This window comes from Vicia villosa, linkage group LG3 (assembly GCF_029867415.1).
Source record: "Vicia villosa cultivar HV-30 ecotype Madison, WI linkage group LG3, Vvil1.0, whole genome shotgun sequence".
Lineage (NCBI taxonomy): Eukaryota > Viridiplantae > Streptophyta > Magnoliopsida > Fabales > Fabaceae > Vicia > Vicia villosa.
The window spans coordinates 80,427,301-80,499,389 of NC_081182.1; the positions used below are offsets into that span (position 1 = coordinate 80,427,301).

General features: G+C 33.4%; 4 protein-coding genes across 5 annotated transcripts; 1 reads left to right on the plus strand and 3 right to left on the minus strand.

Annotated features, from left to right (window-relative positions):
- Window positions 1–31,662: 31,662 nt before the first annotated feature.
- On the minus strand, window positions 31,663–33,257 carry LOC131656185 (uncharacterized). Of its 2 annotated transcripts, none has more exons than XM_058925945.1 (7): window positions 33,123–33,257; window positions 32,843–32,938; window positions 32,729–32,755; window positions 32,585–32,647; window positions 32,130–32,208; window positions 32,002–32,047; window positions 31,663–31,912 (listed from the first exon to the last, which is right to left on the minus strand). In XM_058925945.1, the coding sequence occupies exons 2-7, from the start codon at window positions 32,882–32,884 to the stop codon at window positions 31,903–31,905; spliced, it is 267 nt and encodes an 88-aa protein (XP_058781928.1). In that variant the 5' UTR covers window positions 32,885–32,938; window positions 33,123–33,257; the 3' UTR covers window positions 31,663–31,902. The 2 variants fall into 2 exon arrangements, with proteins under 2 accessions (XP_058781928.1, XP_058781929.1); XM_058925946.1 differs by having other exon boundaries at window positions 32,843–32,912; window positions 33,123–33,208.
- Window positions 33,258–46,099: 12,842 nt separating this feature from the next.
- LOC131662031 (uncharacterized) lies at window positions 46,100–47,624 on the plus strand. The gene is made up of 2 exons (XM_058931709.1): window positions 46,100–46,638; window positions 46,797–47,624. The coding sequence occupies exons 1-2, from the start codon at window positions 46,282–46,284 to the stop codon at window positions 47,424–47,426; spliced, it is 987 nt and encodes a 328-aa protein (XP_058787692.1). The 5' UTR covers window positions 46,100–46,281; the 3' UTR covers window positions 47,427–47,624.
- Window positions 47,625–48,741: 1,117 nt separating this feature from the next.
- On the minus strand, window positions 48,742–53,939 carry LOC131662029 (serine hydroxymethyltransferase 7-like). The gene is made up of 4 exons (XM_058931708.1): window positions 52,522–53,939; window positions 51,163–51,568; window positions 49,804–49,896; window positions 48,742–49,207 (listed from the first exon to the last, which is right to left on the minus strand). Exons 1-4 carry the CDS (start codon window positions 53,536–53,538, stop codon window positions 48,984–48,986), a joined length of 1,740 nt encoding a protein of 579 aa, XP_058787691.1. The 5' UTR covers window positions 53,539–53,939; the 3' UTR covers window positions 48,742–48,983.
- Window positions 53,940–55,975: 2,036 nt separating this feature from the next.
- Window positions 55,976–57,235, minus strand: LOC131658401 (uncharacterized). Its single transcript, XM_058927698.1, has 4 exons — window positions 57,106–57,235; window positions 56,441–56,670; window positions 56,219–56,326; window positions 55,976–56,020 (listed from the first exon to the last, which is right to left on the minus strand). Exons 1-4 carry the CDS (start codon window positions 57,233–57,235, stop codon window positions 55,976–55,978), a joined length of 513 nt encoding a protein of 170 aa, XP_058783681.1.
- Window positions 57,236–72,089: the final 14,854 nt, after the last annotated feature.

A 72,089-nucleotide genomic window follows, 5' to 3' on the forward strand; every position in this document is an offset into this window, starting at 1 on the left:
AAAATGGATGAAGGCTGAGAGAAGGAAACCTGAAAATCAAGAAACAAATAATGCAACCATTGAATTTCGCAAGAGATAGCTGCAAGAGCCCGATACTCTGCCTCAGTGGAGGAACGGGACACTGTGTGTTGTTTCTTGGACTTCCAGCTTAGAAGAGAAGAACCAAGCATGACACAATAACCTGTGATAGAACGCCTAGTGTCAGGGCAGCGAGCCCAGTCTGCATCAACAAATCCTACAAGCTTTAAGGAACTGGAAGCAGAAAAGAGAATGCGGACAGATTTAAGGTATCTTAGAACACGGTATGCAGCTTGCAAATGTGGTAGTCGTGGTTGAGACATGTATTGGCTTAAATGCTGCACAGCAAAGGAAATATCAGGGCGTGAATTGGTTAGGTAAATTAGACGCCCAATTAAACGCCTGTAGACAGTAGGATCATCCAACAAAGAGCCCTCATGGATAGACAGCTTAAGGGTTGGATCAAAAGGAACTGATGAAGGTTTTGCAGCCAGAACACCTACATCCTGAAGAAGATCCAAGGTATATTTGCGTTGGTTCATAAGTATGCCATCTGTAGAACGAGCAATTTCAAGACCAAGAAAAAATCTTAACTGTCCCAAGTCCTTAATCCTAAATTTCTGATCCAAACACTGCTTAACATGATTGATCTCTGAAATGGAATTCCCTGTTAACACTATGTCATCAACATAGACCAAAAGGGCAGTAAAATGATGAGATGATGCCTTAACATACAAAGAGTAATCAGCTAGGGACTGCTTATAACCCAGAGAAATGAGGAAGGTAGATAATTTGGAATACCACTGTCTACTTGCCTGTTTTAGTCCATAAAGAGATTTATGGAGCCTGCAGACTTTGGAAGGAGAGGAAGTGGTAAGGCCAGGAGGGAGACTCATGTAAACCTCTTCATGAAGATCCCCATGAAGGAAGGCATTATTCACATCCAACTGCTCCAAATGCCATCCTTTTATAGCTGCAAGAGAAAGCAAAACTCTAACAGTGGTAAGCTTAGCAACAGGAGAAAAGGTATCAAAGTAATCTACTCCTTCCATTTGAGTAAAACCCTTTGCCACTAGTCTGGCCTTATATCTCTCAACTGAGCCATCAGCTTTATGCTTGACTTTATAAACCCATCTACAACCTATAGGAACCTTACCAGGAGGAAGCTCAACCAAAGTCCAAGTTTGATTAACTGCAAGAGCTTCTAACTCAGCATTCATGGCATTAATCCAACAATCATGTTTAATGGCTTGTTTATAGGTTTTGGGTTCAGAGATAGCAGATATAGCACAACAAAACTTTTTAAAAGAGGAGAGCATCTATCATAAGATAGAACAGATGAGAGAGGGTATAAGGTAGATGGCCGTTTGGAGGGTGGAGAGGACAAAAGAGCAGAAGGAGAGTTATTTAAAATATGATAACAGTGATAGTCAGTCAAATATCCAGGAGGATGAGTAGACCTGGTAGAATGTCTAAGAGGAGGAGGGGGATTTATTGGAATGATAGGAGAAGACTCAGAAGTAGGTGATTGAGAAGTACTGTTATCAGGAGAAGAAACATCACTTGGTTGTTCATTAGATAAAGATGTGGGTGCAGAGTCATTATCATGGCTGGTTAAAGGTGTAGAGTTAGGACTACTGAGAGGAACAGGGCTATGACTGATAGGACTGTACAAAGGAGCAGAGGGTGAAGCAGAATTATCCAAAGGATTAGATGTTTCAGTAGAGGTAGGAACCTGATGGATAATAGAGGGATCATCATAAAGGTGCTGGTGTTGGGAAGTGTTTGAGATAGGAGTTTTGGACTGATGTGATTGAAAAGGAAATATCTGCTCATAGAAAACAACATTCCTAGATACAAAAATGCTATGGTTAGTCAAGTCATAAAGGATGTACCCTTTGGTGCCATCCTTGAATCCCAAGAAAATAGATTTTCGAGCCCTACTATCAAACTTTGTCCTATGAGACTGTAGAGTGGCAGCAAAACTTAAACAACCAAAAACTTTCAAATGAATAATGGAGGGTGGCTGTTTAAAAAGTAACTCATAAGGACACTTAAGTTTTAAAACAGGGGTAGGTAATCTATTGATTATATGAATGGCATGTTGTATGCAAAAATTCCAGAGATTTAGAGGAATATTAGAATGAAATGACAAGGTTCTAGCAACATTCAGAATGTGTTGATGCTTGCGCTCAACCACCCCGTTTTGTTGGGGAGTTGCTACACATGTTTTCTGATGAAGGATACCTTTGGAAGCAAGAAATTCAGATAAAGCTATAAACTCAGTACCATTATCTGATCTTAAACATTTTAAAGAAGAATGGAATTGATTTTCTATATATGCAATGAATTGGACAATACATTCTTTGGTTTGATTTTTGCTTTTAAGAAAAATAGTCCATGTGTATCTTGTATAGTCATCTACAAGAGTAAGAAAATATTTATGACCTAGTACAGAAATAGTGGAAAACGGGCCCCAAACATCAGCATGAAGAATTTGAAAAGCAGCAGTAGATTTACTATAACTATGAGGAAAAGGAAGCCTCTTTTGTTTGCCATAGTGACATGAGTCACAAGGAGTGTCATTATTACAATGTGAAGGAACAAAAGGAAAAACTTTAGAAATTTGTTGTAAGCCTATATTTGAAACATGACCTAATCTCAAATGCCACAGATTACCAGGATTTTGAGCAAAAGAATTGAAAGCACTATGATGAGCAGATGATTCAAGAACATAAAGCCCTCTTTGAAGTTTAGCTATACCAATCATTGCCCTCGAATGATTCTGCATGATTTTGCAGGAGTTATCAGTAAATTGCACAAAACAATGATTACTACTAACAAGCTTTGCAATAGAAATTAGATTAACACGAAAATTAGGGATGAATAAGACATTATGGAGCATAAGAGCAGGGGAAATAACAACACTGCCAGAAATAGAAGCAGAGACCTGGGAACCATCTGGTAAGCTAACATGTATAGGAATTATGGATTTGTACGAAGTAAAAACAGTGAGATCAAATGTAATGTGATCTGTAGCACCAGTGTCAAGAATCCATAGATAAGGGTTATTACCTTGTTCAGTATGAGAATGAGTGTTCAGGACAAAAGGTGAAGTGGTAATGGAATTGGCTTGAGGAGTAGGTTTGGATTGTTGAAGTAATGCCAAAATGCTTTGATATTGCTCCTGAGTAAAGCCAAAAGAAGACTTGGATGAGTTCTGCTGAGAAGATTCCAAAGCTGCATCAGGATGAGCATCACTTTGAGTTACTGAATTAGTGGATTTGCCTTTGATCTTAAAGCCAGGTGGATAGCCATGCTTTTGGAAGCAAGTTTCAACCGTGTGATTAGTTCTGCCACAATGAGTACAAACTCGACTATGACCCTTGGCTCCACCAAAACTCTGTGTTCTGCCCTTGCCATAATTGTTACCAGCCTTGTTGTATCCATTACCAGTACCATTGGATGAATTGGTGTGAAAAGCTGCAGACTCCTCAGAGCTGTTGATAGGAGTTGAAATAACGGTGTTAGAATGATTCAGTTCACGTTCTTGCTGGATAACCAAAGAAAAGGCTTTGTCAATGTCTGGTAGAGGATTCATCATCATTATTTGCGACTTAGAATGCGCAAACTTCTCATTCAAACCCTTAAGAAACCTAATCACGTAGTCTTGTTCACGGTATTGACGAATTGATGCAAGAGCACCACATGAACAAGGGATAGCGCAATAACAAGCAGTGATAGGCCGATAAGTTTCAAGCTCATCCCACATAACCTTCATCTGCGTAAAATAATTGGAGACATCAAGAGTACCTTGGCGAAATTTGTATAGATCTTCTTGAATGTCAGAGATTCTGAAAATGTCACCATGAGAGAAGCGAATCTGAAGGTTCTTCCAAACTCCAGCTGCAGTATCAATCCAAAGAACAAATTTCGCAATTGATTCAGAAATCGAACGGTGAATCCATGCTAAGACCATCGTGTTGCAACGGAACCACGGAGCATATAGAGGATCCGAAACGGGAGGTTTTGTGATGGTGCCATCGATGAATCGTTCTTTGTTCTTGGAAATCAATGCAATGTGCATAGACCTAGCCCAAGTATGATAGTTCTTGTCATCCAGCAAAGGCGACACAAGAACCAGAGACGGATTCTCATTGGGATGGAGATAGAAAGGATTTGTGGAGTTTGTGGAAAAATCGCTATAGCTCTGGTATGCCATCAAGGGAAAAACAAAGGGAATTGCGAAGAAAAAGAATCGGCGATTGTGAAACGAATAGAGGAGAAGGCTCAAAGCGAGCAAGAAAAGAAGAAAGATTCACAATCGAGCACGCAACAGCAACAATGGCTACCAGAGCTTTTTGAGCTCTGATACCATGTTAATGGTGGAGATTCCACCTTGGTGACGCCATTGAAGATGGAAGAAACAAAAGATGAAGATTAACATTCTAACTGAAAACGGTTACAAGCTGAATAACAGAAAAATCAGTACTTTCTTCATTGAGAGTTTACACTGTACAAAAATGAAGTTATTTATACAAGAGGATAAGATATAAAGTAGTGGATGTCATGAAGCTAAAGGAAATCAACGTGGCATCCAAGTATTGGCTAGAGCCAGAATCAAAAAAGAATAACTAAAAACTAATCTAGCTATCTATATATATTAACAATATATATATATATATATATATATATATATATATATATATATATATATATATATATATATATATATATATATATATATATATATATAGGGCATATCATATGAGAATGACATATTTATATGAGAATATGAGAATGAATCCGAACCATTAGATTTTAAAATAAATGGTGGAGATGATGAGTGAATCTTTTTTTTCTCTCTCCAACTTCATTTATTTCAAGATACAGGAGAGAGAAAAAAAGATTTACTCATAATCTCCACCATTTATTTTAAAATCCAATGGTTCAGATTAATTCTCACATTCTCATATAAATATGTCATTCTCATATCATATGCCCTATATATATATATATATATATATATATATATATATATATATATATATATATATATATATATATATATATATATATATATATATATATATATATATATATATATATATATATATATATATATATATATATATATATATATATCTTACTTCAAGAGTAAGTGTAGAAGAGTTACTCCAAATTTTAACCATTAATTTTCATTAATCTAACGACTTTAATTGATCATTTAATTGAATTATTTTTTATATAAATAATTAATTAAAATCGTTAAATTAATGAAAATCAATGGTTAAGATTTATAGTAACTCTTCTACACTTATTTTTGGAGTAAGAATATATATATATATATATATATATATATATATATATATATATATATATATATATATATATAAAGGAGGGATATTCTTACTCCAAAAGTAAGTTATCAAGACTTACTCCACATCTTAACCATTAATTCTGTTCAATTTAATGGCTAAAAATAATAAGCAATTAAATGTGGAGAGAGAAAATAATACTTATTAATTTTAACCATTAGATTGAGAAAAATTAATGGTCAAAATGTCGAGTAAGTCTTAATAACTTACTCTTAGAGTAAGAATATCCTTTCTCTCATAAAGATTCACAACTTCACATAGGTTATATGATGGAACCAACTCCAAGACAAACAAATATTTTTATCCTACATCTCTTTCATATATTTTTTACACTTCTCCAAGCCAAAAAAATATATAAATTTCAACTCTTGAAATCTTAGATTTGTTGACTGATGGCATTGACTTAATCGGTGTTGATTGATGGCGTAAGACTTTGTAACCAGTTTTATTGATCTCCAGCACAGTGGCGTGTGGTTGACATGTAAGGTTAGCACTTTATTGTCCAAGTCAGTTCATAGTCTAAGATGATTATATTGAGAAAGGGAGATCAAAAAAGTGTACCCTAAATCTCACATGTGCTGACTGTATACGTTGATTAGTCTTGATTGATCTGATGCATGATTAGGCTTTTTGCCGATCCAGAACTGTTGCCCCAAAGGCTTACTGGACGCATATTGTCGGACAAGTGACTTCAAACACAATAAAATGGGGGATTTAAATTGTGGTATTTAAAATTTGTGATAACTTTAGTGGTTTCTCAATTATACTTGAAAGTGTGTTAGTAATTTGTTAAGGATAAAGTAAATAACAACGAAAATAAAAATTGTAAAAAAGAAATAGAAGAAAATAAAGAGGATAAAGGTTAGATATATTGCACCAAAAATTTATCCTAATTCGGTCGAACGTTGGCCTACTCATGTCCCAAGAGAGCTTCTTGAGATTTTGATTATAAACTTCGAGCTTTTATAGGTTATGTCCACGAACCTTAATACAATATAATCTTGAGATTTTACAAGCTTATCTCCAACAAAAGATCGTTTTTCCCCAGGCTAAGCTAACTAACTGTTTAGATATTTTTCAGGCTTATCTCAATAACCAAAACAAAAATATTCCGACAAAGTTATAAAAATAAAAATAGAAATTTTATGATTGGTTTATCTCATGAACCACACTCAATTTTCGAAGAGTATCACACTCTCAACAATTAAAACAAAAACAGGACCAATACAAATTCTTCCTCATAAGCAACGTTTCACTTAAGAGCTTTGAGACAACTTAAGTGAGAGAATAATTACTTCTAGAGAGAGAAAGAGAGAAAATAGAGAGATAAATTCTAAAGAAAATATAAAGCTTTGGAAAATGGTGTGAAATGAAGAGGAGACGACCCTCCTTTATATAGGAGAAGGAAAATCCAAAAAGAACAAGATTCATGGGCAAAATTAAAGTCCTAATCGATTGGATTCGTGACCCAATCGTTTGGATGATCACTATTAATCGACTATCTTTGCCCAAAATAGAAAGATTGGATAAAAAGTCGTTACAAGTCATTAAGATGTTGTTATAATCTTTTGATTATTTATGATTTCAAGATGAATGTCATCTTCAAAGGATGTTTATAGTTATCACCAAACATTAGTTCGTCAGCTTGCATCTTTAATCGCTTGTCATGCTTGAATCCACATAGGTTGTAAAAGTTGTTTATTTATTGTACAAATTTATTGTCATATAAGTTGTCATACAAGTTGTCATCATCAAAATCACATTATTAATATTGAGTTTGGCTCACTTCTTTGAATAACCTGCAAACATGGTTCCACATAACTCCCATGAGGTGGAAAACTATTGTATCATGGTATTTCTCCATGTTGTAGTTAGGTTTATCCCTTTAGTGTGACGATATTGTTGTATTTATAACCTAGGGTTTGAATCGAGTCTCCATATAATTTAGCAACCACTCTAAGCCTAAGTGGTTGATTCCCTGAAATATATGAGGTGTAACTAAGTCCCATGACTTCCTATATAACAGTTGTTTACCCAATATACGCTCTACACATGATTCCGCTAAATGGACAGAAAAATTGGAAATTCTGGTTACACATCCGAACAAGGGGCGCTAAAATTAAGAGAGACATTTGAGCTTGTGCACAACCGATTCAGGAAGGACGGAGGACCAAGCATATACCCTTCGCCACGCCCTAAGGTCTCTCTAAATGTTACTACACTTATATATTTAATTTACTTTTTTATAATAAAGTTTTAATATTAATACAATATAAATTTTATTTGAATATTATTTTTATAAATTATAGAAATATTAATTCATTATATTTTTTTAATTATAATGATATTATTACAATTATTTAGATAAATTATATAAATAAGAAAATTGAATATTTAAATAAATTTAAAATAATTAATTATTATACAAAGTTGTTAAGGATTATCTACTCTAACTCTTGTAACTTACCCCCAAAAAGTTGTCAAGAGTTTTTTTTATCACAAAATCTGTGATGACCATTCCGAAAAGATCTTAGACCCTCCCTCACATATCACTAGTACATGTTGCTTTGCTGAGAAAACAATTTTTTTGTTTTTCTTATAGAATAAGGAATAATTTTGTAATTGTAACTTTTTTATCTCCTACAGGATTAACTACATTTTTTTAGCGATTTCCTTCTGTAAAATTTAATCACTTATTAAAAAGTGTAAAATAATTAGTTGTTTATAAGATTGGCTGCAAAAGTTTATTTTCATTATTTTATATGATTTTCAAAATGAAACATAGATCATAAAATCAGTTAGGTTAGCCCATATGTAGGAAAATTTTAACTTTAGAAGGTCGAGATTGAGAATATAGTAGTTGTTGTTTTAGTTTGCATGAATAGGGATGTTTGCGGTGCAGTTTGAGCGGTTTTGACGTTAAAAATTATCTGAATTATAATAATAATAAAATGTGTCATTCGGTTGGCTTTTAAAAATAAAATAAAATAAAATCTAACTAAATCAAACTAATGTGATTTGGATTGAGTTTGATTTAAAAAATATATATTATTGAGTCATACATACACATATATAGGAAAATATAATTTTATGTTTAATCATTCATATATTACCATAAAAAAGTTTATAATTGTCAAAATAAATTTTTAATTTAATATATAAAATTGTGTCTTACAATTTTATCTTAGATTTAAAAAATAATATACATGAAATTGCATTATTAAATAAATACCATATAAAGAATACGATAAAATATATTTTGTTAAAATAGTATTTATAAATGAATAATAATTTGTTTTTTTATGATATGTAAATTAAAATAAATATCATAAAAAAATATGATAAAATATACATAATACTTGTTGATTTCTCTAAAGAATTATTGGTTAGAAAGATTTTGTAACATAAATGCGATTTGATTTGGTTCGGTTCGATTTGCAAAATACAAACCGCAAATCTAACTGAACCATTAGAAAATGGCCAAAACACATCTGAATCAAATGCGTTTTTTTGTAATTTCAATTTTACAATTTTCTATTGAGTCGGTTCGGTTTTGAACACTCATATGCACGGGCACCACCAAAACTACACTTACATTACCTTTAGATACTTCTTTTTTGCTTTTTTTTTCCAAATACAGCACTAATAAGTTGATGTGTTTATGGTATAATACATTAGTCGGAACAACACAAAAGTAATATAACTAAAAATCTAGAAACAAACCCATAAGAATAATTTAATAGCTTAACATCAAAAATTAAAATGCCTTTAAAATTGACAAAACACAACTGATCAAAATACATATACATATGGATTTGCAACATTGAAGCCCAAATCATTGGTTGAATCTTATTTGTAATAAATTGAAGTTGATTTTTCCATCTGGATTAAAAATAAACACCAAGAAAATATTGGAAATCAAATAATGTTGAGCCAAGATGATGAACAAAACTGTTGAGAGTATAATCTAAGTTACTAAGTATATGTTAAATATAATCGATCTGAATTATTGCTAATTTCTTTTTTAAAATTAGGAATTTGTCAATCTTCAATCCTTTGATGCAAATGTCAGCCAACTGTGTTTCACTTGAGCAATGTCTCACTTCAAGTTTACCTCGATATTACCTTAGCTCTTAAGAAGTGAAATCTAACTTTGACGTGCTTACTCCTTCCATGCAAAACTGAATTTTTTGCAAGATTTAAGTTTGACTTGTTTTCGATCTGCAACACTAGAGATTTTTTCACTTTGACCTTCATCTCTTTCAGAACAGATCTAATCCAAATTGCTTGACACGCAACATAGGATCCAGCTATATATACAACTTCACACGATGATAATGCCACCAGAGATTGCTTTCTTGAGCACCATGAGATTGGGGCTCCAAATACTTGAAAGAAGTAACATTTGTGCTTCTTCGATCTTCCTTATCTCCACATCAATCAGCATGTGAATAGCAAGTAACCATAGCTTCTTTGCTTTCAGAATCTCGTGGAAACAAAATTCCATAGTTCCTTGATCCTTTTAAGTATCTCAGGATTCTTCTTGGAGCCTTCATGTGTGACACCCTTGGTTCACTCATGTATCTTCTCACCAATCCAACAAAGAAACCTATATCAGGTCTTCTATAGCACACATACCTCAGAGATCCTACAATTTGTTTGAACAAAGTTACGTCGACTTTGTCCTCTTCTCCTTGCTTCTCCAATTTTAGATTTGGTGTGAGGATGCAGGATTCCAATCATCCATCGTGAATATCTTGAGTATCTTTTTGACATACTTCCTTTGATGCAGCACGTGCATTTCTTAGTAATTTTATGCCTAGGAAATACAACAAGTTTTCCAAATACGACATTTCAAATTCCATCGTCACCAACTCTTTGAACTTCGACAAGTTCTCCACGCTATTTCCAACAAGTCATCGATATATAAGAAAATAATAGTTATATCTTGTGCCATGGCCTGAACATAGACACCGTATTTAGATTTGTATTTGATGAATCTCAATTCGACTAAGTATGAATCAATATTCTTGTTTCATTCCCAAGGTGCCTGTTTGAGACCATATATCGCTTTGTGCAACTTGTATACTTTCCTTGCTTCCTTCTGTTTCACAAACCCATGAGGTTGTGTGACATATACCTCTTCATCTAAAGGACCACTCAAAAATGCTAATTTCACATCTAAGTGAAATGTTGACCAACCTTGCTTGCATGCCAAGGTGTTAAGTGTCAAAATGTAGTTATTTTGTGTTTGTAAATAGTGGCACTTATCGATACTTTTTGTTAATACCGTTCGAATAATACCCCATTTTGTGTATAAATACGTATACTTTGTGAATAGAGGTATCTTCATATACTTTTATACTTTTTGATAGTTTTCTATTCATTTTGTAGGTATTGAGGCGTATTTGGAGCATGAGCAATAACGTGGCGAAGACACGGCTTCAAACGCGCGATTTTGAGCGGCGGAATCAATTCATTCGGCGAATAAAGCTCAAAACCAAATAATAATAAATCACCAATTTGGTTGATATGTTGTCATTGTTAGATAGAGCATGAAATAAGCTTTCCAACACTTCCAACCGGGCGCAAATCGGAGTTACGGTTCTCAAGATATGGCCAAAACAAGATTTCAATTTTCTGTTGAGCGGGCTAAGCGGGCTTGACCGCGCTAAGCGCGGTCTGGGCGGTTTGGAAAGTCATTAAATAGGGAAAAATCACATTTTTTAGGGTTATGCTTTGGGGTATTGTTCCCAAAGTCATCACAACCATTTTTGAGTAGGGAGAGCTTGAAAACAACAATGGAGCATGCATCTTGATGATCGGAGGTCGAATTTCTCATCGATTGGTGTTGACAAACAAAGAAATGTTTGGTTCCTCTTCTTCTCTTCTCTTTGTATTTCTCTTTTGGTGAGTTTGTATGTAAATACTCTAAACCCATGGATGTTTGTTACTCTTTTTACTAGTTGTATAAAGTTTGCTTTACAAATCTTAATCGGTGTTTCCTTGATCTTTTTGCTTAAATGTTTTGGATTTGTGTTGTTGTAGAAATAGACATCACAAATCTTGATTAGGGGGATATCTGTTAGCTTTTGATTTTAGACATAGGATTGGGGTTAACATCCACATAATATCTGAGTTTAATGTCTCTGTGTTGTTCGATCAGTTGAGACATCGTCGAAAGAGCAATATAGTTGAATTCCCGTCGGTGTTGCAGACATGGACATTGATGTGAGGGATATGTGGTGATTCTGATGAGTATTGTAGATTGAGTACGGCGGAGTGATAAATCTAAGTTTGTGAGGAGTAGTTTAGATTCAAACCAGATAAGCTATTCTCTATCAAGAATGAATTTATTTTATGTTCATATGTTATATTTTCCTTGTTTACTTTCAACCCATTTAACCCGAACTCAAGAACTAAGAATCCGTCGAACGGCAGTTCGGTATCACCAATCTCTGTGGACACGATAATTCCCGGATAAACATTTCCAAAACTTTTGTTGCATGCCGCTTTACCGCTTCAACAAAATGGCGCTGTTGCCGGGGATTGGTGTTTTTATTGAATTTGCATTGCGATAGTTTCTTTGTTTTTGAGTTTTGTGAATATCGTATATTTTGTGCATATTCTCATACTTGTATATTTTCTTATATTGATACATGTTTATATTTTCATACTTATACATGTTTGTGTGTTTGATTTTGTTCCTCTTTACTTTTGCTATTTAGCAAGGTGAAGTTGGCTAAACAAATTGAACTCGGATAGTTCGTAAATTCTAAATCTTCACTTTTCAATTTGTTTAGCCAATTAAGGATTTTGTAAATATTGTGTTTTATGTATATTTGTGTTTTTACACATACTTGTATATACTTTTGCTTTTGATTCGTTTGTTAAGTGTTTGGTCAGGTCGCTTTCTTTATGTTGCGTTTGAGGCGAAAGCATTGACGTGTTGCGAGGAAGTCACTTGCCAATCGCGAGACAATAAAAGGCGTCGAGCTAACGACGTAAAACAAGCGCTTGTTGGGAGGCACCCCAACGCTTTTATTTTTCTGTTTTTCTGTAAATGAGTAGTGTAGGTGGTAAGTGGAGGTTGCATTGGAAATTCTGGTTTTCTGGTTTTTCTGGTATAGCGCGCTTAGCGTGCTCACCGCGCTTATCGCGGCTTGGGAGTTTTGTCCAGTGAACTCTTTTTAATGGTTCACTCGGCTCGCCTTTTTCCACTTCCACCAAGGCCTTATAGAGTAGTAATTATTAGTAATATGTTTTAATTCTTTTGTTGTTGTTTAGACTCAAATTTTGGCTCGATTACTTGAAGTCGCATTTGGTAATTCTCCAATTTTGATTGATTCAACATGCCAATTGTGCAGTAATGATTGTTCAAATTTGTACATAGCAAGGTACTCGTTTATCGCTTTCTATAGCATAGCATGTTTATGAGACTTTTCATTTGTACAATTTTTATATTATTCTTCTTTTTGCATAACTTGCTCATGACTTGAATCACATTAGTTTCCCCTTTTTACCATAAATGTGAGGTGGCTTTCCATTGTATACATATGCGAGTGACCAACATTTCTTGTTTTAACTGGATATCATTATGTTTAATCTGTCGTTTGTATTGATTTTGTGAATGCACGAAAGTGATCAAGGCACTTGTTTGATTTTGAGCGCAACTACCATAGCCAAATATCAATTCACCTTGTGAGAGTGTGACCATTCGTAACCCCTTTGAGCCTTTTTGTCAATATCCATATTGCTTTTGCTTAATGCATGTCTTTGAGCGTTTGGTTTTCATTTGTGTATGGATGTTGATTCTTTGTTTTCTTGAACCCTCAACTATGACTTATAGTTTGAATTTTTATCTTGCCTTAGAAAGTAGGGAGCATTCTTATTATGATGATAGTTGTATTCAAGTTGGGGAGAGGATGTTTGCTTACTTATATTGTGGTTGGTGTGAGGTTGTGAAAAAAAAAAGAAAAAAAACATGTGAAAAAGAAAGAAAAGAAAAAGAAAAAAAAAAGAGAAAAAAGTTTGAAAAAGAAAAGAACAAAAAGAGTAGAATAAGATTGTGTTAATAAGTATTGTGTTTGGTGTGAAAAATGTGGTTAAGGAAGAAGTTTGATTGAAATTCCTTTATTTGAAACTTTGTGGAAGTAATTACTCCCTTAGGTTTAGGCAAGTTTTTGTTTCGATTAGCTTTAGGAATTATCACTTGTTTGTTAACCGAGCCACATTACAACCTTTAAAGCCCTTGTGATTCGTGCCGTTGCGTTTTCGATACTATTTTTGGATGAACGCATAATTTTGTCTATTGTTTGCAAGTTTGTCGGGTGTGTGTCAAAGTCCTCACCTTTCGGTGTTTTTCATCTACCGATGAATTTTTGCTAGGCGTGATTCGTGATTGAGCTTGTTTTGTTTTAAATGTTTTGTATGAATTTTGTACTTAGGATCCGTTTCATTTTCATGTTGTCGTTGTAGGATTGTGGTAAGTATTTACTTTGTTGGTACATTTTTGTTTGAACCGTACAATTGTTTCGTTTTTCCAAATCTTGTTGATTCTTGATTCTTTGATTTTTACTTTTGCGATTTGAGTGTTTGGCCTTGTTTGAGGGCAAACAAATTCAAGTTGGGGAGAGTTGTTAAGTGTCAAAATGTAGTTATTTTGTGTTTGTAAATAGTGGCACTTATCGATACTTTTTGTTAATACCGTTCGAATAATACCCCGTTTTGTGTATAAATACGTATACTTTGTGAATAGAGGTATCTTCATATACTTTTATACTTTTTGATAGTTTTCTATTCATTTTGTAGGTATTGAGGCGTATTTGGAGCATGAGCAATAACGTGGCGAAGACACGGCTTCAAACGCGCGATTTTGAGCGGCGGAATCAATTCATTCGGCGAATAAAGCTCAAAACCAAATAATAATAAATCACCAATTTGGTTGATATGTTGTCATTGTTAGATAGAGCATGAAATAAGCTTTCCAACACTTCCAACCGGGCGCAAATCGGAGTTACGGTTCTCAAGATATGACCAAAACAAGATTTCAATTTTCTGTTGAGCGGGCTAAGCGGGCTTGACCGCGCTAAGCGCGGTCTGGGCGGTTTGGAAAGTCATTAAATAGGGAAAAATCACATTTTTTAGGGTTATGCTTTGGGGTATTGTTCCCAAAGTCATCACAACCATTTTTGAGTAGGGAGAGCTTGAAAACAACAATGGAGCATGCATCTTGATGATCGGAGGTCGAATTTCTCATCGATTGGTGTTGACAAACAAAGAAATGTTTGGTTCCTCTTCTTCTCTTCTCTTTGTATTTCTCTTTTGGTGAGTTTGTATGTAAATACTCTAAACCCATGGATGTTTGTTACTCTTTTTACTAGTTGTATAAAGTTTGCTTTACAAATCTTAATCGGTGTTTCCTTGATCTTTTTGCTTAAATGTTTTGGATTTGTGTTGTTGTAGAAATAGACATCACAAATCTTGATTAGGGGGATATCTGTTAGCTTTTGATTTTAGACATAGGATTGGGGTTAACATCCACATAATATCTGAGTTTAATGTCTCTGTGTTGTTCGATCGGTTGAGACATCGTCGAAAGAGCAATATAGTTGAATTCCCGCCGGTGTTGCAGACATGGACATTGATGTGAGGGATATGTGGTGATTCTGATGAGTATTGTAGATTGAGTACGGCGGAGTGATAAATCTAAGTTTGTGAGGAGTAGTTTAGATTCAAACCAGATAAGCTATTCTCTATCAAGAATGAATTTATTTTATGTTCATATGTTATATTTTCCTTGTTTACTTTCAACCCATTTAACCCGAACTCAAGAACTAAGAATCCGTCGAACGGCAGTTCGGTATCACCAATCTCTGTGGACACGATAATTCCCGGATAAATACTTCCAAAAATTTTGTTGCTTGCCGCTTTACCGCCACAACATAAGGTTACTAGTTATATGACAGTCTCCATTCTTATTACTCGTGCATATACTTCTGAGTAATCAAATCCTTCTCTCTAAAGAAATCTTTGAGTTACTAATCTTGCCTTATGTCTTGCTATCGAACCATTAACATTGTGCTTCAACTTGAACGTCCACTTCACTTTTATAACTTTTGTGTACTTTGGCAATTCGACTAGCCCCCATGTGTTTTTTCTTTCGATCGCTTGTAACTCTTCAACCATAGCTATCTTCCAATATTTATTCTTTAAAGCATCGCTATAGTTGATTGGTTCAACACCTGCAAGTAAAGCAAAATGAACTAATTATCCATATGTTGTGACTTCATCATCACCAACCACTTCACAGTCTTAAAGTCTTGCTGGAAGAACTCTGGTTCTTTGTGGTCTTTGGCTTGTGCTAGCCACACCCTCTTCGACTCCGACTGTGTCTAGAATGTCAGCAACTGCTTCAATTTTGACCTCATAAATTTCTTTGTCGACGCAATATCTCATAAAAGAGAAAAGATTTCAATCACATTTTGCTTTTTGATCTTCAACGAGGCAAGATTTCCACCAATAGAAACACAATATCATAAAGTGGAACACCTATCAATAGGAAAACTTGCCCAATCTGCATCATAAAATCCAATTATTTGAGTATCTTCTTTGTCTTCATAAAGTAGACATTGCCCTGATGCCCTTTTAATGTACTTTAGAATTCGTGTCAATGCATCCCAATGATCATTATGCGGAAATGCATGAATTGATTTACCACGCCAACCGCAAAGGAAATATTTGGTCTTGTTATAGTGATATAAATGAGTTTTCCAACCAATCTTCTATATCTTTTTGGATTAGAATAAGGCTCCCCCTGACTAGGAAGTAGTTTTCCTTCCGGGTCCATGGGACAATCAACTGGTTTAAAGTGCAACATATTGGTTTCTTTAAGTATGTCTAAGGAATAATTCCTTTTTTAGATTATAATCTTATTCTTTCAATGAGAAACTTCAATCCCAAGAAAATATTTTAGTTTCCCCAACTCCTTGGTTTGAAAATGGTTACATAAATGTTCCTTCAATTGAGATTTATTTTCTTGATCATTCTCTGTTATGACTATATATTCTACATAGACCACCAAGTAAACACATTTATTTAGGGAGGTATGACAATAGAAGACAGATATATATGCTTCACAATGTTTCATTCCAAAAGCTTGAATAACTTAATTGAATTTGCCAAACCATGCTTCAAGTGATGTTGAAGCGGTAAAGCGGCAAGCAAAAAGTAATAGGTTTATTATTACTGGGTGATATAGGTTATATCCTATCGTAGTCCATAGATATTGATAGAGAAAAACTGTCGTTCAATGTTCTCGTATTCTAAGTTTCATGATTGGGTTACGGAAAGGAAAATGCGGGAAAAGTAAATAAAAGCAAATAAACAATCTATTGTAGCTTAAGAGAATTCATTCTGGAATCGTATTTCTACTCAACTCGTCGAATACTCAAATATGAAGATCTTATCGCAACACACTCACAATACGCATCAAAATCACCAAGCATCATTCGAGACGCCACATCAATGTCCATTTCTACAACACCGATGAAAGCTCAACCGTACTATTCACATCAGCGATTTCTCAACTGACACAAACAACACGGAGGCATTAAACTCGATACCCATTGCGATTATTAGCCCCAAATCTATTTCTACAATTTAGAAAATAATAGTTATCATTCCTAATCAAGATCTATGATGTCTATTTCTACAACAACACAAATCCAGAGCATTTAAGCAAAAAGATCAAGAACAACAACAATGATGATTTGTAAAGCAAATATATAAAAGATCCCAAGATAAACAAATATCTATACAAGAGAGGAAAAATTTACATACAAACCCCACCATTGGAATGGGTCACAGGGAAGAAGAAGAAGAAGAACAAATGGAAACTTATCATGTTGTCGGCACAATCGAAGACCACCCGTGTTCAATCGACATGATGAACCGCCCAACAGTGTTGCTTGAACCTCTAAACTACAAAGAATGGATCAGAACTCAACTTTGTCCAAGAAGATATGATAAAAAAACCTAAAAAATCGGTCATAAGCTATTTATACAAAAATGAAAATCGCAGACCGCGATAAGCACCTGACCTTTATTTTTATTAAACTGCCAGAGCGTGCTTAGCGCCAAAAACCCGCGCTAAGCACGGTACTTACTGCCAGACTGGTCTCAAAAGCTCCTAGACCGCGCTAAGCACGGTATAGCGCGCTTAGCACGCTCAACAGAACAGCAAAATTTTATTTCTTCAAAACGCGTTCGCAGTCGTGTCTTCGACACTTTATTCCTCAAAGCTCCTAATACGAAGAAATACCTACAAAAAGACAACAAAATTATCAAATGACACATATTTACACGAAAATGTAACAAAACACAAACGATACAAATATACACAAAATAGGGAATTATTAAAACGATATTAACAAAAAGTCTCGATAAGTGTCACTATTTTCATACACAAAATAACTACATTTTGGCACTTATCAAGTGATTGTTCAAACCATAGAGAGATCGTCGTAGTATACAAACCAAACTAGACTCCCCCTAGGCAAACAATTGAGGAGGTTGCTCCATATAAATTTTTTCTTCCAACTAAACAAGATGAAACACATTTTTATTACCCAATTGATATAATGGCCAATGATAGATGGAAACTATGTCAATAAATAATCAAACATGTCTTATTTTGGCCATAGGAGAGAAAGTATCTCCATAATCAAGTCCATAAATTTAGGAATATCCTTTTGCAACAATTAGGGCTTTAAGATGAGCAATCTGACCATTGGCCCTAACTTTAATAGCATATACCCATCAACATCCAATAGGCCTCTTTTCACGGAGGGAGAGAAGTTAATTCCAAAGTACCATTATGCTCTAAAGCTTGCATTTAGTCAATCATTGCTTGTCGCCATCTTGGAATGATCAAGGGCTTCAGAAAAATTTAGGAAAGGAAATAGAAGATATAAATGGCACAAAAAATTATCAAAAAGTAGAGAGACGAAGGTACTTAGGAAATTATAAATAGGATAAGGATTGCGAGTAGACTGAGTACCTTTTTAAAGAGCAATGGGTAAGTCAATATTTTATTCAAGAAGGTTTGTAGTAGTGTCATTTGTTGGTGCAAGACACGATTCAAATCGTGTTTCAATGTCTTTTAATTCTATATTAGCATCAAGTGGATGATGGTGGTATATGATGGGTGATTTTTGAGATTGCTCAAGAAGATAATTTTCAGAAATATTTTTATTTAAAACTGATTTTGGGACAAGGGAAGGTGATGAACCAATATAAGGAATTGGAAAAACTTTTTTAGTAGCATGAGACTCAACTATGGATGGTGAGAAGTAAACTTTTCTTTGAAGAATGTTACATCTACAAAAATGTAGTAACGATACTGCACTGGGGAGTAATATTTGTAACCTATAGTATCCCCGAGAAAAACATATTTTATGGATTGAGAAGATAGCTTATGAAAACATGGAGACAAGTCATGAACAAAATAAATGCATCCAAATATCTAAAGATTAATATGACACAATGGTTCTTTGAGAAATAAAATGGAATGTGGTATTTTATGATCAATAGAGGAAGAAAGCATTTGAATAATAAAAAAAACATGATGTCAAAATTGAATTAATCCAATGATAGACAAGTACATTTGCATGAAGTGACAAGGTCAGAGCAGTTTCAACAAGACGCTTGTTCTTCCTTTCAGCTATGCCATTCTGTTGAGGGGTATGTGGACAACTAGATTGATCGAGAATACCCTGTGATGACAAAAAAAAATACTAGAAGAAGAATATTCTTTTGTATTACCACTTCTAAGAATTTTGATTTTCTTACCGAAGTGGGTTTTAACCTTATTGAAAAAAATGGTGAGAATGGAAAAAAAATTTAGATCGTTCTTTCAATAAGAAAATCAAAGTGCATCATGAAAATTCATCAATTAAAGTAACAAAATATTTGTAATCGTTTGAACGCACGCGACTTGGTCCTTATACATCTGAATGGATAACAGAAAAGGGAGAACAACTCAACTTTCAATTTTTCTTGGAAAGGGAGAGCGGACATGCTTTCCTAGTTGAGGCGACTCTCAATTTATTGATGAATTTTTTGCAAGATTCATAACCATTTGTTTTAAATTTGACAAACTTGGATGACCCAATCGTTCATGAAGAAGGTTTGGAGACTCAATTGTAGTACAACTTACAAAAGGAACTGATTGGAGGTAATAAAAACCACGTGACTCATGTCCTGCACCAATCGTCCTTCTTGTACCACATTCTTGTATAGTAAATAAACCAGCATCAAAGGTTACTAAGCAGTTTAGAGAACGAGTAAGTTGGATAAGGGAGATAAAATTAAAAGGGCAACAAGGTATAATCAAACTAGATTTCGAAGTTATAGAAGGTGACAAAGAAACATGAGTGAATCCTTTGGTGGCAACCTTAGAAACATCTTCTAGAGTTATGAAGTTATTTGGGAGAGGATATGGAAGAGAATAAGTAAATATTACCAACAATATGATAACAGGCACCTGAATCAGTTATCCAAATATTTTGACTATTACAAGATTGAGATATAAAGGTTGTGGAAGCATGAACACCAGCGGCAGTTGACCTACGAGATGATTTTTCTGGAAAACCATGAAGATAGTAGCATGTCATTTGAGTGTGACCCATTCTCTTGCAATATATGCATTGAAGACTATCCATTTTATTCAACAAAAAAAACTGAGTGGATCAGTAATCAACAACTATAGATGGAGACCAGAAAATGAAGGTAACAATGACCTTTGGACGGAAGAAATGTTTGCTCTTTTTCTTTCTTTCTTACAAATCAAGGAAGATTCAAAGGTTCTACTGGAACATAGATAGAAACCCTTAATGGGGAAATGAACCAACTCTGGGTACCATGTTAAGAGACTTTGATAGAGGAAAAGGAAACTTGTTAAATGCTTGAGTGGGTTTCACTCAGCTGATCCATCATTTATATATACTACTAGATATAAGTGCAATTTAAATTTACAATGAGATTAATAAAAATGTTATTTCCTAGGTGCATGAATCTTATTTCCTAGATACAAGACTAATTAGATTGCTATAAGTTCCCATACCAATAATTGTTACTGATTCCAACATTTCATAATTTCTACTAATTCGAACACATTCAAATACTTCTAATATAAAATTCAATGACAAAGACATTTATGAAACTAACAATAAAGGATTCAAAATGATATGGGTACCTAAAATTAAGCCCTAAGTTTTTATTGCAGGAATGCTTTATAGTTGCAAATGCTAAATGGTATCTTGATAGCATATGTTCAAAGCATATGACCGGTGATAAAACCTTGTTCTCATCCTTCTCTTTCAAGAAGGGAGGATTTGTATCTTATGGTCATAACAATAAGAGAGAAAATATTAGGCTTTGATGCCGTCCGTAAGTCCCCCAGACCAATGATTAGAGAAGTTCTAGTAGTTAAAGGAGCAACACAAAATTTACTTATCATAAGTCAATTATATGACAAAGGTAAAAGTGTAACCTTTGATTTTTATGGATGTAGGGTTATAAAATCTAAATCAAATGAAACTCTATTTACAAGCTCAAGAAATGGAAATATCTATACGGTGAATTAAATAAAATTCCTTCAAGTGACGTATGTCTCATAAGTAACGAGGATGAATCTCTGCTATGACATATGAGAATAGCTCATATCCACATGAATGACTTAAGCAAATTGGTCCGCAAGGATCTTGTAGATGGTCTGTCTGACTTGCATTTCAAAAAGAACAAATTATGTGATGCGTGCCAAAAAGGTAAGCAAGTAAGAGCCTCTTTAAAAGCAAAAAATATTGTTTCCACACATTGGCCCTTACAAGTGCTTTACATGGATATTTTTGGCACATCCAGAACTATAAGTCACCTGCTCCTACTTGCGTAGCCTTTTACACTTCTTAGCCAAGGGTCTGTTAGGATTTCTACTTAATAGGATGAGAGCGGTCCGGTAATCTTTAGACTACACATTGTTGCACAATATCAAACCTTGGGCATAACTATTCCTGGTCCGGTCTCAGAATTAAAGACAGAGAGGCCCAATCATAAGAAGGCTCAATCTAAAGGCAGATAAACCGAGTTGCTGAAGATCAAGTGTTCCTACAATCAAGAAGCCATCACATAATCGATGCACTCTTTGATGATTTTTTGTTGTCTGATTTAATCGAAGGGTCCTTCGTACTCCACGTTGGGCGATCTGGGGTGGTTTTAAACGTCTTCCATATAACAAGCTCTGCACGTGCCAAGATCTATGTACTCTACTCACTCTTTCACTCACACTACTTCTCTTTCTTTCACTCACATTACTTCTCTTTCTTTCACTGACTAGAGTGTTGTAGTACTAATTTCGCCATACCAAATACTCATTCTATCGCACCTAAACCTAATGTCACTCTGTCATCAACAATTTATGATTCCTAAACGGATATATATATATATAGAATGTGTGTGTTAGTTTTTTAATATACTTCATTGTAAAACAATAATTATTGGTGAGAAAAACTTAAATGTAACTTGCTTGTAAAACTTTACAAACAAAAATGGCAAAATATTCTTTTGGTCCCATATGTTAACACCAGGGTTCATTTTGGTCCCTTAACTTCAAAAAGTTTCATATTGGTCCCTTAACTCTTCAAAAGGTGCCATATTAGTCCTTTTTGTCATATTAGCGACGGAAAACTCAAAAATTGGTCGCTAAATCAGTCGCTAATATGACAAAAAGGACTAAAATGACACCTTTTGGAGAGTTAAGGGACCAATATGGAAATTTTTAAACTTAAGGGACCAAAGTGAACCATGAGGTTAACATACAGGACCAAAAAGAGTATTTTGCCAACAAAAATTATTTATTGTACGTGTAAAATTTGGTATAGAAAAAATTTGATAAATTTTAAATATTATTTATTATATTTTTTAATTTTAATTATATGCACTAAAAAATGTAAAAGTGCATCATCAAATAATCACAAGTTTTATTTTTAAAAATATTTAATTTTTATTTAAACACTTACAATACAATGTTAATTGTTGTATATATTTGTTAACATCATGAATAAAAATAAATATATTTTATAATTGAAATATTAAATTATATAGAGGTAGTCAATATAAGAATTATATTAATATGTTATTCAAATCTGAATTATCTTATCAAAATGGAATGGTCCAAACTCTCAAATTAGCAACCATGTGATTGTAGAGAATTTATTTCCTTATTTTATATATATATATATATATATATATATATATATATATATATATATATATATATATATATATATATATATATATATATATATATATATATTATTGCAATGCATCATCCCTTACACAAATTAAGGCTTATTGGCTCCTCCTCCACCATAGAGATTTAAAGCCACTGTGATAACTACCCTAGTTGCTTTTAGATATTTTCATTGATTCCCACATGCATGATAAGTTTTTTTCATAGCTGATTGAGGAAAAAGAACTTTTACCATAAATGAACAAACAAGGCCTTGCCCACCACCAGATCCTATATCCTCAACTACCACTTTTTCCTAAGCAATGTTTGGATTTGCGTAACTTGTTTTGTCTGGCACACAAGAATAGAAGGCTTGTTTGATTTACAGTTTTGTATGAATATGGCAGCCTTAAATACTCGAGTTATATACATTTTCTGTTTATAGGTCGTACTACTATACCACTATTGTTTGTTTTCTTTTCCATTTTAGGCAAGGGTAAATGTCCAAAAAAATTCCTGACATTCATTTAATTTTACTTGATACTTTCAATCAATATTTTAAAAACCGAACAAGAGAAAGAACCGTTAAAATATGCGGGTCATGGTTCAATCGGTTCAACCGTACTTGAATCGTATATTAAATTTAAACTAAAAATATATATATTATTAAATATCCTGATAAAATTAATTTATATCATAATTTGTAAAATAAAATTCTCAAATAAATACGATGTTGATAAACAAGCTTACAAAATAAGAAGAATGCAATGTAAGACCCAATAACAAATCATAAAATTAGTTAAGGACCAATATGTATATATTTGTCCTAATTACTTAACTCAAAGCCATAACTTCTTCATTAGTATAATTTTTCACATCTCCTTAAAGACCAACATCAGGTATCCCGTGTCCACAAACATTACATTATTTCTTCTCTTTCTATTACATTTACATTATCTTATTATCTTGTGTCTTTCAATTTTATTCTTTATTTTCCATCTATACAATTTTAAATGTTTGCTATAATTAATTTTTTAGATTTAAACAAAGAAATAAAATGAAGTAAAACATAAAAAATTATCTTTGATTTTTTTAACCGTCTGGTTCACCAAAATCGGTCCCGATTTCACGGTTATTTTGGTTTTTTGCACTTGAAGCAATTTTATCCCAATTTTATAGACCTAACCTTTTATTAGTCCAAACCGAACCGGATTACAAAATGGTTCAAGGTTCAACCGGCCGGGTCAATCCAGGTTTTAAAACATTGCTTTCAATAGTAGGGCTTTTAATCGGTATTTTTGAAGTTTCTATGGGATATTTATAAATAGACAATATTTCATTACACCTCTTGAATTTTTTAGGTATTTGACGAAATTTCAATAATGCCTCCAGCTTCCGTAGATGCATATTCAGAAGCACTTTTTAAAAAAAAATTGACTTTTTCCGTAAATACATCTATGGAACGTGTTAAAAACAGAGTGTTCCGTAGATGTACCTACGAAACATTCTGATATATTTTCAAATCAAAAAACATTTCACTCCAAAACTCAATTTTTATAACAAAAATGGAACATCAAATTATAGTAAATTAAAGTAATACAATTTAAAGGCAACAAAATATAGTACACCAAAAAAGTACATCGTATAAATCATCGGCCATAATGTCAGATACATAATCAAAGAAACGTACATAAATAAAATCAAAATATATATATCAAAAAAATCACAGACATCACTACTACTGTGTGTGTCGGACAACATCCTCTGTCTCTACCCTTCCTATGGTCCCGCCTCTGCATCCATGTCCTCTGCTGGCTACTCTTCCTATGTTATCAAGTGCCCCACCTGTCCTAACACGATTTCAACGGTAAAAAATGCCCCATCTGTCACCCTCATGATAAAATCTAGTACACGCCTGTGATCAGACCCCTCAGGCAAGAAACCAGCGACAATGCCTACCTGCGCCATGTCAAGTATCTTACGACAACGAGGAAGAACATCGTCAGTGCGGTCCAACTAAGACTAATGAGTTGGCAAAATCTCCTCGTGGGCTGGTATGGGTGGTGATCCCGATGCAGTGGGAATCATGTATAGGTGTGACACCTTGTAGTACCAGGTGATGTACGCGTCGACGTAGCTCCAATCTACTCTGATCAGGTCGCCCGAGCCTCATCAGGAATCATCTGATGCTCAAAGTCTGCAAAGACATCATCTAGCTGTCGACGAGTCATGGTGATAGAAGCAGAGACAGAAGGGTGGCGAGGTATCGTCAACTGGTAGTCGAACTGCCGCATGACACGCTCAGAAAGATAACGAACAATGATGGTTGAAGTGGAAGCCAACCATCCAGAATAGAGGGCAACGTCATCTCACACAACGGTCTCACGGTGAGCAGCATAGCAGTCCTATCGGATGTCCTCTACAGCCATGTGGTCAAGATAACACCTGTAAGATCCGGCACCTAGTTCCCTCTGAGGGGGACGAAGGCTCTAGCACACGGCATGGCCTCAGTGTAGTCCAACACCTCTCCCCATCCCATAATGTCAGGGAAGTGCTGTAATATCTAACCTTGGAAAAAAGAATGGGGATCAAACATATTATCACAAATATATAATAAACTTTGAGAAAAAGTAGAATGATATAAGATTGTTACCACTAAGCGGGTACAGCTGCCAGCCACAGTTTTTGCCTTCCACAAGTATCCCTCTCCGGGTTTATGGTAGTTTTACGCCAGTGTAGCCGCTCCCCAGTTGTACTCATGGACACGTGCCAGATCCGATAAGTACCTCAGGTAGACGACGTCTGTGTACTATGAGCTCGTGTCCACAAATAGCTGGGTGCCTAACAAAAATAGGAAGTAACATCTCAGCATCCCATCGTGTCCTCAAGAAGTAACATCTCTAAAGCACAAAAATGACGTCTAATCACTGTTGCTGAAGGTTAAAAACCCCATTTTGGTGGTTTGATCGTCTGTTTAACACATCAAACAATACATACATTGTCTATAAACTATGTTTCTAAAAGTAACTAATGATTTTTACACCTAAAAATTGATTCTCTATTATGGGAATTACTCTAAAATAACTCGAAAACTTACCGATTAAATTGAGTTTTGAAGTTGTTGGAATGTGTTGATCGTTGATGTTAGCGTTAACGTTAACAGCCGAACTCGAGTGAGAGAGAGAGAGAGAGAGAAAACAACTTCGGTGGAAGTTTGATTTTTGAGGTTAAGAGAGTTTAAGAGTTTTGAAATGAGAAATGTGAAGAATAGGGGAGGAGAAGAGTCTGACGTGAAGATAACATCAAATGCTTCTGTAGATGCATCTATGGAAGTTCCTGTATGTGCATCTACGGAACAAAACAAAATTAAACAAAAAAAAGTGCTTCCGGAGGTACATCTACAAAAGCAGGAGGCATTTTAGGCAAATCGCATGGTGCATAAGAGACCCATGGGGTGGGTAAGATATGCTCTATAAATAAGTGTTTTGTCTATTAAATTAATGTATTTGTATGGACGATTTTGAATTAAATCGGATTTTTCATGAAAACTTTGTTTTTTATCAGTATTTTTGAAATACTCGGTCAAATCTAATGTTTTGCATGTATTTTTATCGACATTTTTAGAAATTTCGATAAAATCCAATTCATAGAGGAATTTCCATCTCCTATCACCACAAAGGTTCTAAAGATGAAGAAGGAACAAGTAGTTATCAGAATCTGCTAAAATGTTGTGTTAAAAATCAGCCGAACAATGCTGATAGAAACAATATTTCTGAAGAAGTTTGTCTCTTGGAAGATAATGTCTCTTGGTCTAGTGATGAGCATGATTGTGTCACCTTGCCCATGGATGAAACTGGTGATACTCAACAGATGGTGACTAAGGATAATGCTTCTTTAAATGTCATGACATTTTCATGTGACGACTCTAATACTTACAAGGATCCTAGTCATCTCAACAGAGATACTGGGATGATAAGGACTGTGACTCTGGAGCATGGTGATAATGAAAAGAAGCATGTTATTAATTCTTTAAAAGTACTTAATGATACTCATCTCAAGAAAAATCTTGGGGTAGGTATTCATGAAGAATTATAGCAATCACTTCGAGAGTGGCATCTGCAAGTGGAAGAACTAAAGACAATGGAGCTTCTGATGTGGTTGCTAGTGCATGACTGCTGGTCATGTGATTTTATTGTGGCATTGTGCTTTGCATTTTGATTTTGTTTATTTTAGTTTATGATTTTGTAAGGGTGAAATGCCCAGGATATTTTGTTTAGTTTTCTTGCCTGAAAAAAACTTAACAGGTACCTTGCTTTGGTCTACTACCTTTGTCACTTTGTGGTTAAAAAGGGGGAGTAGAGGTTGAGTATACAGGAGGTGCTTGTGTTGAGGGGAAGAATTCTTGTATTGGTGTGTGTGTTGGTTTTGAGGGGGGAGTTGATCCGAAGATTCTATATGTTGTGCTAACCCCTGCTATTGAAATGTTTTTTTCACTGCTGTAGTTCTGATGACAAGTTTATTTGGTTGTTTTAGCCAAAATGTGCCAAAGGGGGAGATTATAGTTTCTCTGAGGTTGGCATGCATTTTGGTAAAACATACTAAGCAAGAACATGTTGAAAGAAATGCAAGATGACCTAGAGTTTGGACTTCAACATGTCAAATAAGATGTCACAACATGTCTGGTATGACATCCTGTCTGCAGAAGCTGATTTGTCAAGTGAATCAGGCGGTTTTATTGCTACAGGAATCTCGTGTTTCAGCTACATAATATTCAGGAATAATCAATTAGCTGATGTGCTATCCAAGATTGATTCAATCAAGAGATTTCCACACTTTCTATAATTGGAGACAATATAGAAAAGTTTGGATTGAAAACCTATTTTCTTGGAGAACAAGTAGCGGATATTTGGAAGCCTCTTTGTTGCGTTTTTGAAGCCCAATCCAGTCAATATTAATCTTATAAATAGAAGGGTTGTAACCTAGTTTTAAGTGGAACTGATATTTGTGTTTTTAGGGTTATAGGAATCCTTATTTTTGTTGTGTTGTAAGTTCCATATGTGTGCATTCACAAACCTGTAGGTGTTGAATGTTGTGTGATCTCCAAAGTTGTTAAGTAAGGAGAGTGGTATCGTTCTCATAAGCTTTTAAGCATTCAGAATTGTGTGTCTTGGAAGAATGTCTTCTACGGTTATTGTTTGTGTTATTTTGTCACAGGGTGTTGTGATTGAAGGGATTTGAGGAGGGCCTCATACCTAGGTGAGTCTTAGGTAGAAGTCATAGGGATGGTAGTGATTAAGTGAGGAGTTATAAACGGGGGATTTTAGCTCTGAATTGATACTATCGAATACTGGTTTCATCCCTGGCTTGGTAGCCCCCACAGTATGAAGGTTGATCCGAACTGGATTAACAATTCCTTGCGTTATTAATCTTTCTGCACTATTTTCATTACTCCTGCCGTCTTGTAACATAATAATTGTCAACAGATATTGTGTCGTGACATCTCATTCAACATCTAGAATATTTGTGCATAAAAGGATCTAGAATCTCAGCAGCTCAGATAATGAAAGATGTTAGTGAAAAAGTTTGCGGAGGAATCGAAAAACATGTCTACATCTTCCAGTCAGTCACTTTATGCACTAGATGAGAAGTGGAAGATAAACTAATTCAAGTTGGCCTAAGGGGGATACTGGACATAAGTATCCCACCAAATATATGACACTTATGTTGAGCTTTTATAATAGTGGTTTGTAGCATAGAATAGTCTAAAGATGATTTAGTTGGAAAGAGATCAGGAAAGCTATCAGACAAAGAAATCCCTACACTTCTAAAGGTTACAATCCTCGTGATTCATTGTATTTTTGGATAGAATAAAGCTCTCCTAATGGAACTTATAATGTACAATAATGCGAAGAAAGATATCTCTTCTATTCTAGTAGAAATGGAATTTCTGGATGCATTCCTGGAAGACATCACTTCTCTGCCTCCTAAAAGATAAGTGGAGTTTTCTTTAGATTTGGTTCCTAGAATCGGAGAAGTTTCCATTGCACCATATAGAATGTCTCGGATATGATTGAAAGAAATAAAAGCTCAATTGGAAGATCTATTGGAAAAGCATTTCATCCGACCAAGTGTATCTCCATAGGGTGATAATGTATTATTGGTGAAGAAAAAGGATAATGGAATAAGATTGTGTATTCATTATCGCCAACTAAACAAAGTTACCTTTAAGAACAAGTACCTACGACCTAGGAATAACGACCTCCTTAATCTATTGAACGGAGCCACAATATTCTCAAAGATTGATCTACAATCTAGATATTATAAGATCCGAGTGAAAAAATTCTAACACTCGAAAAACTGCTTTCATGACTCTGCATGGACATTAGGAGTTCCTTATAATGCCTTTTGGTGTAACCAATTCCTAAACTATTTTCATTTATTACAAGAATCGTGTATTTCAGCTGTACTTGGAGAAGTGCGTAGTGATATTTATTAATGACATTATAATATACTCTCAGACTCCACAAGAGAAGTAGAGCATCTTAGGATGGTACTCTCCATTCTACGAGTAAAGAAACTTTTTGACAAATTTAGAAAGTGTGAGTTTTAGATGTATAAAGTGTAATTCCTTAGGCTTATGATATCTCAAGGTGAAGTAGCAGTAGACCCTTTGAAAGTGGGCGATGTTGAACTAGGAGAGACCAACGAATGCATCCGAAGAAAGAAGTTTCTTGGGACTTGCAGGTTATTATCGAAGTTTCATTACAGAATTTTCTCGGATAGACCTACCAGTGTTTGGACTCACTCGGAAGGAGACTCGTTTTCAATGGGATGTCGAATGTGAACGAATTCTCCAAAAGTTGAAGGGTAAGTTGACTTCTGCTCCAATCTTGATCATTTCATATCCAACTTAAAATTATATAGTTTTCTGCGATGCCTCGAAGAAGGGTTTAGGGCGTGTTCTAATGCAAAGTGGGCAAGTAGGTGCATACGCCTCCCTATAATTGAAAATACATGAAGATAATTATCCAACTCATGATTTGGAACTAGTCGCCATTATTTTCACACTTAAGATGTGGAGGCATTATATGTATGGAATGCATTTTAAAATGTTTAGTGATCATGAAAGTCTAAAATATTTGTTTGACCAAAAAGAACTGAACATTTGTCAAAGAAGGTTGATGGACCTTTTGAAGGACTATGATTTTGAGTTGAAATATAGTCCTGGGAAGGGCAATAAGGTGGAATATGTGTTAAATAGAAAATAAATTCATACGGGAAAATTAATAGTACTAGAATACAGCCTACTAGAGAAATTTCAAGACCTCGACCTAAACTTCACCTAACCCAGGAAAGGGTGTTAATAAGTTAGATGAATATTCTACTCGACCTGTAAGACTAGATCAACTGTCGAATGAGTTAGACTCTTCTATACGCCTAGTTAGTTGTGATCTGGTCCAACACATAATTTTCTAAATCTTTAATGTTTGAAGAGTCTACAAACCCTCATATCAGATAGTCGCCATAGTGACGTAACGACGTCACCACAAGGATATATGGTCATATGTGTTATTTTTTAGATGTTAATCCACGAGAAAGGTTCTAGTAATGTGGAACATGTTATGGACTTGTTCTAGAGGGACACATGATCCGAACAAATCAATGGAACAAGACCGTCAAATCACATGACAAATAATATTATGACTTTTGTCCCCCTTTGGATAGTTTGTCCAACATAGAAAGTTATAGGTCCCTAGAATCTCGCTATAAAAGATCGATTAATGCTTCACATTACGGTACACTTTGTAACTCTAAAATACATATCACAGTCGATAGTCACTAACTAGTCGATAGTCACTAACTTGAGTGTCACAATATTTGTTGTGGTTCTATGGATTGTGGAGATTAAAATCTTCTAAAAAATTTGATGATAAAAACACAATAAGAAAAAGTTAAATGCTTAAAATATTCTAAAAGTTTTAATGATAAAAACATAATGTTAAATCCCAAGTATAATAAGAGCATCTCCAATGGTGCAACTTACATTTGAGTTCTTTATGGGACCCACTAAGCCACATCATATTAAAAGAATTTATTTAATTTTAACTTTAATCAATTTTGATATGGGTCCCACAACTTTACCTCATAACTTAATTTGATTGGGTACTACAATCTTTTAGTTGTTGCATTGCAATGCAACTCTATTATGATATGACAAATTTTTTAAATATTTAATTATTAAATTAATGGTACAGATGGAGAACTCAATAGAAGAAACTACCATTGGAAATGATCTTAAGTCAAGTAGCAAGTTCAAAGCAAAGTATCCAAGTTCCTATATAAAAAGCTAAAAGAAGTCAAATCAATCAAACAAAAGAAATTGAAGAAGTGAAAGTTTACTTGATCCACGCTTAGTGTTTTTATCTTTTATTTGATTAGTTGAATGTAATTTAAATTTTAAACATGAGTAAGTCTTAAAGTAATAAGTGATACATCCACACACTAAAACCGCTTTAAAACTTTTTGTCTTTTTGTCAATTCTTTTAAATGGGATTTATCAGGTATACAAATTTTGTTCATAGTCAAGTCAAACCGATTCATTTGCTAATGAAAGTTTCTAACTTTTTTTGTAAATGGGATTCATCGGGTATACAAATTTTGTTCATTATATATTTTTTGAATTCTATATCTATCCTCTAGACCTCTACCAAATATATGAAACGAGGGTTTAAAATAGACACATTTTCATACATAAATAGAATGATAAAAAAATCTTGACATAAGGCAAAAGTTGTGTCATTGGTGGTAAAAGCATATCAGCTTATCAGCTATAACAGCAACATGGAGGCTCAGATGAACAATTGTTTTGATTCGTTTTCCATAGACATGAGTTGAGCCAAAGTACTATGATGACAATTTCCTACTTGAGATGGCTCAACTATTGGCAAGGCAATAACATCAACATTGCCAACAAAAAAATTAAGAATGTCAATTACCGACTACTTCACTACGATGATGATAATTGAATGTTTACAATATCGGTGTTACAGTTGGTTTTGGAATCTCGACATTAATACAGGCAACGAGAAGACATATCTAAGAGGAACAACCAAGTATAAAAATTCATATTGCCAACATTACATTTTTCACACAGCATATTAACATGAAAAATGTAAAGATAAAATCAGTCTTCTTGTTGGATAGAACATGGGCTCGACATCATTTCCCCCTGAAATTTGTAAGAGCAAATTATATCACTCAAATTCAGGAGAAGAAAAGTAAAGAAATAGATGGAAATGTTATTTAAATTTCACTTACGTGTTCATCATCAAAGTTATGTTGTCTCCTTTAAGAAGGATCCTCCCTAATCAAAACAATACCATTCATCAGAAAATGCACAAGTCACACAGCCAAAAAGAAAAAAAATTTGAGGAGCTTATCTTTACCTAATGTCTTTCTGCTCTTCTTCTTGACGTTTACTTCTTCAGCATCATCCAAAACCAAATTCATGTACTCATCAAAACCCTGAATAAAATCACAAGATTATCAACCATCTGCTCAAATATCCGATTTCTAATTAGGATGCGCCCACTAAAAACTGAACTCCGGAACCAATGAGAAATCATGTGGACTGAAAATCTACCATTAACAACGTGTTGCAAATATACATCTATGTAAGTCTACTTATGAGAACAAATCAACAACCTCCAAAGCTCGCAATCTTGTTCCTCGTGACAGAATATATAAAATGTATGACAGAAAAAGCAAAAATGCTTCTTTTATAGTGAAAAAACGGAGGAATCATTCATAGGCCATAGCATTACTAAAATGCTAATTACATAATTCTACACACTAAAGAAGATATGGCATTAAAAAAACAAGGCTTGAAACTAAAACTCACAATGATTCTTCCTTCAATCCTCAAATCCTTTTGCTCAAAAAGCCAAATCTGAATACGAGCTTTCTGCGAAAATTGAAACCGAAATAAGATTAGAAAAAATATTAAGGATAGTTCCGATTAACCGAAACGAGTGTGGAAACTTACGCTTTGAAGAAACCTGAAGATCAAGTTCTGATAAAACCAAAAAAAATACACAGATTAGGTTAAGTTGTTAAAGACAAAGCATAGTGAAATTGAAAGTATGTTGAGAAGGCATACAATGGGTTGGGTCATAACCCTCTGAACTTTGGTACTCGCCATGGTAGCTGGGTGGTAGAGACGCTATGAGCTGTTGCAATATGCAGAGGCGTTGAACTGAATTAAGCATGTGAAACATAATGAATCGGTGAATTAAACTGGAATAAAGCAAACACAGTGAAGCTTATACAGAGACAATGTTGAAGAACAAAAGAAAAATGGATTAAAACGAAACACGATAATCACGAAATAATTTGCATAGATAGATGCAAGAATTGGAAAGAAATGGTATGAAATATACCTCAGAGAAGAGAACGGAGAGCTACGAACACGAACACCGATTCCGATCTACTACGCTCGCTACTCTCGTAAAACCCTAATTCGATTTTGTTTTAACCCTAACAAATTTTAAATATTTCAGGGATTTGAGTTTTTTAAAAAAAAAAAAAATAGGCTAAATTACAATTTTGGTCCTCATATTTTCTTTTTAAACAGTTTTGGTACCTCATCCCAATTTTGTCCCTGAACAGTGCATGAACAGTACATGTCCGTACATGAACAGTACATGTCTGTATATGAACAGTACATGTCCGTAAATGAACAGTTCATGTCCGTACATGAAAAGTACATGTCCATACATGAACACTGTACATGAACAGTTACATCAAAATTAGAATGGGGACCAAAACTGTTTAAAAAAAAATAGGGGACCAAAATCGTAGAAAACCCAAAAAGAGAGACCATAACTATAATTTAGCCAAAAAAAATTATTCAAAAATTAAATCTGTTTATACGACTTTTTTTTTCTCAAAAAAATATTTGTGTTTTTCAAAATAAAAATTTATCAAAACAAAAGACCAATAGTATGTATGATTAAGTGTTTTGATGATATATGTTATTGTTTCTACGATTACATATCCAAGATATAAGTTGTTTTACTTGCATAAGATGGAAAATTTTATTGTCATGCATTTTATAGTTAGGCGTACTTAAAGGCAAATGCATTGTAAGCATATGTCCTACGATCAGAACTGACAGTCGATGTTAGTTGGATAAGACTTTACTTTTTTTAGGTTGAAAGTGCAGTCGTATAATATCGTTTAATTGTTTTGATATTTTTGCTAATTTGATTTAGTTTTAGTATTTTGTATTTGTATGTTGTTTGCAATTTGTTTATAATTGCTTTGGCTATTGTGTTGTTGTATCCAAAGTTGTTAAAATCTCGATTTAAAATCTAAACTCTATAGATTTCACGTTTCTAGGTCAGCATTTCGTGTTAAATCGCAGGTAAAAACCTTTTTATGTAAAATTGTATTCTTGAACGATTTTACGTGATTTAAATCTTTCTAAAATCGGTGAAATCGTGTAAAATCATGTAAAATCGTTGGATTTTACTCTTTGATCTGAGTTTACTTTTTTTTTTTTTGTCAAAGTTAAAAATCACATGTTATATTTTGGCCCATAAATTTTATCTATGGATTTTTAGATTTATTCACATTCATATCTTAGTTATAATACTAAAAAAAAAAATTAACATTTGGAGGTAGATTTAATCAAGTTAAATATGAATGTTTTAATTAATGAAGATGATGTTGTAGAAGGATTGAACTTTTGATTAAGTTGAAGAAGATGATGAAAAGATTTGTTTTTTATTTTTAACTTGAAAATTTTATGAAACTATTGTTTTTTATAAACTTTTGGATGTTATATTTTATGATTTGGTGGACAATTTATGATACATGTTTGTGAATATTACACTTTATTATGATGATATAATATATTTTTGTTTTATAATTAAGTTAAAATTTTAAATAATTAATGCATTTAGAATATTATAGTATATATATGTCGTATATATAAATTTAATATAATTTTAATATGAGGTAAACTCTATGATTTTACGTTTCGATTTTACCTAGGTAAAACAAGTTAAGGTAAAAACTCGATTTTGACAACCTTGGTTGTATCACTAAGAATCCTTTCTTTAGGTGAATTCTTATTTACCCAATTCAAAAAGTTGGATAAAGTTACCTTCAATGTAAAATGTCTTGGAAACAACAAACAATTATATTATTTTATAATTAATAAAATGTGTTAAAATTAAATGGAATCTTTTGATTGGTTGAAGGTACACTACCCAACTTTTTGTGATGGGTAGAGAAGTTGTCCCCCCTCCTCTTTATTCATTTAGTAAGAGTGTTTGATCCTTGATATTATTTATTATTTAGCCTATTTAGTTGCTACTTTGTCGTTTCATAAGGCGTAGCTTGAATTACAAATTAGAACTCGAATTCTGGATTTTCAACCATTTGATTCAAATCAAGTGTAATATATGATTCAAATCAAAAGTTGTATTAAAAATGGGAATTGCCTCTAAAGCATTTGAATCGAATCATAAAACAAACATGATTCAAATCACAACCTCGTGTGATTTGAATCAAGTGTAAAAATTGATTTGAATCAACTGACTCCATGAAGCTATATTTGGGCTCTGTTCAAACTTATTTGAATCACAGTTTTCACTTGATCATAATCAAAGCTTTACAAGGCTCATTTTTCATCCTTGATTTAAATATGTGTTTCTTTGGTGAAAGCAAAAGTTGAGTGAAACTTATGGGAGAAAAAGTCCATAGAGGCAAAGAGTGACTTTGTCTTCTCTTCTTATGTGTCTATACCCATCACCATGATTCTTTCTCTTCTTTTCTAAAACAACTTCTTGATTATAAATTCATGTTAGATTCATTCTCTTTTTTGTTGCATCTTGTTCTTGTGCAATTTGTTGTTGTATTGAGTGAATTAGAGAGGGGGGGTTGATTTATCTTGTTGTGTTATTCATGATTTATCAAGCTCTTGAAAACATTCAAAGCCAATGCCCATTTTACCAAGAAATTTGAGAGAGCCTTGTGTGTATGTTCTTCATTCACATTCATCTAAACTTTTGACTAACACTTTGTGTTTTTAGAATGATTGTGAGATATTTTGGAATTGTTCATCATCTTCATCCTTAGTCTTTTTTCCTTGTTTGAGGACCTTCATCTCTAAAGATTGAGTATTAAGAAAAACTAGTGGTACATTAGGGAATATAATGTTTTTGTGTGAAGTTGGTTGTGTGGTACAGGTGCATATATAATTTCTTGGATGCAATTTTGCATTTGTTGTTATTCATTAGGATAAGAGTTTCGTTATACTCCAAGGAAGACTTTGGCGAAATCAAGTATCAACTATCTGTAAGGTATTGGTGGAAGTTGTTCATCTTTGTTAGAGTTGGAGAAAGATTTCTCGCAGACAAAGTTATGAGTTGTCCAATCATGCTTAGCTAATGGCAATAAATTGGACAAGAGATTGGGGGGATCAGGTTAATTGACACATACAAATACTTGAATTAGGTTATTATGGATAGCAAGGTTATTGGATCAAGATCTTTTAGAGATCTTATGTTTGTTGCAAATTGAGTGTTTGCATCAACAGAGGGAATTATGGGTTGATAATTTGTTGTAACATATATGCTTGTAATCAAACTTATCAAAATATTGGAAGATCGTGATTGGTTTTCAATGGTTTTCAACTCAATTAAATAGTGGAGTAGGCAAACCGAGAACGAACGTCAAACCACTATGTATCTCTGTGTATATTTTCTTCTTCCCTTATCTCCTTTTAATTTTCCAGTATTTATCATTATGCTATTGCACTAGTACGTTGTTGCATTAATTGTATTCCATATAATTTAGACTTTGATTATAGAAATATAATGTACAAGCTTAGTTTTGTGGTGTATCAATCTTATTGAAGTATCATGAATTCAATTATGTTTTGATAGAACATGTATGCAAAAAGTTTTGAAATAGCATTGTTTAAAATTGCTTTAGTTGTCTTGTGATTGGCTTGATTTAGAAGCAATTAAATATGTAAGAATTAGATCAAACTCTAGTGGTTCAAAGATTAGCTTCCTGTTTCGACAGAGAATGTGTCAAAGACCTACATATTGTAGTCGAAGTATGTTCTAGTATGTGGGTGTCGAAATGCTAGGGTTGTTAGTATTTCAAATTGGGCATGTTTGTTATGTTCAATTGTTTAAGTTAGCTCGTATCCTAAGTTGGCTTGTAATGCGTATTTGTGAAAAAGCCCATTAGTTTAGTATGTTAGGTTTATTATAAATAGCATACTAGTCTCTCATTATTAGATACTGCAAATCCTAATTTAGGGTGAGAGGGTTATTTGTTATTCTTGTAACACTTGTAATTTTGATTGAAATTGAAAGTAAAGAATAACGGTTATAACAAATTCCTTGTTGTTCATCTTGCTTCCCATTGTGTTCCCTATTATACCTTGTTCTTAGCATCGTTTTCACTAAAAAAAACTTAGTAACACTATGTATTAGTTCATTTGATTTCATTCATTTATATGCTTCCAAGCTCTCTTGCTTTTATCTTTTGCTTATGCGCTTATTAAAATCTCTAATTTCGTATATGGTACCTAAACTATTTTTGAAATTGTCTTAAAGGGAAAGGGTTTATTCACCCTCCATTCTATATCTCCTTGTGTCCATATTCTCACCCAATAATGTAGGGTTAGACAACGAGCCGAGTTGGCTGGTTTGGGCCCAAAACCGCCATCCAGACCAAACCATGATTGATACTTTAAGGCTCATTTCTTCCCAATTTTTAAACGGTTTTGATAAGTTATGTTGGAACGGGTCACAGGTGATTACCTTAGATTTTATCATGTTGTTGGACCGTTTATTTTAAGTCAACTAGTAATTAAGCATGTGTGATGCACTAATCGCACGAAAGTTAATTAACTTATTTAATAAATCATTGATATAAAATTATAATAGAATACATAATTAATTTAGGGTTAAATATACAACACTCCCTCCAATGTTAGCGAGATTTACTTTATCCCCTTGTAAAAGTTTTTTTAATCCCCCTCGTAATACCCAGATTTCGTCTGTTAGGCCCCCGAGTGCCAGATTTCACCAAAAATCCCCTCATTTTTTCCTGCGTGGTTTGGCTGTATTGACACCATCAAATTTATTTTTTAATTTTCTTTTAGTTCAATCTTTAAAGAATTTCCATTTATTAGGGTTACCAAGGCCACGATTCTTTCCCTTTTCTTCATCTATTCTGAATTTTTCCCTTTCTTCATCTATTCCATCTGATAGGGTTCATCGTGGTTTCAATCACAGGTGGAATAAAAACATCATATGTTGGCAACTCAAGTGGTCTAAGCTTGCCAATATGTGGCTTCAATGAACCAATGAAGATCTGGGTATCAAACACCATTGATAACCCAAATCAAAAATTTTGGAAATATCGAAATTCAGTGATAAGTGTTTGTTCATGTTTTTCTTCGTTTTTCTCATGAGCTTAACTCTTATAATTGTGTTTAACATATTTGCAGAGTGAGTGTGAAAAATTCGTGTGGGACAATGAGGTTTATGATGTTCAAAGGACTCAAATGATTCCCACAAAATAAAGTGAAATGACAAAGGTTTATTTAAGGGAATATGCGAAGGACATTGTCAAAGAAGTTGGGAATGAAGTTGCCAAGAAGTGTGGTGTAGAAACCAATTCAAAGAAGATTGAAAATATGAAGAAAAAGTTGGTAATGGAGAAGAACAGAAGCTATTGGTTGATGATTGCACTTGTTGTGTCATGGATGTTGTTTTAAAAAATTATTAAGTTAATGTAATCTTGTGTTTTTATTATTGTACCTAATGTTATATAAATATGTTGTATCAATATTATATCTCATGGAAAAGTTGGGCTTGAGAGAAATTTTTCTGATATTATAGTTTGTATAAAAATTATTTACATAATTGGTATCGTGCACAATTGAGATACAAAATGGCATACTGCATAATTCAATACCAAATAGCACATATAGTGCATAAGTTTGATAAAAAATGGCAAATAAAGTGCAAAATTACAAGAATAATAAAATGTCACTTGATTTGTCAACAGTACAAGCATAACTAGATGGCACACTTGTGTCAACATTACAAGCACAATTTAAACAAAAGTAAAACATACTACAAGCACAGCATTAAAAGTACTGGCACATAATGTGCATCATTATTACATAAGCTGTCATTTCTTCTTCTTCCAAGAGTTTAATGATCTAGTTAAAACCCCAAGCTTAGAATCATGTCCATGTGTACTTGTTTTTTCTTCAGGTTTTTCCAATGTTATTGGTTGGTTACTAGTTGAACCTTGGCCTACAATTGGCTTTTGAAACCACCTCAACTTAATTCTTTCACTCTGCCTTTTTCTCATCTTCATGAAAAAAATCCCTTTTTTTTGCATGTGCCTGACTTAAACCAATCTGACTTGCGTGTACCACATATGATCTAGTCTGACCTGCATCATGTGGTTATCTGCAGTGGCCTACACATCTGCAAGATTAGTTTGAACAGATGCAGGCACATGATTAACATCAGTTGGTTGAACACTAGTTGATTCATCTTTTGGACCCAACCTTGATAGTAAGTGGCTTTAGCAGCTCCTATCATCAAATCCTTTATAAGAGTTCCGCTATCAAACTTTTTCTTGAAATTTTCATACAAGTGTCTCAGACACAACCTATGCAGCTACTAATCCCTAAATCAAAATTTAACATAGGCATTACAAATTGTAGAACCAACATTTATAGATGATGATATGAATGAAAAACATGATGTTCATGCCATACCTTTTATTGATCTGAGATAAATACATATCTTATTTCATGTCCAATATCGTTCATCAATAATTTTAGAAACTATATCCAACTCTCCTTTGTTTCAGTAGCAACAACACTAAATGCCAAAGGGAAATATGAATCATTGGGATCCCTGTCCACATCAATTTGTAGTTGTTCACCATATTTGGTCTTCAGGTGACAAACATCAACCCCAACAAATGGTCTACATCCATTTATGAAACCCTTTTTATAACCATCAAAACAAAAGTAAAATGAGCCAAACCTTGGTTGTATCGATAGCAATGGCCTTTCAATATTGATCATCATAGTACTCCCAAAATTAACTCTTGTTAACTTAGCAACATACCTCCATAGATCTACATACTACTTATCAGCATCACCTTCAATAATTTTCTTTGCTGTCAACTTTGCTCTCCGTGCTCTAGCAACACAGATACCTACAGAAAATTTTGTTTGATATCTGGCATAATATCTCGGATTCTAATTGTTTCAGATGTTTTCATTTTCTTGATTATAGCCTTGGCCACCCACTTTTAGCTTGCAGATCTATTATTCAAAATCCTAGCACATGTGTGGGTATCCACCAATATTTTCATAGCATATATGTTCTTGTGGCCCACTTTAGAACATAGGACTAAAAAACCACATTTAGCCTTGCATTCTACCCTTACCCTATAACTCTCATATTTCACAAAGGTAGTTTCCCTACCATTTAACACTGACCACTAATGAATTTCCTCTCTAAAATTAACAAGGGACTTAAATTCCATACCCCACTTAAACTTCTAGTCCTTATTAAGCTGCTCTTTCCTAAACCTGTCAAACTTGGGTCTTTCATTATCAGCAGATTCATCTGGGTCTGAGTTGTCCAATTTATCACTATAATATCATCTTCTTCAATTTTCTTGTTGGGCCTACCAAACAGTCCAACAACTATCTCCCCTTCATTTATAGGTACAGTTACATCAAATCCATCTACAAGAGCAGTAACTTTATCATCTTCACTATCATATAACCCTCCAACCACCTCATCTTCTATTCCTTCCACATATGTCACCTCATTAACACACTTAGGAACCCTGACTCTAAGTTCTATATTCTCAACATCATGTTCCATAAAGATATCTCCATCAATTTGATTTGCACAAGCATATGCACCAAAATCGTATGCATCATCATTCTTTCTTATCTGAAATAAATCTTCATCTATTTCCAAAATTTTAATCCACAACCTATAAGTTATTTCTTTATACCCCCACCTATTCACCAACTTGTGAATGTTTCCCATTGTCCAGTTCTCAATGTGTTTCCCAAAAATATTTGTATCAACACCCCTTTTGTAAACAATCTCATTTTGCTTGACCATAATAAATTCACCCCGTGGTGAAAACTAACATTAAAATGTTGTATGTCCTATGAATAAAGGTTCAGAGAAATGTTTAAAGTTCAATATCGTACCAAAATGATTTACAGTTTAATGTCATACCAAAATGATTTATAATTCACATATTGGAAGAGAAGAAGGGTCGAAGTAACTTACCTCATGCGTTTGAAGCTTCAATGTTGTCGACTTCGTCTTCATTTGCAACTGTAACCATCCATTTCGTATTTGTCTGCAATCGAAGTCGTCTTCATCTTTGTTCACCTAGGCGCATCGTGAGCTGATATGGGAAATTTTTAGGAATGAGAACCCTAACTATTACAAGGGTAAATAAATAGTTACATGTAATATGTTAAAACAAAGTGAAAAGATCTCTTCTGGTTGTTGAGGTAAACCAAGTAAAACCTCTATTTGGTTTGAGAGGTCTTTGTTATTAAAACTCTTAGTCGGTTCATGAGCTTAGTCATTTGTGAAAAGCTCTCACCTAATTCATGAGCTTAGATTGATGTTAAAAAGCCATTATTTGGTTGTGGAAGTCTTCGTACTTAAAACTCTGTCTTGGTTGGGAAGTTAGCCACTGAAAAACTTTAATCCTTATATAAGGAGGTTCATTGGCATATCTTGTTAAAAGCGCTCAAGATAGTGGATACTCTTAATAAAGAATTCTTGGGGAAAAGAGTATGTTACTTCATTAAGATCGAACATCTATAATTATGGTGCCTTTCTCTTATCTCTTAATTATTTAATTTCCAACCATTTATGTTCGTTGCAATTTTGTTTTCTTATTTTTTATGTTTTACAAAAGATTTTTATACTTGGTTTTTGTAAAATAGTTTGTTTTGAAAATGGATTTTCAATTCCAAACAATTCACCCTCTCTCTTGTGTTTGGAGTCTCATGTCCAACAATCATCCTACGAGATATAATGCCCCATTTAGCTATTGTCACATGATAGTAACCCTTGGCACTTGGCACCCGTATGTTTTTATTATATCCACAAGGAGTGTGACTGGAAGGGTTCATGGGGTGACAATCTTAAAAAGACCTATCGAGATAACTGATGTTGTGCCTATAGATGATGGGCGGACGACACGATGCATAATGTTGGGTGGTTCACTTGGATAACACGGTCTCGAAGTTGGAATCATGTTTGAGTATTACCATACTTATGCACTACCACAACATCTTTATAGGGCACAAGATACATGAGATATCATGTTAGTCATTTCTAGGATTTGTGACAATCCTAGTTATTAAGTATGATTCATACTCCATGCATGTGAAGCACGAGATTGAAGTTCTCAAGAGATAGAGTAGTACGGTCAATGATCTGTACATCACAATTGACAATTGAATACTACTTGTGCAATCCATGACCTACGAGCTACAGGGTGTGGTTACACTCCCGACTCATTTTAAGATGTAGGGGATTATGCAAAACTTAGCTCATCTGGGTGGTAGTAAGATAGACTAGATCAAGATGTTATGCTTATGGGAGGGCCATGAGGGGTCATGATCGTGTGAGTTATATAAGAGTTATACAATTGTTGACACTTTGTTTGATTTTACAGAGTATTAATGGTTCACAATGCATAAACACCCAAGTCGGGGTTTATGTAATATTACAACATATCTATCGGCTTGGATATGTGATTATCATGTTATAGGTAGTGAATCGTGATGGCATAAGTATATTATTTCAAACGCAAATAAAGCATGTGAGACTAAATAAATGGCCTCAATAATAAATGTAAGGCGTTTAGTCGGTACTCACTCGTGGGGGATGGGTGTGAGGTACCCTGGTGGAATTTTCAAGTAGACCTTGCCTCGGTAGAAGGGTAGTGAGAGGCTCGTGGTTTAGATCACGAACCCATTGATATTAGTATCTCATCTCATGTTGTTGTGTTAATTGGATTGGACTCGTAGTTATGGACTTGGCTGAAGACTTGATGAAGCCTCTTTCTAATGTGTTGAAGATATTGCCTGATTATTGATGTATCAGTCGTTCTGATTGTATTGTTGTAAAATTTTAATTTGGTTCACTTTCAGATATTGACATTGATGTATCTAATACCAATTATTAATACTGATGATTATTATTCTAGACATGTAACTAATAAATATTACATCGTGTCTCGATCATGTATTCATATAATATAAGTAATACGAGTTGGACAACATGTAATCAATACCATTGATACTATACAAAGTGTTTTAAAACCACTTTGGACTTGAAGATAAGAGATCATTAATCTGAATTGGTTATTTATTTGATTATGTAATCAAATTAGTGTGAATTGATAAAATTAAAAGAAAAATTGATGAATTGAAGGTTTGTGTAAATCTGAGAGATTAATATTTACTTTTTATTTTAAGTCAAAACAACATTAAAAAAAATTGATTCAATCTATGATTTTTTGTATATATATTTGTTAAGTGTCATGGTTATTTTAGAAGGTTTTTAAAGATCATATAATCTCATTCAACATGAGTTTATATATATATATATATATATATATATATATATATATATATATATATATATATATATATATATATATATATATATATATATATATATATATATATATATATATATATATATAATTTTGTTATCTAAACTTAATTATATAAATGATTTATCAAATTTTATCTAAGTCACTCATGTGATTCAATCAATAACTCTTTATAAACGGCTGACCTCGTGACCTTGCCAAGTTTATAGTTGAGCCGATTTTTAAAATATTGATTATACAATGTCAAATATGATAATAAATTATTTTGAAAACACATTAGGGTATTAATCTGTGTATAAAACTAACCATGGTTTCTTTTTCTCTTTTGATCCAAAAGTAACATGGTTTCTTTTTGAAATGAGGTAGTAATAGTAGTAGATATGAAACACAATGGCCACCCTATGACATCATCTTGTAGTAAGCTTCCTTAGTTGTGAGGGGGTACCCACCCATATAATGTTATCGTGCAATCTCTTCTTTACCTATGACCAATTCAATATTTATTATTTACTTTTCCAAAAATTAAATCTTTCAAGACCAACATACTTCTAACATGTCCCATTCTTCAAAAACCCACGAGCACTCGTTTCAACCAAATTTAATAACATGTTACATAACCCAATGCATAATTTAGATTTCTTCATAGTAATGGTCCCCCATTCCCTTCTTCTCCCAACCAATATATATTTAAAATTAAATAAGTCATCCACATAAATAGTAATTTGAGCATATATAAGAAAAAAGTAGAAAAAAAGAATCGCATAAAATGCAATATATACTTTTGTTAATAAAATAAAGGGAAAGAAACACTTTGTGTCCTTCTTTTCAATTAGTGACTCAATAGTAAACTCAATCAATTCAATTAAAACTTGATACACATATTATGGGACCCAGTTGCAATACTGGACAATCATGAAGCTATGTAGCTAAAAAAATTTAATTTTTTTTTCTATTAATATTTTTGCAGTCATTTTTGCTTAGTTGACGATCAGATTAGTTTTTTTAGATTAGTCGAAAGATAATATACAATATTTAAAATTCAGTTTTTAAAAGTGAATAATGAAAAAATCGTTGATCGAACTTAGATTCTTATATATGATATTTTTGTATAATTATCAACTGAGTGAGTTAATGGGACGATCAGATACTAAGTTTAAGAAAATGAATGAATATTTAATTTTGTTAATGGCTTAGATAATGAACAATATGCAATTTTAATGATACTTTGGATTTGGATTATACTAGTTAGAAGTTAGTGTTTGGAATTAAATAATATGCAAAACAAGGGGAATAAAGAGTGGTAAAGGGATATGTGGAAGCATCATCTTTTTTTCAGTTCTTGGTCCCAAAACAAAGTTGATGATACTTATTAATAAAAGTGGTAAAAAGAGCATATATGGCCTCAAAAGACTGATTTATGTATTGGAGAAGATTACGAAAACACATAAGAACAAGTAGCATCATCATTCCATTTTCTCCTTTTTGTAAAAAATAATATCAATTGAATTGGACAATATATATCTAGGAAAAACAAAAATTCAAATTTCAATAGAATAGAGTTTGAAGATTTGATGGCAATTTAAGGAGCTCGAGGAAGAAATTGAGGGGAAAAGAAGCCAAAGAATTCTCAAAACAACTCAGTCAAACTTTGTACCTAGCAAAATCTCAACCTTATACTTAATAATTTTCCAATTTATAAATAACATATAATAAAATTACAAAATCTCACTAACATGCGCTCTCTTCTTCGGTTTCTTTTCCTTAGCATAGTACTAATATATAATAGTATACCAATAATACAAATAAATGGAATGAATATGGAGAAATCATTGTTTGAAGGTTGACACACCTAAAGAAAATTAGTATATACTTTAAAAATGGTTATGTGTCATGATATTGTTTTTTCACATTCCATTGTTATTATGAATTTCGGTCAATAATTTTTCACATTCACACAGTCAGTCACATGTTGTTAACCATCTAAAATCTCCCGGTTAATAATTTTTCACAGTCACACAGTCGAGATGTTGTTAACTGTTTGAAATCTCGATTCATTAGTTTAAAACAATACATATTTATAATTTACACTATAGTTTAAAAATATTGAGATTAAATCTAAATTAAACTGCTTTAAATATACAATATATGATAATATGACCGATCGATTTGTTAATTGTAGCAAATAATGATCTTGTTTTTATTGTCTCATTTTTATTCAAATTTATTTTGTCTATTGTTTTTTCACATTTTGCTACTACAGACTCCCGTCAATAATATTTTGCAACCACGCAATCGAGATATTGTTAACGATTCAAAATCTCGATTCAGTAGTTCACAACAATACATGTTTACAGTTCATGATGTAATTTAAAAATATTAAGATTAAATTAAAATTGAACTATTTTCAACTATTATAGCGTGACTACATCGATTTGTTGGTTGTGGCAAATCATAATCTTTTTTTCACTCTCAGAGTTTTCTTCAAGAAAAATTCTTAAATCGACTCTTAATTATGAAAAAGAAACGAAAAGTTCAACCATCTTCCCTAGTTTTTTTCTTCTTTTCATTTATACAATTTTTCTTAATAATATTTTTCAAACCACTTTTAATATATATTTTTTACCTATCATGTTTGTGTCCATTAAACAATGAAAATGGCATATTACCAATCATCCTTTCCCCTCTATAGGAAACACCCATCATTGCCCCCAACAATCCTTTTCAACCTTAGAAACCTGAGCTTCTAAGATATTCCATTCTTCCAATTCCTTTCACTTTTCCCCTTATGCCTCTTCCACTCTCTCTCAATTTAAATATCCTCTCCCTCTTCCCAACTCTCCCACTCCTTCAACTTTTCTCCAAATGGATCCTTCCTCCACAAACTCAGTCAATGGCTTCTACTCTTTTCTAAACAGAGGAATTGACGATCTAGAACGAGTTTTCTTAGCCAACAATTTCATGTCTATTCAATTCCTTCAAAGAACTCTTTCTCTACTTCGATCTTTGCATACCCAATTGACCCTTTTGGTTCAAAAACTTCATCTTCCTGTTGGTGACAAATGGCTTGATGAATACATGGATGAAAGCTCCAAGCTTTGGGAAGCTTGCCATGTTCTCAAGTCTGGCATTTCGGGCATCGAAAACTATTACTCTGCTTCTTCTAACATCACTTCGACTCTCGATTCTCATATTCACATCACCCCTCAAATCTCTCGCCAGGTTTCATTCATACCCAGATAAAAAAAATTCAATCTTTTGTCAAATTCTCTATCCAATTTTTGCATGTTAACATGAACAAAATGTAAAAAAAAAAAAAGAGCTTTTTTTTTTTGTTTTTGTGATTTGATTTTTTTTTGTTTGAATTTTTGATGATGCAGATTGTAAGAGCGATATCAGTTTGTAGAAGAGAAGCAGTTGGGTTGGAAGAAGAGAATCGAGCGTTGATGGAAACAAGGATTCAACCGCTATCATTGCGTTTTGACGAGAGAGTTTCAATTGAATCGAAGCTGAACGGTTTCAACGGTTTCAGAGGAGTGTTATACGCAATGAGAAACGTGAGTTCGTTGTTATTAATGATTCTGTTATACGGTTTGGTTTACTGTTGGCCGGAATCATCGGATTTGGTTTTCGGAGGGTACGAGGAATATGAGTACGAAGGTTGTCTTTTTCTCGGATCGGCTTTTATGATCTCAACGGCGAGGCTGCAGCAGAGAGTGGCGGCGGAGATGGGGAGAATGAATGGTGGGCCAGGGATGTTGTTGCATGAGTTTAGAAGATCGAAGGTTGTTATGGAGGATCTTAGGGGGGAGATAGAGAGGAGAGGTGGTGGTGGTGGTGTTGTGGAGTGGGAGAATGAAGATGGTGTTAGAGAGAGAGTGGAGAGTTTGAGAGGGGCTTTTGGTGTTCTTAGATCTGGTGCTGATAATCTTGTGGCTCAACTTGATGATTTCTTTGATGAGATTGTTGAAGGAAGGAAGAAGCTTTTGGATTTTTGTAGCCATAGATGAATCAAGAAAAAGTTTGAAGTATTGAAGAAGGAGAAAAAAAAGTTAGACATTAGAGAGAGTATTGATGGGGTTGTTGTACCTTTTCTTAACCTTTTTTTTTTTTTAATCTATTGTGATCTTTTGTTTTGTTTTTCACACTTACCTTAGTTGAAAAACACTAAAAAAATTATGCCATCAATGAGTCTTAAATTAGTTTTATCTTATTGCACTAAAGTTAATACAAATTCTTTAGGAAACTTCGATTCTTTTCATTCTTCCAACTAATTACAGCTGGTGAAGAAAAGGACAAAAGTAAAAAAGTATAGTAACTAAAAAAGTGGAAGTTAAAAAAGGCACATGATCTTAGACATAAGAAGGCAAGCACTGATGGCAGAATAGTGTCATATGGGTGGAATTAAAAATTCTTTTTTTTTCTCTATGGCAGTGATTGATTGTTTTTTTCCTCTCTCTTTTGGATTTGAAACTTGAAAGAGGTTGATGGTTTTTTGGCAAAGAAAATGACTAATCATTCATTCTAGTTTTAGTTCAGAAAGAATAATGGAAAGGGATGCTTTGAACTGTTGCATCTGAGATTCCTGAGCTGCTTTAACTCCAAAGGCAGTTTTTCTTTTGCTCTTGGCAAAGCTTTTGTCTGATATGGTTCAATTTGAAAGCAATAGGAAACTAGGATGATCATTGATCATCAAAACTTCCTCTCACCACATTCTCTCCCTTTGCCTGACAAGTCTCTCTTTCTTTCTTTCTGTCTCTCACTCCAAATTTTGTTCTGTTTCAAAATTCTTCAACTTCCACTTTTTGGGGTTTTGGGGAGTTTTAAAATTATATATCACAAAAATTTCAGAGGTCACTTTCTTAATTCTAACCGTATCTCATGCTTTTTGTCCCTTGCCGCAAATTCATGCCTTGCCTCCTTATGAGGGTTCAGTATAAGTAAAGGCTTTAAAATCAAACAATAAAATAATACAGAAAGTGCAAACATGCAGACAAAAAAGAAAGAGTAATATAAAATGAATCATGCCGTAGGTAAGAAATGTCTGCTGCTTCTGCTGCTGCTGCTTGTTCAACAGCTGTTACCAGCGTTTATTAAAGCACTGGTAAAAAAATGTACAAATTAAAACTGCTTCTTAATCACAAGAAAGTGTACTATAAAGTATAAACTTTGGTTAAATATGGTATGATGCTAGTGGGGATAACTTCAAGTATTAGGCTCCATAAACAGAAACAAGCACATAGAAACAGAGTCAGTGATGACTACAAAATAATCTTATGTTCAATTTAAACTGCACATCAATGTGAGAACTAAACAGTAACCCTGTTATTTAATTTTACTGATGTTTCTTCATAAAGAAAAGGGTAACCATCAAAGTTGTGACTAACGGAAACTGCATAGAACTTGAATAATTTGTACTCTCGCTAAATAATAACCGGAAAATCAAATCTAATGAGTTACCATGGAAAAGCAATTCAAAACACAGTAAGCTAGGAAGTACTATATCATAATAAACTAATAATATCAGGAACGCATGAATGGATGGTGCCTGCTTTACAACTTTGAAATCAAATATTGAATCCTGGCATTTCAAACTGGGAACCAAATGTCTCAACCCGATTTCTGAGGTCAAAAATATCTTTATTATTCTGAAGACCCTTGAGAAAATCCTTGCATGATTTACCATGTTCCCTCTGTATAATGCTGGTAATCTGAGCTGCCCTCAGAAGAAAATCGGCTATGGTGTCAAAATCCTCCTCTAAACAGCCTCGTGATGTCATTGCAGGAGTGCCTGAATACGAATAAAATAAATGTGTTTGAGTAAAATAAAAAACATAAGGGCATTCATAGGACCCAATAGTAATTTGTTTAAACAATAAATTATTTGAAGCCCAAAAACAAAAGCATAGCATTCTCTCAATTATAAATAGTAGCTTTCTCATATATCTTTCCCTCTTCACTTCCCCCAGAAATTTCCTAAAAATCATTCTCCTTCTAACAAACTGGCATTAAAGCTTAGGTTTAGATAGGAAATCCTAATTGAAAAATACACTCACCTTCTATGTCTCAAGCACAATAGTTGGCAGGCTGCGAGCATCATACAGATTTCTATTCTTTACATCAATTCCAAGACAGTAAGAGATTACCGTTTGCTAAATATGAGTGTGTTTGATCTTAAATGGAATCGATTAAGTTTAGATTTTGGATCAGAGACTAGTTCGTATGAAACAGTCTCAAGCTAAACATGTACAACTAAATGATAAACTAATTAGTGTATGGTAAACACGGATATTTACGGCACTTGCAAACATAATCAACAAAAAATTAAAGTAAATTGGAACTATAGCAATACTTTGACTTCAGATGAATTATATGAGAGGTACTCACCAATTCTCACTCCTCCAGAAGAAATAGAACCATAGATGGCACACTTATTAAGAGTGATGTGACACGCCTCGCAGACTTTCTCATAGTTTCTGTCTGCATAAACAACATAACATGATATATAGAGCATGCTCAAGTCAGCTTTAAGTACAAATTTATAAGGGAAAGGAATATATGAAATCATGAGTAACAGACACAAAACACACCATGCAAACTTGAATTTAAAACTAAAACAAAAATATATATTAGCATCTTTACTATTCAAAATTAAAACAACAGAGGCTGGGACACAAAATCTATTTCTTCTTTTCTTGCATCATGCCACCTACTTATCTCTTTTATGAACAACTCCAATCTTGTAAACCATACTTCTAAAGAGAAAAATGGTGACAGATATGCATAAAACAAATACTTTGAATTTGTAACAGGAAACTTCTCATAACAATTTTAGGCAAGAACTTCATGCAACATGGAGAAAAGTTAACCATGATTTACAAGTAGGCCAAGCCAGCCCAAGTTAGGGCTTTAGGCCTCAAAATTTTGGGCAAAAAAAAAAAAGGCCTCATAAAGTTCAATTTAGATATAGATATAGAAAATAACATACTAATTACATATATTCTCCTAGTTGAGTTGGTAAATGAGAGGCCTCATATCTTGGTTTTTGGTTCATCTCTTGATAACCACACAAAAATTTAATATATTTTAAAGGCCTCACTCTAAAAGTGGCTTTAGGCCTCTAAACGGGTTGGGCCAGCACTGGTTACAAGGAAGCCCATACGGAGACTCCTGCTTATACAGTCTATTACTCATCAAGAATATAAGAGGGTAGCCTGAACAACAAAGTACCTGGTCTAGCAAAATCATAAATCCCTTCTAATTCTAATTTCTAAGTAATTTAAAATTATAAAAAATTTACACAACCATTTTATTCAAAATTTGAAAGTCTTTGGCAGGCATAATGGTGTAAAAACATTTGTTAAAAAATGAAGCTAAAACTCATGTTTTGGAACATAATCCTCAAGAGGAAAAGAGTGAAAAGAGCAAAATGAAACAAGCCAATTTAGAGAAAGCTAACATCTTAATTATTTTCCCCTATCTTTAATTATTAGACCCAGCCAATTGAGATAAAGATCGATTGTTGTCGTTGTATACTAATTCGAACTTAATAACTTATATTGAAAATGCATAACAAGTGCAAGTTCAATGAGCATATACTAATAATATATGGGGGAAAACCACAACCCTTTTGTATTGGTATCATTCAACACCACAGTTCACCAAATAATAACTCATTACTTTTGACTAAAAAACAGCATATTCACTTCGAATTTGATTATAATTTTAGCAGATCGAGAAACATACCAATCAAGCCGAGTGCATTTATATCCCAGAGCAAAAGATGATTGTCAGTCCCATCTGTTACCAATCTGCATTTTCTTTTCAACAACGCAGTTGCTAATGCCTGTGCATTTCTTTTAACCTGCTGCATGTATGCTTTATACTCTGGGGTTGCAACTTGTTTCAAAGCTATGGCAAGAGCAGCAATGTGATTATTGTGGGGACCTCCTTGTAAGGATGGATATAAAGCAAAGTTTATCTTCTCCTCATAATCATAAGTGCTATTATCATCCCTGTGATTAAGAATAAAACATTTCTTTGATGGTTTTGTTCCTCTTCTGTAAAAGACGATGCCTCCTCTTGGACCTCGAAGACTTTTGTGGGTAGTTGAGGTTACAATATCACAGTAATCAAATGGACAAGCAACTTCCTGTAAAAGCTAATGTCAATAAACTTGAAAGAACATTGAGGCATGCTATGGGAAAAAAAAACTTTATAAAGAGCCAAATAACTAAAAACGAACAGTACAATTGACACAGGCAATAAAAATAAAAGAAAGAAAGAAAAAACAAGATGGTTGGTTCTGTAACAAGAGAAGAGATCATACACATGGAATTTTTTCAATTAACAATACTATGGAACTCTTTGAAGCGACTTATTTGAGCTTATCTACTAACATATGCACTTGTGACTGAAACTGTCTGAAAATTTATGAAAATATCTTATGACATATTCATAAACTCTCCAAATTAGCTAACAAAAATAGTTTATAGCTTATACAAAAGCAATTAAATTTTATTTTATATTTTGTTAAAAAAATAGATTATACATAAGTTCTTATCATGTTATAGGTTGACCTACTAACATAATAGCTTATACATAACTGTTTAGCATGAAATATTTGTATGCTACAAACAGCAAGTTAAGTTATTTATCGAAACAAGACCTAAATACCAAGGGTTACTTAAAAGGATGGTTTGGTGGTTGGGTGTGGGAAATAGGAGTTGGGAGTCACAACGGGGCAAGGGTTGATTCCCACTCTTCATTGACATCTAACAAATAACTAAATTTGCCTCTCAAAAAAATATATATACCAGGAAAACAGATTAAAATTAGATGCATTGGGCTTAATTTATGCATCTTTCTAGAATCACCTAACCAATTTACACTGCACCAAACAAGTTTATAGTAAACCTTACATGCCAATAGTCATGCAGATTCAATTGTTCTATATCCAAATGTTAAACTAAAGGAACTACGTCTTACAAGTTCTAAACCATATGTCTTAATCTAACCTCCGAAGTGTATTAATTCGAAGCTGCATTGATCTCACAAAAAAGTAAAATTCACAATAATTTAGAAGAACAAAAGTTGAAAGAGTACCTTAGCAGCAACAAGGCCACTAATATGCGCCATATCACACATCAAAACAGCTCCACATTTATCAGCAATCTTCCTAAACCTTGCATAATCCCATTCTCTAGGATAAGAACTTCCCCCACAGATAAGAATCTTAGGTCTATAATCTGCTGCTTTGTCCTCAAGCTTATCATAATCAATGTACCCCGTCAAAGGATTAACCTTATAAGACAAAGTCTCGAAAAATATAGACGCTGCAGAAACCTTCTTCCCACCATGAGTATAAAACCCATGACTCAAATGTCCACCAGAAGGTGAATCCAAACCCATAATCCTATCTCCCGGATTCAAAAGACCAGTATAAACAGCAAAATTTGCAGAAGTACATGAATAAGGCTGAACATTAACACCCCACTTTTTCGAATCAAGACCAAACGCATTCAACGCACGTTCACAACACAGAAACTCAAGCTGATCAATGTACTGATTCCCAGTATAGTATTTCGCCCCCGGCATCCCCTCAGAGTATTTATTAGTCAAATGACTCCCAAGGGCTTCCATCACCGCCCTGCATACAAAATTCTCAGAAGCAATCAACTCAATCCCTTTAAACTGCCTCAACTTCTCCTTCTCCATAATCATAAATATCTCAGGATCAGCCACACTCAGCGGCTGGTTCCCCCAACTCACAGAAGCCTTAGAATCCACCGTGACACGCTTCAACGATAAACTCGGCTCCTCTTGCTTATAATACCCCTCAATTTTCCTCTTCAAACACACAGGCCTACCCATAAAATCAATAGTTTCACTTTTCTCACCATCAACAACTCCATCATCGTCATCCTCTTCCGGCTCTTGCTTTTTCACAACACCAACATTGTGTTGTTTCTCATGCAGTAAACGCCATGACAGAGATTGGTTCGATTTGGAATTCAAATTCAACGAAAAGGAACTATCACTGAGTGAAGCAGTTGATGAACCTGTATGAGATGGCGAAGATGAAGCATTCAACCCGAGAGATAAACCCGCACTAGCATCCATGAATAACCGAGACAGATAAATAATACCAAATTAACAGAAATTAGGGTTTTGGATATAAACAGTTTCAGTAACAACAAGAACAGTAACAGTAACAACAACAACGACGACAGAGACAAGAACAGTGGTCGGATAGGGGATAATAAGGAGAGAACGATGAAGATGGTTTCATGGGAAACGAATGCATGAGAATGAGAATGAAGATGAGAAAGAAAATGAGGAATGTGAAGATAAAGGGGAAAGAAAGAAAAAGAAGGGAATTGAGAATGAACCTGAATGGAATTGAGGGAGAATAAGGTAGCGTATGAATGTGAATGAGAAAATAAGCAGAGGGAATTCACAATTCAGCGTTTGGTAGTAGTTTTATTGGAACTTGGAATTTGTATTTCTGTATGCATACATTTAATTTTGAATTAAATAATTGTATTTATGGATATCATAAATTACAGAAGTTTCTGAAGTGGGAGCATTTGGATGGGATTATGGGAAGGTTCATTTTGTGAGGTTTTATGTTAAGTTGTTTTTTGTGGGACCACTTTTTTCCTCTTTTCCATTCTGAACGAATTTTTTTTCTTTTTTCTTTTTGACTTTCTGTTTTCCATATTTGGTTTATGAGAGATCTCGGCCGTTGATTTTAACAAAATTTATTATCACTGACTGCGGTTTTCACCGTAGGATTTGGATGAGAAGACGGTGGCTTTAGTAGGTGGTGAGAATCAAATTAGTGTGACTGACTTTGGTTTTATATTTGAATAAAATGAGTTCAACGATAAAAATGAGTTCATGTTTTATATTAGAAAAATTACAAATTATAATTTTTAAATAAAAATTTATTATAAAAAATAATTATCAATTTTATTCAAAACTAATTAAATATGTCTGAGTCAATTCTATATATCAAAAATCAACGTTGGATACTCCAAATATAAAATTAAACATACAATAATTAAATTTTTAATTTTAAATATGATTTTTATGCTTAAATTTAGTTCTCAAATTACTTTTACAAAAAAATATTTAAATATAAATCACTTTATAACCTCATTTTAACAAGAATTAAAAATTATTTTACTTTGCTACATAACCAAACACATTCTAAAATTGATTTTAAAAAAAAAATGTAACACTTAAAGTAGGTAAGTATACAAACTTTTTGTAAAAAAAAAAATGGTATGTTCAAGCCAAATCAAAACAAATTTCACTTTCCTAATCAAAAAAGATGACACTAATATTTAATTTTATTAGATGTATATATATAAAAGAAATTGATATGTCATGCAGCTAGTAACTTTATTTTATATTGTTAGATTAATCAATTTCTTAAGGAGATTAATATTTTTAAATATGCATTCAGTTAAATTATGTTAAATAAATATTTATTGATTTTTTTTGGATTTTATAGTTTTTAGTTGAATGATAAGAGTTTATAGTTTTATACTTTTGACGGTGCAAGAGTTTGGTTTTTTACTTGCTATTCTATATTTTTAAAAATAATTTTAACAGTTATTTTTAGAAAGAAAATAAAAATAGAACATCTTTGATGATTTCAATTTAAAAATTATTTTGAAGAATAAAATATAAAATAAAAATGTTTGATAAACTATTTTTCAAAATATTTACTAATAAGGATTAAAATAATTATTACAAACTAGCGTTTAGACGGGCACTCACGTGTCCTTCTGTTCGCTCTTTATTAATCTCCACAGATATACAAAATAAGAAGATATTATTTGTTAAGTGTTTGAAAAAGTGAAAAAATTGAATTTTTTTTGGGAGAATAAAATACTTTATTTATTGACCAAAAACATTACAATCATAGCGATCCGAGGATCCAACTTACCAAGTTCCTAAAAAATAGAGGTCCCTAGCAAACACCTATGGCATCAGTAAATTGCCAATGTAACTTCTGAGCTTGGTCTTATTCCAAGTCTGATACACAATGTTGTCCACTATTTTGAGACCAATAGCTTGGTTGTTAGTGCTTCTGCCAAAGCAAACTGCATTCCTTAAGCACCATGTTTCATAGATAGTTTCAGCTATTGCCCCCTTAATAAACTCTCCCTTCCTTCTCTTTGGTCTCCACCTGGTAATTAGCCATTGCAGTTCATCATCCAAACCATTTGGTGTGTGATCTATTTGGATCCAATTAAGGACCTCAATCCAAATATGCTTTGTGCCTGAACATTGGAAGAATAAGTGGTGTATTGTTTCTTGTTCATTATAAAAGTTGCAATTGCTATTGTCTATCATCCCAAAACGCTGAAGTCTATTTTTGGTTGCGAGACGTTTATGACAAGTCAGCCACAGAATAAACAAAGCACGAGGATGGACAAAATTACCTCTTAACAGGTTGTGCCAAGGGACTTCACTTTGGGTTGCCCGCAGAGTCTTGTAAATCCCACTGGTGGAATATTTTCTTGTTGTATGTCATAATGTTGTTCTACTCTTGCTTATGCCTTACTTCCTCTCTATATTTAAGAATTGCCTTCATAATTCAGGAACTATTAATTCAATGGGTCATAGTCATAATGTATAGCTTTTTCACATAATAGTTATGGATCAATTTGATCCATAGGCTATCAGCCTTGTTATTTAAATTCCACAACAGTGTCAGGATGCAAGCTTTGTTCCAGTCTTCAATTGCTATAATGTTCAGACCACCATTCTTTTTGGGGGCACATACCTTGTGCCAAGCTATTGGTGTCTTCCTAGATATCTGCTCACAACCAGTCCATAGGAAGGTCCGACAAATGGCTTCAACCATTCTAACAGTTTTTGACAGTGGTATGCACTGCATCCAATACCATGCAATTGCAAAAAGCACACTATTAATCAATTATTTTCTGTCTGCAAAGCTTAACAGGAGGGAGCTCTAGCATTTTATCCTTGTGACAATTTTGTCCACCAGAAGTAAGCAGTGCCCAATAGATAGTTTCCTGCTGGTTAAGGGGATGCTAAGATGTCTAAATGGCATAGGGCCTTCTTTGAACTCAGTGATGACTTGTATCTCATTTCTGGTTTGTTGGTCGACATTTCCAAAATACACCACACACTTAGCTGAGTAGGCCTTCAAACCTGTTGATTTGGAGAAGTTGCTGAAAGCTTCCATAACCATTTGGATAGATTGAGTGTCACCTATAGAAAATAGCAGTAAATTATCTACAAAGCTCATATTGATTATGTGCAGCTTCTCACATCTAGAATGAAAATTGAAGTTTGGCTTGTTTTTTAGTTTGTTCAAGACCCTATACATATACTCCATTACAAGCACAAAAAGAAGAGGGGGGAGGGGGTCCCACTGTCTCACCCCCCTTTTAGCTATCAGCAATTTGGTTGGTTCCCCATTTACCATGTATCTATAGGACACAGTTCTCATAGTAAGCATGATCTACTTTATAAATCTATGAGGCATACTCATCTCCTTGTGGATTGTTTCCAAAGCATTCCAGCCCACTGTGTCGTAGGCTTTTTGAAGATCCATCTGCATCATGCATCTAGGAGCTCCACTCTTGGTCCCATACCCTTTGATAAACTCATAGGCTAGTATTATGTGGTCATGGATATGCTAACCAAGTATGAAGGCAGCCTGGCTCTTGTGTGTGATGCTACTAAGAATTCCTCCCAACCTGGCAGCGAGAATTCTAGATATGATTTTATAAATGACAGTGCAACAGGAAATAGGCCTGAATTCTTTGACCATGTTTGCATTGTTTGTTTTAGGTATCAAGGTGGCAAAAGTACAATTGATAGTTGTGTATAATTTCTTCTTCTCAAAAAATTCCTTGATATCTTTGATGACATCATGTTTGGTGGTGTCCCAAGTTACTTTAAAAAATCTGGATTCAAACCCATCTATGCCTGGTGCAGAAAGATCACCAATGCCCTTCAGATTTTTGGCAATATCCTATTCACTGATAGGACTAGTTAAGAATTCTCTATGATCAATTGTGAGTTGCTTTCCTGCCCTCATAGCCTCAACATATATGCCCCTCATATCAGAATCAGAAGTACCCGCCAGTTTAGTGTAAAATCGTTGAATTTTCTCTTTTATCTCTTTTTGTTTAGAAGTCTCCTTTCTAGTTTCTGTCCGCATGTTGCTGATATAGTTCTGTTTCCTCTTGGATTTCAAAGATGCATGAAAATATGCATTGTTATCATCACCTAGTCTCAGCCACTCAATCTTGCATTTCTGTTTAAGCAGGTTTTCTTCAGTGTTCCTCAAATTGATCAAGTCTATGGAGCATTCTTTAACCCTCTCAATGAGCTGCATATTTATCCTATCATTGATTAGGTTGGACTGAGCAAGTTGCAAGGCATCTTTGGCTCTGTCAATTTGATTTGTGATCCCCCTATAAGGTTTACCCATCTTCCTTATAGTGGGTTGTATCCTCTGTAGCTTTTTCCACACAATATACATGATTGTCCCTTTCATTTGGATATTCCAGTTTGCTTTGATCTCCTCCTGGAAGCCCTCAACAGTAGAAACAACATTTTTAAATTTGAAGGGAGTTCTATTGGGGACTCTAGGTTCATTATTTCTTAGACAGAGCAGGGCATGGTCTGATACACTAGCTTCCATAATGATAAGGTTGATATCCATGTTCTCTTGAAGCCATTTCATGAGCTTGAGGCGGGAATTAACCTTATTGCATTTACCTCGGTTATTTAGTCCCCTTACGTCCCATGAGATGATCATGTACCTGTGTCCACCACCACTACAGGATCTCTAATCCTGAAAGCAGCAAAACCGTTTCTGCAATCAATAATCTCAGCTTCAGTTTCAGGTGATGTACCTTCGGCCTCCCACGTCCTCGCGCCATAGCTCAACAGAGATACCTAGGTTAACTGTTCCTGATGAAAGTCCCTTAGCCTAAGCTAAGGAGTTTAAACCATCTCGAGAAGAGTTCCCATGTGTAATTTGTTGAGATAGAAGTTATTTTTTATTTAAAAATAAGATAACCAACTTTTACTTAACCAACTTCCACTTACCCCCTTAATTATTTTTTTGAAATATTTACAATTAATAAAGGGTAAAATAGGAAAGAAAATAGGCTACACCAAAACATAGATTTTCCTTTATATATTGTTATGGATAAAAAATGAAGGTTAGATACTTCAAACATAAAACTAAACATACAATAATCAAATTTAAAATTTAAAATTTTTAATTTTAAAAGTGATTTTTATGCTTAAAGTTATTTCTCAAATTAATTTTACAAAAAAAACTATATAAATATAAATCACTTTATAACCTCACTTTTAAAAAGAATTAAAAATTATTTTACTTTGCTATATCACCAAAAAAAATTTAATAAAATAATGGTTGAATTTTAAAATTGATTTTAAATTATTTAAATTAATTTACAAAAATGTAACACGTAGAGTAGGGAAGTATACAAATTTTTTGTAAAAAAAAAAAGGTATGTTGAAACCAAATCAAAACAAATTTCACTTTCCAAAACAAAAAAATGACACTATTATTTAATTTTATTAATGTATATATTGTTAAATTAAAGACTAATATTTTTAAATATGCATTCAATTAAATTATGTTAAATAAATATTTATTGATATATTTTGAAATTAATCTAAAAAGTAACATTAATGTTAATATCATTTTAAATTGGTATGAACTAATTTTTATTTTATTTTTTGGATTTTATATTTTTTAGTTGAATGATAAGAGTTTATAGTTCTATACTTTTGACGGTGCTAGAGTTAGGTTTTTTACTTTTTATACTATATTTTTAAAATTAATTTTAACAGTTATTTTTAGAAAGAAAATAAAAACAGAACATCTTTGATGATTTCAATTTTAAAAACTATTTTGGAGAAATAAAATAAAAATTTTAATAAACTATTTTTTAAAATATCCACTAATAAGGATTAAAATAATTATTACAAATATCCATTCCTATATTTTAAAAGATTAAAAATAAAATTATTGTAAGCTTATGTGCGTTTTTTTTTTTGTACAATAAGCTTAAGTTCATTAAATTCACTTGTACGGATTTGATTGGTTGTGTTTATGAATAAAATAAGAAATACATCAAATTAATTATAATTTATATTTAATTTTATCTTAGAAAAGATGAATTTTTAGAATAAAATAATTAAATGAAATAAAATTGATGTTTTTTCCTTATAATTTGTAACAAGAAAAATGAATATTTTTTTCTTATAATTTGATACAGAGTAGTATAGTACTGTAATAGAATTTTATGTTATTTAATAAAAAAAATTCTCTGTTATTATTTCCGCCTTTAATAAAATGATCAATTTTGTATGTTTTTCCACAATTTCAAATACAAAATAAAGAGAAAAGGGGTGATGCACTGACAGTGTAAAATATTTTTACACTGTCAACCAAACACCACCCATGTATTTAATTAAACTATTTTTTTATTTAAAAAAAACTTAATGACATGGCATACTTATCATTTTCTATTGGATGACAGTGTAAAATTATTTTACACTGTCAGTGCACTACCTTTTAACTCCAAAATAAATATCAAATAAGAAAATGTTTTAAGTGTTTTGACTTTTAACTATAAAAAATAATTGAAAATAGTTTCTAAAACCACATAGGTTTAAGGGTTTTTAATTTTTTCCAATTTTGAAAAATACAAAATTAATTTTAAAAACTAAATCAAACAAATCCTAAATCTCCTAGATTTTAAAAAAGTTACTAATATTAATATAATTAATAAAAAATATTATTTCTCTAATTTTTAAATTAATATTTTTTAAATTAATATTAATTTATGCTCACTCCGTTAATGTCCGCGTCCGCAAAAAGGACATAACAGACATAATAAGGAGTGCGACCCCAAAAATTATTGATAAAGATACATAATAACTATTTCGATTTTATTAGTTTTTTAAGTAAGAATTATATTTTTTATCTGAGTTAAAATTGTAATTAAAAGTAATAATTTATTACCTCTAATATTATTTCAATTGCTTGACGTATCTAAATTAATTATAATCAAAATATAAATTAATTATTTGGTTTTTCTATTATTTAATTTATTTTTTCTACTAAAACATAAATGTCTGACGAGTCGAGGCAACCTAATATTTTATGTTATATTTTAATTTGATATTAAGAATATGCAAATTAATAATTGCACATATTATTATATAAATGATATTTTTGAAAAAATAAATCTTTTAAAACTATAGACATTTTTATTTAAAATATGTGAAAAAGTTTACGGATACTTATAATAAGAGAGAGGTAGCACTGTAGGAGTGACAATAATTAGAATTTAAGCAAAATGTTATAGTATCGGTTGTTAAATCAAATATAGTTAATCACATATATTATAGGTTTATTATATATTCATATACCATATTTTTATTTGAATATCTCTATTTTTTAAAAGTTATTGTACATTCAGATATAACAAAACTACTTTCTAAATTAAATTAATATTTTTATGATAATCATAATTTAAAACATTGTCTTCTTTTTAACGATCAACATATTATATTTATTTATTCTTTATATATTAACCATCAACCTATCATATTTATTTATTCTAATTTTTTAAATTTTAAATTAATATTTTTTTAAATATAAATATCAAATATATGGTGGGCTAAATTACAATTTTAATCATTCGATTATTACTTATTCACAAAACTAATTACTCTATTTTAAATTTATATTGTTTTGATCCTCTGTCAATTTTTTTTAGAGAAAATTAATAAAATATTCATTTTTTAACTTATATTTTTTATTTATAAAATTTCACAATAGATTTATATAACATGATTTGTCATATTTTACAAGTAATTTGTCAAAATATAGACTGATCAATTTCATAATTTAGATAAAATAGATGGCTAAAATATAAATCTATTATTTATTAAATTGGGTAATTCTTTATATAACATATTTATTTAAGATTTCATTTTGTTTTATTTTTTCTTCTGTAATTAATTTTTTTTTTAAAATTTAAGAATATATTATAGATTTGAGACCAAGTTCATATCCCCTCCTCTCTTTTAAGGGAGATTCATATCCATCATTTGAAATTCAGAACATTGACCATGTTTTTAACTATATAAATATTTTAATTATTGGCCTTTTAAATTTTCATTAATGGCATTGCTTAATATAAAAAAGTATGTAAAAAATAATGAGTAAACTTTTGTGAAAAAAATTTCTTTTCCCTTATCTATACCAGCTTGTTTTAGTTTAAAAAAAAAATAGATATTTTTACATTTTTAAAAATAATTTTTGCAAAAATAAAATTAATCATTTTTTTAAACGTAATTGTATAAATTAAAAAACTAATTTTTATATCTAATAACTTAAATAAATATTGTTGAATATTAAAATATAGTTAAAATTATATAATTTTTTAAAAAGATATATCTCAAAAATAATTTTCATGAAAAAATATGGCAAAATATACTTGTTGATCCCGTAAATTTACCTCAAGGTTTATTTTGGTCCCTTAACTTAAAATATATTTATATTGGTCCTTTAACTCTTCAAAATGTTTCTTTGTAGTTCTTTTAGTCTAACTAGCGACGAATTTCATGACCGATTTCTGAGTTTTTCCGTCGCTAATTAGTCAAAATGGACTACAATGAAACATTTTGAAGAGTTAAGGGACCAATATGAATATTTTTAAAGTTAAGAGACTAAAATGAACCTTGAGGTAAACTTACGGGACCAAAAAGGTATTTTGCCAAAAAATATTTAAAATTGTTTTAAATTTAAGTGATTTTTTTAAAATTTTGATATTTAAAAAAAGTTATAGTAAAATGGTGAAATACCTAAAATTACATTTTATGAAAAACTGTTAATTCTCTATTTTTATGGTTGGCATTATGTTTGGTAAAACTAACTTATGGAGAAACATGTTGAACAAGATGTTCTACCAACTGGAGCAACATGTTAAGCAAGATGTCCTATGTAGGCGATCATATGACATTCGTCTGTGTACAACTTAATTTTTGGAACTTGTTAGTTTGTTACAGATGCAAAATATTCTAGGAATATTATGCAATCTTATGTGGCGCTCAATTTAAGGATAAAATATTTGATTTGTTTTCAAGATGTATTCTTAGTTTCTAAATATGGATATTATTTAGAAAACTAATGTTTGAAGCCCTATCTTTATGGAGAAGATATTGGAGATTTTTCAGTAGTGCCCTACTGGGATTTTGAAGCCCAATCCAGTCCTGAAGATTGTTTTAAATAGAAGGCAACAAACCTAATCGAGGTGTGGAACTTACGTTGTATTTTGTGTTAGGGTTTGTACTTGTTATTTGTGAAACTCTCTAATGTCATCTTGATAGAAGAGTTGGACTTTCTCAATTGAGTTGTAAGTTATGTTGATCATTCATTACGATTTATTCGTAATTGAGTTCGTTGATGAATGCATGCTTCCACTAATTAAATATTATTCGATTTTTGTAGAAACTAACACACTCAAATTATTTTTGTGATTAGCCTTCATAAGCATCTTTTCAACTATATTCATACTGAGTGTACATTTATATTAAAAATTCTAAAGTCTCGACAAATAACAACATATTTTTTCGAATGTAATATGGGTTATTATTTTTAGTGAGCTTAAATTAGTAATTAAGGTGGCTCAATCCGGGGCGGTATATGACAACAAATGTCGTTCAAATCTCGTCAAGATGTCGGCTGAACGGACTTGGTTCTCGACAGTTCGAATCCCTAATTACCACTGATACTGAAGTTGTGTTAAAAGATAAGTTATTCCGTCTATTTCTTATTAATTAGTCTTACATATGGATGACTTTGGTTGAATCTTGCTTTGGTGTATGTTACATGAGCTTTGGGTGTTTTGGTTATATGACAGGAATCCATTATGAACATCATTTTTCGGTGAATAACTGCCAGAATATTACGAAAGTTACCTAAGACCGTTACAAGCTATAGGGTGGTTCTGACATAGCACATGTTCGTAAATGCCTTTCAATGTTTTTGGTATTGATATGTGATTGAATCGTATGAGCATGTCTTGGATCTGTTTGTGATAGTGATGCTAGTTATTTACTATGCAGACTAGTTTGCGAATTAATTGTTCTGTGTTTGGATCATGAACTACATTTGGTTTTGTGGGTATGCTATTGTTTCAATTTGATGATATATGGACTGTTTGCATTTGTATGTATTTTGTACAGGTTTGTGTTAGATGGTGATGAATTGAAACTGCATAATGTATGTATGTGAATTGTTCAAAAGTCTGCAATGTGTACGAATATTCTGACTTGCAACTTGTTATTATTAGTAATGAATTTCTTGGACATGAACTATTTAGGTTTCACACATGCTCCTGTTTTCTGAGTCAAAAGTCTTTGAAGAGTAGGAATATGATTCTATCTATGACATAAAATGTTGTATCTATTTTGAAAAGTGAGGACCAGACAGATCTCAAATAGGATGGCGACATTTCAAGTTTGAAAGATAGGGGCGTCGCCTTTGATGAAAATTGAAGAAAATACATGATTTCGATGAGGATTCAGACGGATTCAAATTCCAACCCTCTAATGAAAGTTATCAAACAAATGAAGATGGCGTAGATGAACTAGATGAAGAAGCCCTTAGTACTGAATTCTGATTTGTACTGTTTTTCTTGTTAAGTTGGTTGTAATTTGGATGGTTTTATCATTTTAACTTGGGTGGACAAATGATTACCAATAGCTTGGTTGTTTGAATCATTTTTAATAATGTGATTATGTAAGTATTTGTTACTACTTTTGTAGCAACTTTTATAATTTGATTTGTCTTATTTAAATTCAAAGCATTTTAAATTATATTTTTATTTTTATTACGGTTATTTTAGTATATAATTTAAAATGTTTCAAAAATAAAAAACTATTTATTTTATAGGTTTAAAGTTTCTTGCGGATTTACCTACGGATTCAACTTTGCTGCAGATTTACCTGCGAATTATTTTCTACGGATTTCCTGGGTACTTACCTGCGGATTATTTTCTATGGATTTCCTGGGTACTTACCTGCGGATCTTCCTACCAAAAATATTACTCACGAAGATTTTAGTTGGGAACTTGAAACTTCCTGCGGATTTTTAGCTAAAATCCGCAGGAAAACAGAATATTTGTAGTAGTTAACTGTCCCTCCTTTAAACCATTGAGATGCTAAGTAGTTAATATAAAATTGTTTTTATCTTTCAGGGTCTTGGTCGCAATATATAGAGTTGTCAAATGGGCATGTCCGACCCAACCCGCTTTGGCCCGGTGGGTCAAGATGTTTAAATGGACTAACTCGACCCGGCCTGATTGCTTAATGGGTTATAAAAAATGAGTCAAGCCCGTTTTTCAAAAGTCCGTGCAGCCCAATGGGTCAGCCCAACCTGTATTTCAATATTATAGTTTTAATTTTATAAAAGGGATGTAGTTGATAAAAGCTAATAACATAAATAGAGAGTCGTCATAAACTTAGTTAAATGATGTTTAAAATATTTATCAAATCAACATTCATTTATATATATATATATATATATATATATATATATATATATATATATATATATATATATATATATATATATATACCGTAAAAACATCTCTGCAAAAGTATAAAGTAACTTAATATTATCACAAATACTTATCAAACTTTTTCTTCATCTCAACCATTTCCTTGATCACATCGTCTTGAAAATATATCTTCATCCTCTTTAAATTTTCTTTATCACTTGAAAACACATTTATGCAATCATATCTTCTCTCAATTTCCCACAAAATTGACCATTTTTTTAATGGACCAGCCAAAAATCCGCTTGGCCCGGTCCGGCCCATGAAAAACATAGATTTGACGGGCTAGACAAAAAAAATAGGGTCGTATTTTTTAAGGTATTTTGAAATTCGACCCGCGTAAATTATTGGGCATTGCGCCTGTTTTGACAGCTCTAACAACATAATTAAATTGAGATGCTAAGTAGTTAATATGCAAAAGAACAAGAAGCAATGCTTAAAAAATATTTGCTAAATATATAATACTAGAAACCAAAAATGCATTTTCGGATGTTTTCGGAAATGTATTTCCAGAATAAATTAAGTTGTAAAATAAGGTGTATCTCAAAATAAAAAAAAGTTGTATGTATATAGGTGCGTCTTAAAAATGCATTTTCAATTTTTAAGAAAAATTTTAAAAATTTGCATGGTTCGTTAGAAAAGCATAACCGGGTTAAGAAAACCCCTATATTTAATCAATATGAGATTGAATTTTTTGTCTCAATAGACCCACTTATAATCAATATTGTTGGTTTAATATCCATACACTCACTCACATCTAATATTATTGAATTTGACTTCACCTTCCACGCTATTAAAAAAATGTTCATAAACTGCATTAACCACATCTAATTATAATTTTCTTACTTATTTTTTAGAAAATTGTAAATTTTCTTATTTTCTAGAAAACTACATTTTTTAGAAAAAAATATTTTTTTAAAAAAATATTTTTTATTTTGAGAAACTCTTAATCCACTCCTAGAACTTCTTATGCACCATGCGCGTTGTCAAAAATGTCCCCTGCTTCCGTAGATATATCTCCGGAAGTACTTCAAAATTTATTTGTTCCATAGATGCATCTACGGAAGACTTCCAGCAATGCATCTACGGAAGCATTTGATCTTATATTCGCGTCAGACTCTTCTCCTCTCTCATTCTTCACTTTTCTTCTTCACACTCTCAAATTCTCTCTACTTCAAAAATCAAAATCCACCAAAGTTGTCTTTTTTTTTCTCTCGAATTCGGCGGCAAACGTCAACATCAACAATCAACACATTCCAACAACTTCAAAACTCAATTTAATCGGTAAGTTTTTGAGTTATTTTAGAGTATTTTTCGTAATAGAGTTTGAATGCACTTTTAGGTGTAGAAATCGTTAGTTAGTTTTAGAAACACGGTTTAGAGACAATGTAGGTATTTTTTTTATGTGTAATATGGGCGATCAAGCCACCAAAATGGGGTTTTATAGTGGCTGGAACAGTGACAGACGTCATTGTTGCGTCCTTGGAGTTTCAGAACGCTTCGTAGGTGCATCTACGGAACACATGAAACGTTATGTAGTTCCGTATATGCACCTACGGAACAACCCCAGTTTTTTGAAATGTTAGGTAGTTTCATAGATGTATCTACGGAAGTCTTCCATATTTGCACCTACGGAGTTAAATTTGACTTTTTTCGTTTTCTTTTAATTAATTAATTGTATCTAATCTGACTTTATTTGTAATACAATGCAGACGCTATGGCCGACCATTCAGACTGACTTATACTTGGGAGGGTTGCACAACATACCTCTGTGCGACGTGTATAGATGCAGGTAGTCTCACAAGTGACAGATGGATCCTCCGTTCCAGCAGATGCGTCTAACACCTCTGTTCCAGCAGAGGTACCTGATACTTCCATTCCAGCAAAGGAGTCTTCCACATCTACTTCTTCATCCCAGAGGTGTCGGGATAATGGTGAGGGTTTCTCATAGACGCCCTCCACCTGCAGACGTCTCCGAGATACTTCTTCTACTCTTGTACCACCTCCGAAGAGGGATGTTGGATCTCCCGTGCCACCTCCTGACAGTGTTGACCCATTGCACGAGGAGGCTGATGCGCCTGAGGCGCTTGTCGTCTACCCAGGGGGTCCTTTTGATTTATCCATGTTGACAAGGTATGCAGATCATACAGCCAGACATGTCTGGGACAGAGAAGTAAAATTTCTTAGACTTATTACTTATTACTTTTTTGTCCTTAGTGAAAATTTATTTTTTCTAACTTTGTTAATTATTAACAGTTTTTTCTTTAGAAAATTTTAGGATAGGGATCCCCGAAAGTTCTACAACCACGACCAGAAGATTATCACTCTGCATCAGCCTGAGGAACCGTGGTTCTAGGATGTCCTCACAACTTTTGGGATGAAGGACCTTTGTCAGATTGGGTATTCCACCATACATAATGGAATGCTGATGGCATTTGCTGAGAAGTGGCACCCAGAGACGTTGTCATTCCATCTGCCTTATGTTGAGGTTACCATCACTTTGGACGACATCGCATGCCTCTTGCATATACCCATCTGGGGTACCCTCCTTGGTCATGGTAGGATGACAAATGAGGAAGCGAGGGAGGCTCTGATTGAGGAGCTCGGGGCTGATCTTGAGGATGCACTTTAAGAGATGGAGAGGACCCGAGACGCGCATGTGAGGTTTCACTTCTTGACCAGGAGATATGACGTCGAGCTCCTTGTGGCACAGCAGGCTGCTGGTGACCCAGTAGAAGTGGATATACACAGACAGTGTGTGCTCAGATGTTACTCAGGTGTTTGTGGACACTAGCTCCTCGTACACAGATGTTGTTTATATGAGGTACTTATCGGATAATGCACGGATCTGTGAGTATAATTGGGGAGCGGCTACATTGGCGTACAACTATTATAGACTCAGAGAGGGATGCATGTGGAAGGCAAGGACTGTGTCTGGAAGCTGTTCACTCTTAATGGTAACAATTTTATATCCTTCTACTTTTTTTCAAAGTTGTTTATTATATAGTTGTGATAATGTTTGATCCCCGTGTTTTTTATTTTCATTTCAGGGTTGGATATTACAGCACTTCCCCATGATCTTTGGCTAGGGATAGGTGTCTGGCTACACTGAGGCCATTGTTAGACGCTGGCCTGAGGATCTAGAGGGGGGGTGAATAGATCTCACAGAGTTTTTCGGAATTATTTCTAACTAAAGCGAAAGCGGTTCTGAATCGACTTGCGTCTATTCCGGACCGTTATTGCAAGGGTCGTATATGTGACAAAACCACAAGATAATTGAGATTAACGATGAAGTGATATGTTATCGAATCAATACGTTTCACAGCTGAAAATCAATTAACTTCTAAATTGACAAACTTTGGTTTGCAATGCAGTAATAATGGAATAAGCAAAAAGACAAACACTTGGTGATAATGTTCAAATTGATGATGATTCAAGATGTGGTGAATTGTGATGTTTATGCAGAACCTTAATTCACAATTTTAACACTTGAATCGTTAATCAATTTTGCAATTATGACCAAATATGAACAGAACGTAAATGAAAAGATAAAAGCGACAAGAACACGATATTTGTTCAGGCAGTTCGTCGATCGTCCTCGCTACGACTACGTCTGCCCCCAATTCCAAATTGAAATTGGGAAATCTTCCATTAATGTTGAAAGCAGTTTATACAAAGAAGAAAGCAAAGCGATAAACAATAAACCGAATTTGTCGATCCTTTGAATCTTCTTCCCCCTTAATCTTGAGTCAGATCAAGGTGATCCAAGAGCTTCACTTGATCCCTTTTCTGCAGTGTCTTGAATTGCCTTGAACCCTTGTTCTTCAATCTTCACACTCAGATGGATCCTCAATGAAACCTCTTGATAAAAACCCCCAAGAAACACCTATCTTGGAGGACAAAACCCTCGGATTTTATTCACCAAAAACCCCACAAATCTTCACCCACTAGGAATCTTCAATTCCGTTCCATGGACGTTATCGAACTCGATCACTAACCCTCAACGCAAGAATGATTATGTGTAATTGTGTTGGAGATGATGAAGAACGAAGATGAGAAGACTTTGTGTATCTTTCAGTCTTTGGTGTTCTTTACAATAATTGAACCTTGGACAATATATATGAGAGCTTATCAGTTGGAGCAGAGAAAACCAGAAATTTTGGCATTTTTGATCAGATAGGTCGACCTCTTGTGGTGCTTAGGTCGACCTAACAGAGTTGCATATCCTTTGGATGTCATTTGTTCCCAGTTAGGTCGACCTGTTAAAGAAGTAGGTCGACCAGAATCCACTTCAGATGCGTTTTGGGGACCTTTCCTCAGATTAGGTCGACCTAGTTGTTGTGTAGGTCGACCTAGCAGAATGATATGTAAATTTCTTCATTTTAGGTCGACCTGTGTTGGGAGTAGGTCGACCTGACTGCTGTTTTTCTGAGTTCCTCTTATTTTGCTTGTGTTGAGTCGACCTGTATGCATACTAGGTCGACCTGCTCTGTTATGAGTGGCCATTGCTTGCTTTTCTTTGAGTTCTTCTGCTTGTACCTTGTTGCTTGTATGCTTGTTGAGTTTGCCATGAATCAAAAACATCTTTGTGAGTGTGATCTTGTATTCACATACTCCCCCTTTTTGATGATGGCAAACCGGTAGTAGAAGCTTTGGCAATAAGTGGTAAAAGCTCCCCCGTACACTCAGCATCTATTCACTCAGCTGAGCTCCCCCGTACACTCAGCATCTATCTCCCCCTTTGACAACATCAAAAGAGATACAAGAAAAACAGAAGAGGAGAGTAACGAGAGAAACATAGATAAAACGCTAGCATTCATAGTATAGTAGATAAAAGGTAGATAGTGATAACATGAGAGCCAAACATGTTTAAAGGTACATTAAAGATGAAACACATACATGAGCAAGAGAGATATATGTATGAAGTCACTATAAGCATGTTAATTGATAGCATATTATAGTATCAATAATATTTTTGGAAGTGAACAACAGTTACGTTACCGCCTTCTCAATATGTAGGTGTTAACTTTAGTGGCAGCCTTTAGTCAATGTGGAATGATGCCTGGCTTGATAATGAACTACCTTTACGCTAAGAGAAATGTTAGCAAGAAAAATATAGATATAAAGTAAAGGAATAACATTAAGAGAAAACAAACGTAATTAGCCCAAATTAGAGATATCGAGTATCCCTAATTCCCTACGAATGTTGAAGTATTGCTCCGTTGCTAGAGGTTTGGTGAAGATGTCAGCTAGTTGCTTCTTGCTTTCTACATGTTCAAATGTAACGTCTCCTTTCTCTACATGATCTCGTAGGAAGTGATGTCTTATTTCAATATGCTTGGTTCGTGAGTGTAAGACAGGATTTTTACTCAAGTTTATGGCACTTGTGTTGTCGCACATGATAGGTATATGATCAAGCTTAATATCAAAGTCAAGAAGTTGTTGCTTGAGCCATAATATTTGTGCACAGCAGCTTCCAGCAGCTACATATTCTGCCTCAGCAGTAGATAATGCAACCGATACTTGTTTCTTGCTATGCCAACTTATCAATGAATTTGAGAATAGATGACATGTTCCACTGGTACTTTTTCTATCGGATTTGCAGCCAGCAAAATCTGAATCGGAGAATCCTACCAAATAGCACTCATTTCCCTTTGGATACCATAGGCCATATGTAGTAGTTCCACGTAAATATCGCAGAATTCTTTTGACGCTTTTAAGTGAGATTTTTTTGGACAAGATTGATATCTTGCACACATACACACACTAAACATAATGTCTGGTCTTGAGGCAGTAAGATACAATAGTGAACCTATCATACCTCGGTACAATTTCACGTCAACCTCTTTACCTTTCTCATCTTTGTCTAGGTTAGTATTTGTTGCCATAGGTGTGTCAATTTCCTCCGCTTCACTCATTCCAAATCTTTTGAGCAGCTCCGTACAGTATTTAGTTTGACTCACAAACGTTCCATGACTGAGTTGCTTGATTTGTAGGCCAAGGAAGAAATTTAGCTCACCCATGAGACTCATCTCAAATTCACTCTGCATGAGCTTAGAAAAATCTTTTACAAGTTTTGCATTAGTCGACCCAAATATAATATCATCTACATAAACTTGGACTAAGAGAACATCTTTATCTTTTCTTTTAATAAAGAGAGTAGTGTCAACTTTACCCCTAGAGTACCCTTGACTAAGAAGAAATTTGCTCAAACGTTCGTACCAAGCCCTAGGGGCTTGTTTAAGACCGTATAGAGCACGTTTCAGCTTATAAACATGAGTTGGATACATGTAATTCTCAAAGCCGGGTGGCTGAGCAACATAGACTTCTTCATTTATATAGCCATTTAGAAAGGCACTTTTAACATCCATTTGGAATAGCTTGAAGTCTTTAGAACACGCATAAGCAAGTAAGAGACGAATAGCTTCGAGACGTGCTACAGGGGCGTATGTCTCTTCATAATCAATACCTTCCTCTTGATTATAACCTTGGGCAACTAATCTAGCTTTATTTCTAGTAATAACACCGTTTTCATCAAGTTTGTTACGAAAAACCCATCTAGTGCCTATTACTTGATGATCTCCCGGATGAGGGACTAAGTCCCAAACATCATTCCGTTTAAATTGGTTTAATTCTTCTTGCATGGCCATTAGCCAATGCTCATCAAGTAATGCATCCTTAGCGTTTTTCGGCTCAACTTGTGAAACAAAAGCAAAATGATGACAGAAGTTACTTATCTTTGAGCGTGTTGTAACGCCCCTCGAGATGTCTCCTATTATATTGTCAATTGGATGGTCTTTCACATTTGTCCAGGCCTTAGGAAGTTCTTCATTGTTTGAGATGCTTTCCTTTTCATTTTCATCATGAGACTCATCTTTCTCTTTCTCAGCATCTTTCTTTACAATACTTTCATTCTCGTCTTCCTTATCTTTGACAATGTCTTCAGTGGATGGACCTGCACCATTAAACGAAAGACCTTTCTCGACATATTTTGTATAAGATTCA

Coding starts and splice junctions, on each gene's coding strand:
- LOC131656185 (XM_058925945.1), bottom strand. CDS start 32,884: ATGGCGAGTACCAAAGTTCAGAGGGTTATGACCCAACCCATT. Junction 32,756..32,842: donor GGGTTATGACCCAACCCATT/GTATGCCTTCTC, acceptor TGGTTTTATCAG/AACTTGATCTTCAGGTTTCT. Junction 32,648..32,728: donor TCTTCAGGTTTCTTCAAAGC/GTAAGTTTCCAC, acceptor CAATTTTCGCAG/AAAGCTCGTATTCAGATTTG.
- LOC131662031 (XM_058931709.1), top strand. CDS start 46,282: ATGGATCCTTCCTCCACAAACTCAGTCAATGGCTTCTACTCTTTTCTA. Junction 46,639..46,796: donor CCCCTCAAATCTCTCGCCAG/GTTTCATTCATA, acceptor TTGATGATGCAG/ATTGTAAGAGCGATATCAGT.
- LOC131662029 (XM_058931708.1), bottom strand. CDS start 53,538: ATGGATGCTAGTGCGGGTTTATCTCTCGGGTTGAATGCTTCATCTTCG. Junction 49,897..51,162: donor AAATGCACTCGGCTTGATTG/GTATGTTTCTCG, acceptor TTGTTTATGCAG/ACAGAAACTATGAGAAAGTC. Junction 49,208..49,803: donor TTCTGGAGGAGTGAGAATTG/GTGAGTACCTCT, acceptor ATTCGTATTCAG/GCACTCCTGCAATGACATCA.
- LOC131658401 (XM_058927698.1), bottom strand. CDS start 57,235: ATGGTCAAAGAATTCAGGCCTATTTCCTGTTGCACTGTCATTTATAAA. Junction 56,671..57,105: donor CCAGGCTGCCTTCATACTTG/GTTAGCATATCC, acceptor TATTTTCTATAG/GTGACACTCAATCTATCCAA. Junction 56,327..56,440: donor TTGGGCACTGCTTACTTCTG/GTGGACAAAATT, acceptor TATTGGATGCAG/TGCATACCACTGTCAAAAAC.